Source organism: Camellia sinensis, chromosome 6, assembly GCF_055761805.1.
Source record: "Camellia sinensis isolate YWXY chromosome 6, ASM5576180v1, whole genome shotgun sequence".
NCBI classification, from domain to species: Eukaryota; Viridiplantae; Streptophyta; class Magnoliopsida; order Ericales; family Theaceae; genus Camellia; species Camellia sinensis.
Genome location: NC_138966.1, coordinates 116,703,756 through 116,775,844, shown reverse-complemented (window position 1 = coordinate 116,775,844; position 72,089 = coordinate 116,703,756). Strand labels below are relative to the sequence as shown.

At 38.5% G+C, this 72,089-nt stretch overlaps 2 protein-coding genes and 1 long non-coding RNA gene across 3 annotated transcripts; all 3 read left to right on the top strand.

The window, feature by feature from the left end:
• The first annotated feature begins 26,618 nt into the window (after positions 1–26,618).
• LOC114285566 (cytochrome P450 81Q32-like) lies at positions 26,619–29,695 on the top strand. Its single transcript, XM_028228605.2, has 3 exons — positions 26,619–27,220; positions 27,605–28,115; positions 28,874–29,695. The coding sequence occupies exons 1-3, from the start codon at positions 26,832–26,834 to the stop codon at positions 29,486–29,488; spliced, it is 1,515 nt and encodes a 504-aa protein (XP_028084406.2). The 5' UTR covers positions 26,619–26,831; the 3' UTR covers positions 29,489–29,695.
• Positions 29,696–43,779: 14,084 nt separating this feature from the next.
• Positions 43,780–45,905, top strand: LOC145792845 (uncharacterized). The gene is made up of 3 exons (XR_014332877.1): positions 43,780–43,876; positions 44,794–44,846; positions 45,613–45,905. It is a non-coding gene; the product is annotated as an uncharacterized LOC145792845 (long non-coding RNA).
• A 4,881-nt stretch (positions 45,906–50,786) lies between these two features.
• LOC114285565 (cytochrome P450 81Q32) lies at positions 50,787–53,821 on the top strand. Its single transcript, XM_028228603.2, has 3 exons — positions 50,787–51,375; positions 51,794–52,304; positions 53,010–53,821. The coding sequence occupies exons 1-3, from the start codon at positions 50,987–50,989 to the stop codon at positions 53,622–53,624; spliced, it is 1,515 nt and encodes a 504-aa protein (XP_028084404.2). The 5' UTR covers positions 50,787–50,986; the 3' UTR covers positions 53,625–53,821.
• Positions 53,822–72,089: the final 18,268 nt, after the last annotated feature.

The following is a 72,089-nucleotide window of genomic DNA, read 5'->3' as shown; positions in this document are numbered from 1 at the left end:
AGAGTAACAAGAGTTGGTTTATTCCAGCCAACCACTCCTTAGTCATGCACTTACTTCGGCTAAAGAGTACAAAGTGTTGGTTTATTCCAGCCAACCACTCTTTAGCCTCACACTTACTTCGGCTGAAGAGTAACAAGAGTTGGTTTATTCCAGCCAACCACTCTTCAGCCTTGCACTTACTTCGGCTGAAGAGTAACAAGTGTTGGTTTATTCCAGCCAACCACTCTTCAGCCTTACACTTACTTCGGCTGAAGAGTAACAAGAGTTGGTTTATTCTAGCCAACCATTCTTCAGCCTTGCACTTACTTCGGCTGAAGAGTAACAAGTGTTGGTTTATTCCAGCCAACCACTCTTCAGCCTTACACTTACTTCGGCTGAAGAGTAACAAGAGTTGGTTTATTCCAGCCAACCACTCTTCAGCCTTACACTTACTTCGGCTGAAGAGTAACAAGTGTTGGTTTATTCCAGCCAACTATTGAAGTTAGTTTTTCCAGCTAACTTCTAGTATTTGGTTATTCCGACCAAATGTCCTGCAGCCTGGATCCTTATCCTGGGCTTAGGAAGGGTGTTGGTTTAATCCAGCCAACCTCTAAGTTTGTTTTTCCCGCTAACTTAGAATGGAATGCTTGTAATATACTTAAGTCTTGAAAGCTAACTTTTACAAAGAGTAATCTGTGCTAAAAAGAATCTCATTTTATTGAAGGAAGAGAAAATTACATAATGTTTGAAAGAGAAAAGCTAAAAGTAAAATATCTTGAGATTGGCCGTATTCCATGGCCTAGGGATTGCCTTGCCATCCTTGTCTTCTAGGTGGTATGCCCCTTTGCCGGCTAACCCAACCACCTTATAAGGACCTTCCCAATTTGGGCCTAACTTGCCGTCTCCTGGGACCAAGGTGTTTCCCATTACTTTGCGCAATACCCAATCGCCAATTTTGAATTGTCTTGGATGAACCTTTTTGTTGTATTTTTTGATTAACTCTCGTTGGTATGAGGCGATGTGGACCAACGCTCTTTCTCTTCTTTCTTCTGCAAGGTTGAGTTCTAAGGCTATGGCTTCTCCATTTAAGTCTGGATCAAAATTTTCGCTTCGAATTGTGGGGAGGCCAACTTCTAGTGGGATCACTGCTTCCATGCCATAGGCTAAGGAAAATGGTGTTTCTCCAGTTGATCGCCGAGGTGTGGTGCGGTAAGCCCATAAAACATGAGGAAGTTCATCCGCCCACTTGCCTTTTGCTTTCTCTAGCCTTTTCTTTAGTCCATCCAAGACGACTTTATTTGATGCTTCAGCCTGCCCATTTGCTTGAGGATACGCTGGTGTGGAATTGTAGAACTCTATCTTGTATTCTTCACAAAAGCTTCTGAAGATTCTGCCGTCGAACTGAGTTCCATTGTCTGAGATCAGTGCTTTTGGTATGCCAAACCGAGTGATAATATTTTGCCAAACAAACTTCTTCACATCTTTTTCTTTGATTGATGCCAATGCTTCTGCTTCCACCCATTTTGTGAAGTAGTCTGTTGCTGCGAGAAAGAATTTTCTGCCTCCGGGTGCTGTTGGAAGTGGTCCTACTATGTCTAAGCCCCACATTGCGAAAGGCCATGGGCTAGTTAAAGGTAGGAGTTCTCTTGCTGGTTGATGTATTTGGTGCGCGAATTTCTGGCATTTTTCACACTTCTTCACGTATTTCTCTGAGTCTGCTTGCATATATGGCCACCAATATCCTTGTGAAATAGCCCTGTAAGCGAGCGACCTTCCCCCTTGATGACTTCCACATACCCCTTCATGTATTTCGAACAGGAATGCTTCTACTTTGCTGGGATGAACGCACTTGAGGTAAGGCCCAGAGAACGACTTCTTATATAATGCCAAAGATGGAGATAGCCAAAACCGCTGCGACTTCGCCCTTATTCTGTTGGCTTCTTTTTTCTCTTCTGGTAGGATGCCGTCTTTTAGGAACAGGATGATGGGATCCATCCAAGAGGGCCCTAATTCTGCGCAATACACTTCTTCTGCTTTGGGGTCTTCTATGCTTGGTTTTGGTAAGAAGTCGACGAGTAATGGATGAGGGATTGATGTATCTGCCATTGAGGCAAGGCCTGCTAGCTCGTCCGCTCGGCTGTTTTCCTCCCTGCCAATTTGTTCTATCCTTACCACATCAAACTTCTTGATCTCCGTTCTGACTAGCTCTTGGTACTTGGCCATTCTGTCATCCTTTGCTTCGTATTCGCCAGAAATTTGGTTTACCACCAGCAGTGAGTCACTGTACACCATTAGTTCGGTTGCTTTCATGAAGTGTGCCGACTTGAGTCCTGCGAGAAGCGCCTCATACTCTGCTTCGTTGTTGGATGCTGGGAAGCCAAGGTTGATTGCTTGCTCTATAACCAGGCCGTCTGGAGAGATGAGGACTATGCCAAGCCCTGCACCATGTCGGTTGGATGCTCCATCCACAAAGAGCTTCCACATCTCCCCAACGAATAGTTTCCAGCAGGTGGAAGGGTCAGACGATGCCGTGGGGTCAAGGATGGTGATTTCTTCAAAGTCCATATTGGTTGTCTGCCCTTCGTCCTCTGTTTGAACTGCTGGTGAGCCTTTGTTTGGCTCCTCCTTGTTGTTCTTAATGTGGTCTGCCTTTGTGCTTGATGGACTACCTTCCACTAGGGGTTGCGCTATTCCGGCGTCAACTTCCGTCCCTAGTTCGGTTGATGGACTACCTTCCACTAGGGGTTGCGCTATTCCGGCGTCAACTTCCGTCCCTAGTTCGGTTGAGTCAGTCAGGTCGACTGGGCAGATATGATGACTTCCAGGAGTAAACTCTGCGACGAAGTCTGCCAAAGATTGAGCTTTTATTGCGGTCTTGGGTTGGAACTTGATGTCGAATTGTCCCAACTCTACTGCCCATTTCAAAATTCGCCCACTGAAGTTCGCCCTTTCAAACAGAGCTTTTAGTGGAAAGGCTGTGAGGACGACTATGGTGTGGGCGTGAAAGTAGTGCGCTAATTTTCTGGATGCCATCATTAATGCTAATGCTAGTTTCTCTAATGGCAAGTACCTTGTTTCGGCTCCCAATAATGTCTTGCTGACATAAAAGATGGGCAAGTGTTGTATTCCTTCTGCACGAACCAACACCGCGCTGACTGCGTGCTGAGAGACTGCCAGGTACAAAAAGAGTTCTTCACCAGGTACTGGAGTAACAAGTAGTGGTGGGGAAGACATGTACTCCTTCAAGCTTTCCAGAGCTCGGTCGCATTCTTCATCCCACTCAAACTTGGCCTTTAAAGCTTGGAAGAATGGTCGTAGCCTGTCTGATGACCTGCTTATGAACCGGTTGAGTGCAGCCGCCATTCCAGTGAGATGCTGCACTTCTTTGACTGAGTTTGGTCTCTCCAACTCCTGGATTGCTTTGATCTGAGAGGGGTCTGCTTCTATACCTCGGTTGGTCACCAGGAAGCCCAAGAATTTGCCAGATCTAACTCCGAATGCGCATTTGGACGCGTTGAGGCGCAACTTGTGTTTCTTCAGGATCTGGAACATCTCGCCCAAATCTTTCAGATGGTCATTCTTATCCTTGCTTTTGACCACCATGTCGTCGATGTAAGCCTCCATTGTTCTGCCTAACAATGGTTCAAACATCTTGGTGACCATCCTTTGGAATGTCGCCCCTGCGTTCTTTAGGCCAAAGGGCATGACCTTGTAGCAATATAACCCCCTTGGTGTTGTGAAGGATGTGACCTCCTGGTCTGGTTCATGCATGGCGATCTGGTGGTAGCCTCTGTATGCATCCAGGAAGCTGAGACGGTTATGCCCTGCCGTTAGGTCCACCAGTTGATCTATCCTTGGTAGAGGGAAGCTATCTTTTGGGCACGCCTTGTTGACCGTTTTGTAGTCGACGCAGACACGCCATTTACCGTTCTTTTTTGGCACTACGACGGTGTTGGAGATCCATCTTGGGTAGTGCACTTCCCTTATCGCTCCTGCCTCCAGCAGGTTGCCTACCTCTTCTGCCACTATTTCGGCGTGGTGGAGTGCCGATCTGCGTGTGCGTTGAATGACTGGTCTGGCAGATGGGTGGACATTGAGTTGGTGACTGATGAAGTTTGGATCAATGCCTGGCATGTCGTAAGGTGTCCAGGCAAACACTTCGATATTAGAGGTCAAGAATTCCAAGACCTCTAATCTCTCAGCGCTGGACAATGATGAGCCAAGCAAGAAGAACTTATCCGGGTTCTTCTCATCTATTTTTACCTCCACCAAGTCTTCCACCGCTTTCTGATCAGCCTTTTTGCCGACGTCAGCGAATAGTTCATTACTTTCTGGCTCCTCCACCGAATGAACGTATCCTTTGGCAGCTCGGCTTCCATTTGCTGTGGCGAAGCACTGTTTTGACATGATCTGATCGCCATAGACTTCTTCGATTATACCGGCGTCATTGGGGAACCGCATTACCTGATGGTATGATGACGCTACCGAACGCATGGCATGCAGCCATGTTCTGCCCAGGATGATGTTGTAGGTGGAGGGGACCTTCAATACCCAGAACTCCACCTGTTTTGATACACTTCCTGCTCTGACTGGAAGGATTATTTTGCCGACAGGCCACTCTGGCATGGAGTTGAATCCAATCAGGGGAGAAACTGCAGGTGCCAAGTCTTTGTCTTGCAGCTTTAGTTGTTTGAATGTGTCGTAATACATGATCTCACATGAACTACCCTGGTCAATCAGAATCCGCTTGACGTCAAAATCCTTGACTCGGAGAGTGACAACCAGGGCATCATTATGGGGGCAGTAAATTCGTTCCAAGTCCTTATCCGAAAAGGACATGACGTTTGTTGCCTCTGTCCTCCCCTTCTTGATGGCGGGTTGGGCACTTAATACTTCCCTAAAGTGCTCAGCCTTCTTGATCGAACCTCTAAGCTCGCATACGCGCTCAGGTTCAAAAACTCCATGAATTACATTGATAATGCCTTGTGGTGGTGCATTGTTTGGCATTCTGTTGGGTTGGTCATTATGATCTTGGGGGGCCGGTTGTGCTCCTCCTTCAATGTATTCGTCCAAGTGGCCTGCTGCCACCAATTCTTCCAAATGCTGCCTCAGTGGCGTGCAATTCTCAGTTCGGTGTCCTTTTTCTTTGTGGAAGGTGCACCGAGATCTGTCGTCGTAATTCTTCTGAGCTTCCCCTAGCTTGGCTGGCCACTTGACGAATGGCTTGTCTTTTATTTCGCTCAGAATCCGATATATTGGTTTTTTGAACACCGTTGTTATGGCAGTGCGGATTCTCAACCATCTTTTGTCTGGGTCTTCTCCGTTATCTCGTCTGCCACGCCCGTTTTTGTTCTGTCTATCTACTGTATTGACCTTTGCTGAGGTCTTCTTTTCTGGTACTATGGTAGTGCTAGATTTCGCCTTTGCACGTGCGCCATCCTCTTCTACCCTGATGTGCTGATGCACTCTCTCCATCAGGGCCTCCATGGTGAGGGGTGGCGTCATGGTAATTGAATCCCTTAGTCGGTTCCCTACTGGTAGGCCTCTTTTATATTGCGCAATGGCTAGATTGGTGGGGCAGTCTCCAATCTGGTTGAATGTCTCCCAGTAGCGACTGTTGTAAGATCTGAGGGTTTCTTTCTCACCCATGTCGATGGAGAGTAACTGGTCTATCTCCACCGGTGTTTTAGTATTTGTCCGAAACCTTGTTATGAACGCTTCTGCCAATTGGGCCCAGGAGGCTATGCTGCCCTCTGGGAGCTTTTCGAACCAAGTCAAGCCTAAGTCGCCCAGACTTGATGGGAAGAGTATGCACATTAGGGCCTCGTTTCGCCTGTACACAGCCATGACTTGGCGAAAGTGGCTCAGGTGAGAATACGGATCCGTCTTCCCTCCATATGTATTGAACTTCGGCTGAAGGAAGCCTGATGGTAGGGGTGCGTTTTCGATCGCTGGGACAAACGGCGAAGTCTGTAGTCTTGCCAATGCCTTGTCCGTTGGTTCGTAGGCCGGTCGCGGTATTGGCATTCCAACCTCGACGCTTCCGTGCGTCCGAGGAGCCAACCGTTGTAAGGCCGAAACTCGGTGTGGATCCCTTGCCCTGGCATCCTCCTTGCATCGTGCTTTTTCTTCTAGCACGGTTCGTAAGTCGGATGACCTGGGTAGCTCGGTTTGTCTGGATCTGGTTTGGTGTGAATGTGAAGGCCAATACGTGCTTCCTTCAGTGTATGATCTTTCGGATCTCGTCCTCTCAGACCTAGAGTGACGAGTCCTTGAGGACAAGGAATGAGTGTCGCCTGTCCTGAGGCTTCTGCTCTCTCCTTGGGAGGGCGTAGTATTCCTACTACGATTCTCTGAGTGGCGAGGGGGCATCTTATGCTTGCGCCCCTCTCCTGTCGCCACATCTTTAGTCTTCATCTGGCGTTTTAAAGCCTCCATGTCCGCCGCCATCCTTCGAATTAGTTCATCTTGTTCCTTCACGCGATCTTCCAGGGCTTGAGGATCAATCCTCCTCCTTTGCCTGTCAGGACTCTGAGAGTGACGAGGGCTGCTATTTCGCCTTCCCCTGCCACTCCTCCTGGAGTTATGTTGTTGGGGCTCCAGATCCGCCATAGGAGGGACATAGGGTAATCCTTCGCGCCTTGCGCCCCCCTCTGGAGTTAGTCCGTCGACGGCGGACTGCGGCAAGTCTTCAATGTGTGCCATTGAATGAGAAAAGGAGAAGCTTAGTCAAGAGGTTTTTGTTCTTGTCTGTTCTTCCCACAGACGGCGCCAATTGTACGGGGAGGAAATAATTCTCCTCGTATAATCCTGTTGACCAAGTCCACGCTTCTCCGTACGACGTCGCTTTGTCACCTGAAAACACAAACGTGAGCTAGCCGGCGGGTGTGTGCCGGAAACCTCTCCGATGCCTAAATCAGAAAACTTGACAAATAGACAAAGCTCTAAGTTCTCAGAAAGATTGTGTTCAATTACCTCCTCCAAGGTGATGCTTGTGAGCTTTTATAAGTTTCATATGGCACAATCCTAGTAGGACTTGTATTTCTCCATGTAGAGTCCTCCTAGGATTCATATTCTTAAGGATAATGCTTATCCTTTCACACCCTCCCCCACTGCTTAAACCAAGTGGGATGGTTTTCTCCATAGCCGAACTACCACATGGCCGAAATAACACTGGCTATGCTGAGCCACAGAGAAGGCCGAACTATCCTTAGCTCGGTCTTCTCCTTTAACTCATTACTTCGGCTGCCCCTGTTCAACCTTGGTGTGCTTAGATCAAACTTCCAAGTAACAAGTTTTGACCGACCTAACCAGATTGTGTCATGACCGGACTAATTCTGAAACCGGTCTTCCCAGAACATACTGCGACCGGACTAACTCTAAGACCGGCCCTACTCCGAGTTGTCTCTGGACCGGAGTAGCCTTACTCTTCCTTGGGCCGAAGCAACTATCTCTTCTTGAGCCGGAATAAACTCACCTCCTTGGGCCGAAGTAACTTTATCTCCCCAAGGCCGGAGTAACCTTGCCCTCTAGGCCGGAGTATTCAGTACGGCCTTTTTACCTAGTCCTCTGCGTTTTGGGCTTCAAAACCCAACTCGAAGCTCGGCCCAATTTTCCCAAAAATTACCCTCTCAGCTTCCATTAATTGTTTTGCAGTTTCATGCTCTTCAAACAGCATAATAATGTTGTCTTTCATATTATGTAACATAGTTGCATTTGCCATCGCATTATCTTCTATCCATTTATTTTGAAACCAATTAGAATCATCATCTGGTTTATAAGTGGATAAAGTGTACAATGTTTTTTCATGTATAAGAAGATAAGAAATGTGGCGTTTTCATGCTCGAGAATTATTTTCGTTAAGCATCTCAATTCTTGAAGAATCCATGGCATTTTTAATAGCCATACTAAAAAAAAAATGGGTGATAATAAAAATAAAAAAAACAAAAGTGGATAGTACAAATTAAAATAAACAAATAAGCAAATACAACAAGAAGTCTTAATAAGGATAAGCCTTGTAATTGTTGAGTCGGCCCCTGTGATAAGCAAAAAATCGGTCGTCTTGCCTTGGGCAAGAAGAATGATGAAAATCCAATGGCCTATTAAACCCTATATTTTGCTTATGAGTCTTGTAAAAATAGTTACGAGCCCAAGGTACACAATGGTGCTTATTAAATATTTTTTCTTTGGATGTTTTCCTGAGTAACACTCTTGGATAGCCTACTTCTCTAATTATTTCTTCCGAAATTTTAGTACAATTACCCACGAAGAAATTCTTAAAAGAATTCTGGAGGTTTTGGTTTTTGAATGATTGAAAATGGCTTTGAAATGAGCGAGAACGGGCCAAAAAACCCCCTGAACCAGGCTATTGCCGGTTCAGGGCTGTGGATAAACCGGGTTAAATCGGCTGGGACTGAATCGGCAAGACACATGGGGTAGCGTGTAAGTTAGCGCGCGGGTCAGGCGGGCGCGGGTCGCGTGGAGTAGACGGACACGGGTCCGGGTGCGGAGCACTGGGTGCTGGGTCGACGTGTGGATCTTAGCGTGAAGCGCTAGGCCACGGCTTCGGGCTGCTTGGTTATGTCACTGGACTAGGCTGGCTCTGTGGCTTTAGGCCGCTGGGCCTCGCCTAGCTAATTTGGGCCGACTGTTGGGTTGGCCCAAAAAATTTCTTTTTAATTGTTAAGGTATGGACTTTCTGGTTGTTACTCTAATTTTTGGGCCTTTTCTCTTTATTTTTGAATTTGGTCCAATGGATTGATTATTCAAAATAGAATGTACAATGGTATTGCACAGGTCATCTTCTTCGGTGACAGAAGTCGGCGACCAAACACTGAAATCCGAACTTTGTGGATCAATTTTTTGCTGTTTTCACAACGAATTTCATCGTTGTGATCAAAATTCTGAGAAGAACAAGATGGTGCTAATTTGGAGACGCAATTTGAACTGAAAAATATTTTATAAAATTGCTTCCAACGGTATAATTCAGCCTCACTTTCGGTAAGGTTCGGAACAATAGCACCACCAACGGTTATTTTCTTTGGATAGTTTTCTGGGAATACAACGCGTTGGTGATGATTAAATAAATAAATGGAATTAGCCAAAGCCGAAGATTGATGGTCAATAATTTTCTAAATTTTTGGTAAAAAGATTTCAGAAAATTTTTGTTCTTCTGGACTGTATTTCGACATCTGCGATAATGTGTAATCCAAGCTCTGATACCACTGTAAGATGGTCTTAACAATGTCAATGGATCAGAGTTCTCGTGAGGGTGTTCATCACGCAAAAGAATATAATCTGGAAGAGAAAAATACGAAGAGAAAAACAAGTAAATTGAACCTATGTTCTGTCCATATATTTATAGTATATATGGTGGCTGTTGATCAATGGTTGCAACCATTGAAATCAAACTCAATAGTCACCATGTTTCCAGACATTGTGACTCTTCATTCAAACTTTAAACTTCCAGTTGCTTCTTCCTACGAGAAGATTGTATCACCATATAAAGATTTGATTCAGTGTGAGAGGGTCCACTATATTATGGTGTGATCACTTCTCATACCTTCATAAGCTTGAAGTATAACCTGATGTTGTCTAATAAAGCCTCGAATTGACCGAGTTGTCCCAATTGCACATAAATTTGAGTCTTTTTTTTCTTTTTCTTTTTTTTTTCTTTTTTTTTGGTATAGCTAAATTAATTAGTTTGTTAAAATTATGTTACTAATATCAAAACAAATAATTTATATAATGTGAAAAAAATAAGAATTGAAGAACTGATGCGCTGCTATGATAATCTTTACACTTTCTCAGTGACATGAAAAATGTAAGATTTTGTATTGTGTTATTTATTTATATGATATATATTCAATTTAATCTAACAAACTAAATTATTTTAACATCATCCAATGGTTAATGATTTATATGTGTATTTGGTTAATTACCTAAAAGTTCTATTGGTAATGTTGGTGTCCCATTAAGCCCCGTTTCATTGTTTTTAGGGAAACTTACGTGTAGGTCCTAATATGTGGACTTATTACTCAGTATGTCTTATGATAATTAATAGCGTTTTTTTTTATTAAACACTATTAAAAAACATCACTAATTGGTAATTTTTAGCGATAGTTTAAAAATTGACACAAAAATGTCACTAATTATAAGTTTTAGCGACAGTTTAAAAAAATAGACACAAAAAAGTCACTAATTTTTAACTTTTTGTACGGTTTGAAAAATTCGTCACAGAAAAACGTCACTAATTGTAAGTTTTAACGACAATTTATAAAAAGAGTGACAAAAAGAAGTCACTAATTGATACTTTTTAATGATATGTAAAAAATCGTCATAAAAAATTATTTTTAGCGACAATTTTATTAGAACTTGATGGGAATTATGTCAAACTATTAGGACCTATTAGTAGTTTATCATTATTTTTGTTTTTAACCCATAAAGTCGGGAAATTCTATTTCCACACACCAAATTATCTCTATGTACATCTTTTCTCAATCCACACATTTAGTAATTCGATTTTTACTTCTTTATCTTAAACCACACACTTTACATTCCAAATATACCCTCACATTCTCTGTGCACATCATCTCCTTCGATCCTTTCTCACTCCAAAAACTTATTGGCGACGGCGACAGCGACGACATCAACCACCGCCCCTTCCCAACCTCTTAGCTATTCTCACACAAACCCTCACGTTTCCGTCACCTCTATCGCGATCATCGCCGGTCGCTGTCATTTCCATCACGATTATCACCGGTCGTATATTTTTGCGTATATGGCACGTTCTTGCAATACCGATCATGTTATCTAGCACCCTTAAGAAGCGGCAGTTGATGGTCTAGCAAGGGCACAATCTGGGTCTTCTAATCCATGAACACATCACAAGAACTTGGAGCAAGTCCCCGATTATCTGATATTTCTTAGCAAAATCAGTGAGATTCTTACAATTGTTTTCTAGAAGAGAGCTTAACTAGCATTCCATGAATTGAATTAAAATAAACATTGTCTTTTCATCATTCATGCTAACTAGGATAGATGGGTCTGAAGTTGACATCATTTGACTCTTTCTACAAGGCAACTCGGAGGCAATATTGGAGTGAGATGTGTATGGAGAAATTATGAGATGTGTGGGTGAGATGGTGATGGGTGAGATAGTAATTTTGTTAAAGGATAAAATTGTAATTCTGAAAAAATTCATTAAGTGTGTGGAGTAAGGAGACTTGGTGTGTGGAAATACAATTTCCCTATAAAGTCCTATTTTTAAAATATTTATGTACATTTTTTGATCAATACTAGAACTTTATTGATGGAAGAAAACCTTACAAGAAGGAAGAAAGACATTAATAAAGGAGGGGAGGGGGGTTGATGCAAAGGCCATCATCGTGAAACCGCCAATCCCAATTAGGTTGGCACTAAGCAGCCCACACAATCATATGATAGCACCAACCAAGAATCTATTGATGAGGTACCAACAAATACATAGATAACACTAAATCAGAGACGAAAACAACAGAGCTAGGTGTTGCCCAATCAGCACAACAGCAATAACAGCTACTCCAACCTGCCACCCAAAACTCCAAAAGACAGCAGACCCCAGATGAAAACATACCATATCACAGCAGAAAAAACACACCAAATAACAACATACCAATCTCACCAAGGGACGACAGACCTAAACCAGCTGAAACTACAATCAAACAGCTAAGAATCTGAGAAAACAAATAACCAGCAAAAAACAGAAGACAGAACAGAGCCCAGACAGAACAGAACCCAATCAAACAAATAGAACACAAGGACATATCAGATATGAGGCATTCAGGGCATAACAGCTTCTATCTAGCAGCACCCAGAATACAACCATCTGAAGCTGCATCTGCTAATCAATATACCTCTATTCTACAGCAGCAACTAGATTGACACCAAACTATACACAAAAACAGACCTGTTTCAGATTATATACTATGTCATAAACTAAGTACTTCAACTCTTTCAAATGAGATTTTTTCCATAAAGCCACTCTAATCTTCACTAAGTCAGTCAAATCTGCAAAATCTAGCTTTGCCTCATTAAACACACACTCATTTCTGAGTTTCCATACAGACCACAACATTGCTAAACGAACTACCTTCCAAATTTTCACCATCTGAACCTTATATCTTATACCTGACCACCAATGTAGGAGTTCCTTCACTAACTGGGAATGGCTCAACACGGATTCCACCATTTCACAATATTAGACCAAACTCTCCAAATCAAATGACAATGGAGTAACACATGATTCATGGTCTCCACTTCAGATTTGCAAAACACACACAATGTACTAACATTGGGATTCAGTACTCTTATCCTAAGCAACAGACCTGAGGATTTAATCCTACCTCTCTATGCTAGCCAACACAAAAATTACACTTTGGGAGGAGCAATAGTCCTTAAATACTTCTTGTAATTGATTTTTCAGGTCCTTTGGATGATTCCATTCTTTGCCACACTTATGCCACAGTAAATGACCCAGAAGAGTGTGCTAACCAATAACAAGAATCTTCAACCTCTGCATTTAGAGTATGTGCATTAGACAACAAATCATTCAACTTGGACACCTCCTCATCTTCCCAAGCTAAAAGGGGCCTTCTAAGAGCTAACTTCCAGTCCTGACCCTCTCATTTCTTATTGAAAAAATATAGCAGTGAACAACCTTTCTCAGTTGACAATGAAAACAATCTAGGAAAGACTTCACTAAGGCTCTGATTATTAAACCATTTATCAACCCAAAACTGAATCCTTTTACCATCACCCACAATTGTTTTTACATTGTTAAAAATGAATTCACTCAAAGCAGGATTAGTCAAATTCATCGATAATACATCCTGCCACAAAGTAGACATCAAATCTGAATTCACTAAGAATGGACTCCATCTGCCACCAATCCCTCCATATTTACTGCACAACACTTGTTTCCAAAATGCATTCTCCTCTCTACCATACCTCCACCACCACTTTATTAATAAGCAATCATTTACCTCCCTCAAATTCCTAACCCTTAACCCTCCTTGAAACTTACTCAAACATACCTCATTCTAACTAACCAAATGTATTTTTCTCCTCATCTCAGATCCTCCCCAGAGAAAGTTAGACTGAATTTTATCAATTGAACTTGCAATACCCATTGGCATTTTAAACAGATATAAGAAATAAACCGGCAAACTTGACAACACTGATCTTATCAAGGTTAACCTTCTTGCAAAAGACAAGTACTTTCTCTTCCATAAAGCTAGCTTCTTCTTGAATTTATCCACCACTGGCTGCCATGTAGACTTTCTCCCAGGATTTGCTCCTAAAGGCAACCCTAGATACTTCATAGGCAGTTTCTGGCTATGACAATTGAGCCTTGCAGCAAATTCTTTCACCAAATCATCCTAAACACCTATCCTACACACCTGACTTTTGTGAAAATTAATTTTCAATCCTGACATAACCTCAAAACATCTTAATATTCTCTTGATAGCAATTATTTCCTAGCAATCTGTTTCACAAAATATGATGGTATCATTTGCAAATTGAAGGTGAGATAATTTCAGCTCATTTTGACCAATTGAAGCTCCTTTAATCAAGTCCATTGCTTTTGCTCTTTCCAATAATAAATTAAGGCCCTCTATAACAATACTAAAAAGGAAAGGTGAAAGGGGATCACCTTGCCTAAGTCCTTTCATTGGAGAAAATTCTGATGTGAGAAAACCATTCACTAACACTAAGACTCTAGTTGTTGAAATACAAGTCTTCATCTAACGCACTCATTTTTTTCCAAAACCAAAGTTGGTCACCATTGAATATAAGAACTTCCAATTTACTGAATTATATGCCTTTTCAAAATCCAACTTTAGAATGATACCTTGATTCTTTGATCTTTTTCACCAATCCACCACTTTATTGGCTATTATCACCCCATCCAGGATACATCTTCCATTCAAAAAGCATGTTTGCACTTCACTAATAAACTTTGGAAGCACCTTCCTCAACCTTCTTGATAAAACCTTGGCAACTATTTTGTACACTGAACTTACCAAACTAATAGGCCAATAATCACCCAGACCCATGGGATTGTCTTTTTTAGGAATTAAAGTGATAAAAGAACTGTTCACTCATCGAGCCAACTTACCATTAGCATGGAATTCACTCATAAGCTGCACTAACACCCCCTTCATTATATGCCAGCATTTCTGAATGCAAGATAAGTTAAACCCATCAGGCCCGGGAGCTTTATTACCATCACAATCATTGACTGCTTCCCAAATTTCCCCCTTTGAAAACTCTGCCTCTAACAAACCAGATTCTATAGGACTAATTGAGACAAAAACACCTGACAATTTTGGCCTATTCCTCCAATCATCAAAGAACAGTTGGCTGAAATATCTTACCACTGCTTGTTTAATTATATTAGGCTAATCATATATAATACCATTCTCATTTACAGGATCTAGCAGATTTTTCCTCTGCCTTCTACTAGCCATTAAATGGAAGAACCTTGTATTTTTATCCCTATTTTCTGCCCATGTCAATCTAGATTTCTGATGCCATAACCACTCCTTCTTTTTACTCAACTCCCAAACTAACCTTCGAACCTCTCATCTTCTTACAATCTTCTTACTATCCCTCCTTAAGCACCCTTTTCGTTCACTCATAAATCTAATTTCATTAAAATCCCCCATACAGACCAAGGTTTTAAAAAAGTGGATTTAAGCTTCACTAAAGACTCCTATAGCTGCCTTCTTCTCAATACATCATTTGGTGCATAAATGTTTACAATAACACAATCAAAACAATTGAGTGAAATACCTGCCAACAAAATGAAGTTTCTATTACTGCAACACTCCTTTAGGAGAAAGATTTCTGGATTCCATAGACAAAGTATATGGAGAGAGGAGGGTGGAACCTGGTGCTTAGAAGAAGAAGATCAGGAAGAGTGGGCAATCAAAGCAGCCAAAATGTGGATGTAGATGGGTTGTTTACCATCTTTGTAGATGAGATGCCAAACTCTATGGATCCAAAAAGCTTGTATACTTTATTCAGTAAGTTCGGAATAGTTAAGGATATTTTTATTCCAATGAAAAGAAGACAAGTTCTGGGCTCTTGGTTCGAATTTGTAAGGTACGACTGTAAGGTTGTAGCAGACATGGCGGTGCAAAAGGCTGATGGTTTATGGTGCGATAATAAAGCTCTGAAGGTAAAGATTGCAGATTATAAAAAAATGGAACAGAAACAACTTTCAGCGAAGAACAATGGTGGTTCGATGGTGAGGCAGCGCCAGCAGAGGATTTTTGCATTGGGAAACACAGAGTATGAAAAAGAAGTGCAGCAACAACCCATGATGAGGAACATAGAAGGTGAGATGATGAGGAAGTATCAAACAAGGAACTGTGCATGTGACTGCTTTATCCTTATTAAAAGACAGAAGGAATTGAGAACGTTAATTCATTGAGTGCTAATAAAAAATTATTAAGTATTACAAGTGCACCATTTGACAATGTTATTCACCAATCACCAAGTATTATGCCTCATACCTCATACCCCATACCCCAATACAAAATTGTGGGTTACACCCTCTCCACCAATCACAAATCTTTTAGTAACTACTTAACCATGCCTCAAAAACATTAGATAATTTCTCTTATTCAACTAGGGATTGCTAGTGCCACATTACTTTTGTTTTGTTGTTTTAAAACTTAAAAACTTCTTAACTTTATTATACACATTTTAAAAAAAAAAAATTAATGTAAATTATTTTTTTTTTAAATTTACACAATGAGATCTATTAAGACTAATATTGAATATAAAATTTTATAAAAATAAAATATTATTTTTTTAGTTATATGAAATTAACAATTTCTCAGTTTGCGAAACTATTCAGTAAAATTGAGAAATTTCTCAGCTTTTTCTAGTATTAATTGAGAATATTATAAATTTTTGAGAAATTTATTATTTTTTTCCAGTTTTAAAACTAAGAATTCTCAGTTTTAAAACTAGAAAAAACTGAGAAATTTCTCAGTCTTGCATAGAAATGTTTCCATATAATTGTTTCATTAACTAAGAAATTTTTCAATTTTCTTAGTTTCGTAATTGAGATATTTTTCAATTTGTTTATGTATGAAAGATATATTTTATTTGTTTAAAATTTTAACTTATGGTCAGAAATTAAGAAAATTGTAAATAAAAAATTAATATTGGTCTTGTTCGATAGATTTCGTTGTGTCCATTGTAGAAATATAAATTTTATTAAAAATAAATATATATATTGTAAAAATTATGATGTTTTGAAAATTTGAAAATCAAAATAAATGTTATATCACCATATATATTTGTATATATATATATATTTTATGAACAATTCCAAATGATGAATAACCATTGTTTGATAGGTAATTTTGTCTATTAAAAAGTAATGGGATTTGAAGGAATAACAAATCATATCTAGGACTTAATGGAGTATAAGTTCACAAAATAAAACTTATGTGCAAATGCTCCTTTAATATATATATAGATATATATATAATTCGGGCTTCGGTTAAATTTAATTTAGACTTCTATATTTTTGCTCAAGTTTACACTAAATTTAAAAATATTTTATCTAAATTCTAAAAAAATTCAAACAAAATTTGGGTTGAGTCCGCCCAAATTATACCCATACCAACTGCCCACGCCATGCTTGGAATGGAACATACTAACTAGTAACTAGTACACACTAGCAGCCTGAAAAATGATTGGGAGCTCTAATAAAGGAGGTCTAATGAGCTCTAATGGGAGTGGATCCCACTGTGATGTGATGTTTTGGCCTTAGTTTTATTTATTTTTTATTTTTGTATTCTCTACTACATCATTGGAGCTCAATTAAAGTTTCAAAATTAGAGGGATGTATCGTTACTCCTAGTAGCCTTTGATTCTATTGTGGGACAGAAGAAACTCGAAGTACAATTTTGGAAAGGGCTTGAGGCGTATCTTGCCAGTATAAAAGCCTTGGGTGAAAAAGTTGGATTTCCTATAAATTCCTAATTTTAATAGTATTCTATTTGGGTAATATTAAAGGTACCAAATTTCTACTAAATAAATGACTGAAGGTTTCACATGGGGTGAGATTCGCAATTTTGTTTACTCCACACTTATATGAGATATTTGATAATTTATTTGGTAAAAAATTTGGACCTATAATATTTTCCATTTTATTTTGATGTGTCTCTGCTTCAATAGATACAACCCTCAACACCTTTTCTCAACTCTTAATATGAACCGTTGATCAAGCATTTTGAGAACCAAAAAGGTAAATTAGATCGACCTGTTTTTAATAGCCGTGCAATACAGGCTACTGCACAATTTGAGATTGGTTCACACTATGGGCCAATGGGTTTCATTTAACTCAAATCAAATAATTAGAGTGTAATCCTTGGTGCCTCGAATTTATCTTGCCTCGAATGGCTCAAATTTTTGTTCACCGATTGTCCGGCTGGTCATCTGACCGGTCGTCCGGGAAAAAGGTTGACAGCTGAGGTTGTCACCTTGTTGACCACGACTGTCAACGTTTTTGCCGGACGACCGACCGGACGATCGGTGAATAGAAATTCGAGCCATTTGAGCCAAGGTTAAATTCGAGGTACGTAGCATTGCTCATAATTAGATACATAAAATAAGTTTATGTGCATATAAACCGAGAGGGAATAAAAATAACTACAGGAATTATGTGGGTTCCGACACAGCCACATGGCGTAATTATAAATTATCATGTGTATGACAATTGTCAAATTCTTATCAAACACTGCATTAGTGTTTTATATTATGCAAAATTCATCAGGATATGAAATCTTATCGATATAGAAGTCCTGAACAATCGGTGATTGTTTGGGATAGGACTTTTAGAACATTCAAACTACTTGCTAAGTAAGTCATTGAATATTATAAATAGGCAACACCCTCATGAGTTGAGGTACGCAATTTTTCTCTATGAATTAGTCTATTAAATATTTTGATAATATTGGAAGACTAACTTGGGCGTCGAAGGGCCCCTGGCTATGGCCGATGGTGTTTTGTCTTGCAGATAGCTATCACGTGGTGGTGCTGATCATCTTCTTCGTTGGATTTCTTTATCATCAAATACAATATATATATTTTTTTATGTTCGTATAATTGGCACCGTCTGTGGGAATCGATTGAATTCAACCAAGAAGATGAATTCACAATTACCAGCATCACAAAAGATCAACAAATAAGTTGTAAAAAATTATTTGGTTAGGCAACTTCATATACTTTCACGTGGTGTAAGAGGGTCTAAGATGGAAGAGGAGCTTGGGATTTCAATTTTTCAAGAAAGGCCCGGCCATTGCTAAACATCTAATTTGGCAATGTACCAGGCAATAAGAGATTGATGTCCATTGGGTGTGATGGACCTCATCGTGATTGTTGTTGACAACAGTCCTACTTAACCTTGTTTAATGACCTCGGGATACGTGGTTGATAAATCAGGGGAGTTTTTTAGAATACATTATTTTGATCATGGAGATATAGAAGATCAATTATATTGGATTTTTATTACTCTGCGGATAAAGATATTTTATTATGTATTGTGTTGAATTTTAATTATTTATGGAGCACAGAGTTTATGCATTATTATTCTGACCATGAATACATGGAAGATCAAATTATTATATCAGATTTTTATTATCTGAAAAATATGAGTTTTTATACCAAATGTGAATGAAGAATATTATTTGGGTCAAATATGCTGAGATGGAGTTTGCGCTTTATGGACCATGGGGGCAATATGAATTACGCTACCCTTTGGTTACAAATTTTATCTCTTTGCCAAGCTGGTTTGGGCAAGAGATAAGTTAGCAGGTTTGACCAACTTGAAAAATCTTTGTTGAGTGGGTTTTGCTTGGTGAAGTAGATTGGCAGGTTTGACCAATTTTGAAAATCTTTGTCGAGCAAAGTAAGTTGGTAGGTTTGACCAATTTGAAAAATCTTTATTGAGCGGGTTTTACTTTTTGAAGTAGATTGGCAAGTTTGACTAATTTTGAAAATCTTTGTCTAACAAAGTAGGTTGGCAAGTTTGACCAATATGAAAAATCTTTGTCAAGTGGGTTTTACTTGGTGAAGTAAATTGGCAGGTTTGATCAATTTTGAAAATCCTTGTCGAGCATAGTGGGTTGGCAGGTTTGATCAACTTGAAAAATTTTTGTCGAGTGGGTTTTGCTTGGCGAATTAGGTTGGCATGTTTGACCAACTTTGAAAATCTTTGTCGAGTAGGTTTTACTCAGCAAAGTAGGTTATCAGATTTAACCAACTTGAAAAATCTTTGTCGAGTGGGTTTTGCTCGGCAAAGTGGGTTGGCAAGTTTGACCAACTTTGAAAATTTTTACAGAGTAGGTTGGTGGTTTTCCAACAGTGGGATTCCTTGCCGAGCAGGTTTTGCTTGCTACTACGCAAGTTGGTGTTTTGGTAGTTTCTAACAAGATTAGGCATTCTTCGAATAAGTCCTAACAAGGTTATGCATTTTCAGAATAAGTCCTCACGAGATTAAGCATCCTTGGAATAAGTCCTAGCAAGGCTAGGCATTTTCGGAATAAGTCCTAATGAGATTAACTATTCTTGGAATAAGTTTCAACAAGGCTAGGCATTTTCGGAATAAGTCCTAATAAAGTTATGTATTTTGGAATAAGCCCTAGCATCCATGTATGGTTTTAGCTAGGCATTATTACACGGGTATTTTTATCAGAACAACAGAAAGCTTCCACTCTTTCACTAGGTTCAAAGAGAATGAAAGTTTGTGGGCAATTGAGAGGGAATAAAAATAAATACAGAAATTATGTGGGTCCCGACACTGTCACGTGGCGTAATTATAAATTATCATGTGTATGACAATTGTCAAATTCTTATCAAACACTGCATTATTGTTTTATGTTATGCAGAACACATCAGGATATGAAATCTTATAGATATAGAAATCCTGAACAACCGAAGATTGTTTGGGATAGGACTTCTGGAATATTTAAACTACTTGCTAACTAAGTCATTGAATATTATAAATAGGCAACACTCTCATGGGTTGAGGTATGCAATTTCTCTCTATTAATTAGTCCATTAAATATTTTGATAATATTGGAAGACTTACTTGGGCGTCGGAGGGCTCGCGGCTACGGTTGAGGGTGTTTTATCTTGCAGATAGCGATCGAGTGGTGGTGCTGATCATCTTCTTCGTTGGATTTCTTTATTATCAAATATGATATTTTTTTTATGTCCGTACATAAACCATTCACATTCTTAGTATTCCATTTTGCGAATAATTTTTAATATTATTGTTCCACATACAAACTGTTTACTACCAACGTGAGACAAAACATAAGGCAAAAAAGAACTTATTAACAAAGAGCTTGCCTCGACAAATTCTCTTTGAATTAAAGAGAATTTTTCACTATGTGAGACGAGACAAGTAAAAAAAACAATAAGGGAAGTTTTGAAAACAAAAAATTCAAAACAACTTTTAAATAATTTGAAAATATTTCAACAATGTTGACAAGCAAAAGAAAGAAATTCAATAATTCTAAGTAACTACAAAAGTTATTTAGAATTTTATCTAGAATAAAATAGTGAGTAATTTAAATTCAACTTTGGTTAGATTTATATTTAGAATGAATTTTTTATCACACAAGTTTTTATTGAAATGAATTACTCCAATGAGTTAGTGGAGGCTTGCCTGATCATTAATTTTAGAGTCTTGAAATTAGTCAAGGTGTGGATAAATTGACTTGAATATCTGATTATTAAAAAAAGAAAAATCATACAAAGACAACATTATAAAGAGAGACAAAATTATACTTAAATTAAATAATAAAGGGAAAAAAAGGATTGAAAGGTTTGGGGAGGTCTGATTATTAAAAAAAGAAAAACCATACAAGGACAACACTATGGAGAGAGACAAATTATACTTAAATTAAATAATAAAGGAAAAAAAGGATTGAAAGGTTTGGGAAGGTCTTAACATCGGCAGTGGCTTGCCTCCAACTGGAGGATCTTCTCCGGTTTATTAGGCTCACTTTTAGATTTTTTTTTTAATAATTTGAACTGCTTATATTTTAGAATTTGTTCAGTACATTATCTCTGTAAAAAATCAAGTTGATCGGATAACGAATACTATGTATTCAGATCATTTTTTTTTTATGAATTGTTAATTTTCTAACTATCCATTTTTTTCTAGATAAAAGCTATCCGAATATATAGTATCCGTTATCCGATCGACGTGATTTTTTACAGAAATAATATACTCAACAAACTTTAAAATGTGAACTATTTAGATTATCGAAAAAGGACCTGAAAGTGAACCCAATGAGCCGAACTGAACTGGACTGTCCCAAATCTAGACTGGAGACAGTCCAGACCTTATTCTAATTCAGCTTGTCCTAAATTCAATATCCACAGTAAATGGAATGTATTTGATGTTTAGAAGGATCCGAAGGATAGATGTTTTTTTTTTTTTTTGTTACAGAAAAATCCTCCCTACCCTCCCGCAGGTCCAAGGCGCTCACTTTACAGAGATCACCAAGATGTCCTGTTAACCGTTCCGAAGGATAGATGTTGCTGATGAGTTTCTAACATATTTATTTCTTTCACTTTTTTCTTCTTTTCTTTGGTATTGATATAATTTTAAAAGCCTTTCACCAAAAAGAAATTTCTGTAAGCATGGATTTGGTGGATTTGGATTTGAATAGAAATAGTTACTAAAAATGAAGTGTGTATTTAGGTTTTGAAGTTGTCTAGGAATGAAAAAAATAATAATAATAAAATAAAATATACTGACACCTATAAGATTTGAGTTTAATATGAATTCTTCCTTTACCTTTCAGAATTACATTGCAAACCTTGTCAATGGTTGACATTAAACTGATGAGTTAACAGAAAATATAAATTTGCTTTAATGCCCTCAAACTTAAAAGAAAATGATAGATTATAATATATTTCTTAAGATTTACCTCAAATGTAAATTATCTTTAACGGTTTGAAAAATTATAAATATCTTCTTATAAGAATTTTTTATTTAACAAAATTAATTGAAAAAATAATTTCTAATTGTTCACATATACAATAATAAAAATACTTGAATTATTAATTAAAATATATTTATGACATCATTAAAAATTATTAATTGATTTAATGAATAATTAATAATAAAAGTTGTTTAATATGAAATTAAAAAATTTACAAAATAAAATTTAATTTTCAAAATTATAAGAAATAATTTATATTTTAAACAAATTTAAACAACCGCTACACCTGTATTTGTAATTTATCCAAAAGAAAATTACCTATTTATCTCGGCTAATAACAAACCCTTCTTCCTCTTAGGACTCCACTGCTGGCTGACTCTCTTCCATTTCATCCATCATCTCCCACTGACTGTCCTTCATAACCCACCTCCCTCAAATCTTGCGATCATTGAACCCCATCATCACCAAATCAATACCCAAATCCCCGAGTTTTTTTATTTTTATTTTTATATATATTTTATTTTTTTATTTTTATAAATATTTTTAAAAATTAAACTATTTAGATAAATATCTAACTTTTCAAATTATATCAAATTAAGAGAAAATATCATTTCGCCCCCAAAACTTTCACGTATTTTTTAATTTGACCCTCAAACTTCAATTAATATCAATTTTACACAAAAACTTTCAAAATTTTGATCAATTTGGCCCATGCCATCACGTTCCTTCTACAATTGGACGGAATGTGCTGATGTGTGTGGAGTAAATTGATTTTTAAAGTATAATTTGGGAGATAAATTGATTTTTAATTTGGGGGCAAATTGATTTTAAAATATAGTTTGAGGGGTAAATTGATTTTTTTTTGGGGGTGGGGGCAAATTAATTTTTAAGGTATAGTTTGGGGGGTAAAATGAAATTTCTAATGAACTTTGGTACCACTTCAGCACATTCCATCTAACCTAGACGGAATGTGACGGTATGGGCTAAATTGATCAAAATTTCAAAAGTTTAGGTGTAAAATTGATATTAATCGAAGTCTAAAGGTCAAATTAAAAAACGAGTGAAAGTTTGGGAGGTAAAACGATGTTTCCTCTCAAATTAACTTACTTTTTAAAATCACAAATTCAAAATACAATTTTGTAGTGAAATCACATTTTAAACATACAATTTCATATTGACATAGTACACATCTATATATCAATACGTCAAGTTAATATAAAATTATATCTTCAAGATGCAATTCTACCATGAAATCATATTTTAAATATGCAATTTCGTAGTGAACTCGTATTTTAAATTTACGTTTTTAAAAAAACAAGTTAGTTTGTAAATAGTTTAAAAACGTAAGTCACTTTGATAAATAATTTAATTTTTTAGAATATTTATAAACAAAACTCCCAAATTATATTTCATTGTCCACGGCCTGGTTGTGCTGGACGGCGAGAAGACAGTGAAGGTTTTGTCAATAATTTAAGTCACCGTGAAATATTTTTCAAGTTTTATCCTATTTATATTTCATTGTCAATGTGTTTGATGTTGATATTTTGGTGCTCATTTGTTTATTGTTAGTTGTGTGTAAGGTTTTGAAAAGTGGCTGCGGTCATTGTAACGGTTATGGTGGAACGGTTGCGGTTGTGAGATGTAAAGATTGTAGTGTAACGATTGCGGTAATCGGAACTGTAAATTTTTAAATTTTTCACACTTTGGAAAAAACTTATCAATGCGTATATTTTTTTCCCCCAAAATCATATTTATTAGGGTTTAAAATAGATTTTAATCAATTTTTGTTAATTTTTTAAATTATTCCAATATATTTCAATTTTTTAAATCACTATAAAATGAGTTTGTTACATTTTATTTCAATAGTTAATGACTTTAAGAATAATTAATTTTAAATGTCTATAAAATTATTTTTGACTAATACCTGAACTAACTAAATAAAAAAATATTTACAATTATTAAATGAAATGATTATAAAAAAATTGTACCATAAACAAAAATTATTTTTAAGGTAATAATTTTTTTAAAAGACATTTTCTTAAACAACTTTATAGCTAACTAAATAAAATTATTTACAATTAAGTATTAAATAAAATGATTATAAAAATAAAAAGAATAATGCTATATGCACCAATTAGTGCACCAATTAGTGTAATAACAGATGATGTGACATAATTTTAGAGATTTTAGGTCTTTGTAGTTTGTATAATAGGTGGGGTCATAATTTTAAAATGATAATATCATAACATATGTTGGTCCACTAATTGATATACCATACCAATTAGTGCGTGTAGCACCACTGAAATAAAAATTGTGCCATAAGTAAAAATTATTCAAAAATGTTTTTTTCCCCGAAATTTCCCTCCCTCGAATAGCCCGAAATAAGAGAGAGAGAGAGGAGAGGGGAAGAGGAGGAGCTCCACCCGCCGTCGCCTCCGCCCGATCGTCGCCCCCCGTCGCCTGATCGTCGCCTCGTCGCAGCTCGTCGAAGCCCCGCCGTCGCCTCTGCCTCTGCCTCGCAGCCCCCGCCTGTGCCTCCGCCTGCGCCCCCTGCCTGTGCCTCCGCCACCCGCCCCCACCCCCCGCCTCTGCCTCCAGTCCGATTTTGTTGGCCCCCTTCAATCCTTCTTCTTCCTCCTCCTTCTTCCTTCTTCTGATTTTCCTCTTCTGAAAAAAAAAAAAAATCAAAACGACGAAACGACGTCGTTTTGATTTTCGGGGGATTCGGGGAAGGCAGATTCGAGCTACCAATCACTTCTAAAAATTATTTTTGAGCTATTGATTTTTTTTAAAAAAAATATTTTTTAGATAACACATTATACTAACAAAATAAAACTATTTATAATTAAATATTAAATAAAATAATTATAAAAATAAATGCAACCACTATTTATATATTTTATATTTTATATGCTAATATAATAAAATAAAAAATAAATTATAAAGAACAAAAAATTCATACAATGTTTTTTATTTAGTCTTGGATCACTTGAGTGTTCGTTTTTTTTTTTTTTTGTAAGATTTTTTTTTTTTAAAAGATGAAAGTTATTCAGAATATTGTAACGATGTGTAACAGGCTGTTACGGTACCGTTACGTAATACCGAAACAGCCGTTGCACATGTAAATTTCGGTCACACTGTAAAAACAGATATAATGAGTAGCGCTTACTATCGCAACCGTTAGGTAATACCGCTTTTTGCAACCTTGGTGATGGGTGCTTATGCATTGTTGACTAGGTGTTTATTTCACCATTTCATTTTAGGATATTGCACTAGTTGTTTTCCACCAGGTTGTTTCACTAAAAACCTTATGCACATTACATGTTTGATTAATTGATTCAAAGAATTAATTTTCTCAACACAAGCCTTCTTTGATTTGTGAGGTGGTGATGTGATAAGTGGTAGGAAGGATAAGGGAGCAAGGAGTGATGGCTGGCTGTTGTTTATATGAAGAGAGAAAGAAAATGCAGTAAGAGGAGGGAAATAAAGAAAATGTAAATTGGCATTTACAAAACATTAACAGCTTGACATTAACAAAAATTGCCAGTAATTGACTTAACTATCAACGAATGTAAGGCGTAATTAGTAATTTGATTTTAAACATCAAGAAAGTTGGGTAATTTTTTTTGGAAATCTATGTTACGTGTAATTTACCCTCCCTGAAAAAAGTTACTAGTGTACTTTACCCACTAATGCATTGAATTCTGCAAATAGAAAGTCAAATAGAAGTTTTGAATGGCTTTATCAGTGACAGATGGTTTGAGAGATTTTTTTTTTTTTTTTTTTTTTTGAGAACATGTGAAATTATATGGATAAACAACAACATTATACAAACAAGACTCTAAAGAGCCATCCCAACCCCTCCAAAAAAAAATCCACCAAACAAATAGCTATGAGTCAGGAAAAATTACCGATTTTATCAAAGATGTGGTTTAAAAAGTAAGATTTACTTGCAAGCCGGCCATCCCCGTCGTTGCTGCCCAACTCCGCCACCGTCTTTGCCGGATATCGAACATTGCCAGAAGCTAGAGTTGAGAAGGAAATACGCTCACAATGGTATGGGAGAAAGTTTGAGAGAGGGGAGAACTATTGTAGGTGTCGAAAATCCAAAAGCCTACGTCGAAATCGGAGGAGAAAACTTTCAAAACTCCTATTTCAGACATAAAAAGTCTAGATCTACACACGAAAACTGTACTTTAGGAGTATAGATCTACACTTTAGAAGTGTAAAATGCGTCGCCGAAATATCGTCGAAGCACTGTCGAAGGACCGCCTGAAATCACCTAGAGAGAGTTGCGCTCTCTCTCGCTCAAAAGATTCTTTATTTATTATAATTTTAATATTTTATTGAGCCAGTTTCTTTTATAGTTTGAAGACTTCTTGAAATGGAGAAATACAAAATGTTAGAGACCTCAAAAATATTATAAAAATTATATATAAGTGAGGCACCATGTGATGTGAGTATTGATAATTTTTCTTTTATAATCCCAACATTGCTCTTTTAAAGATGACTGTTTATAACTAAGTTACTTTGCTAATAAAGCCATTTAAAATTATCTTGCTTTTTATCATTATCTCCATCTATATTGAGATATTACTATAGAATATTTTACTCAATCAAACTTATTAAATTACAACACAATACAATCATTCTTGTCAATGCTATTTGTTTGTTGCTTCTCCTTGGACACCTTGGCCAAGTTGATTCTTTGCATATGTACATATCAACAACACAATGAGGAGTACTATAGTCTTCCATTACTCAAACAATAAGCCCAATTTTTTTCCTCTACTTTGACATCAAAGGCTAAACTTTTGAAAATACAGAATGGTGGAAGCCAACTGGTACACCATATCTCTCATCATTTTCTCTCTCCTCCTACTCTTCTTCAAGCTCTTCTTAGGAAAACAAAAAATATACAAGAATCTACCCCCAAGTCCTCCTGGGCTTCCCATCCTGGGCCATCTCCATCTACTAAAAGAGCCACTGTACCAAACTTTTCAAGCTTTTTCAGATAAGTATGGCCCTATCATCCTCCTCCGGTTTGGACCCAGAAATGTCCTCGTTGTCAACTCTCCTTCAGCCGTCGAAGAATGTTTCACGAAAAACGATGTCATCTTCGCCAACCGGCCACCTAGCCTCCACTCAAAACATCTCTCCTACAACAGCACCACCATCGCTGCAGCCCCTTATGGTGACCTTTGGCGCAATCTCAGGTAAGAAATTTAGAAAATTCAAGCTATCAACTTGACTTTTTATCTATTAGGCTGATTGGGTTTTATCAATATATTGGTTCGATTTTGAATTTAAAAATAATGAATTGGATTGGTTTTATTCCCTCGTTAAGCATAGACTAATTTGAATTAATCCGAGGCCTGAACCTAAAGCTTCTTTATTGTATTGATTATTGATTTTGAGAAATTTCTAATTATGTCACGTTGAATTTGAGGCAATGATTTATAAAGAAATGATTCGCCTTTATCACGGTTCCCAAGTTATATTGGGTTAGTTTGATTTGGTTAAAAATATGAAAAGCCTGTTATTTCATTCAATTATGAGTTAACCTCAACCAAACTGACCAGCGCACACCCTAATATCAGGCGTATTACAACCTTGGAGATTTTATCGACTGTTCAATTAGAGAGAACATCCTGTATACGAGGCGAGGAAGTGAAGTTTGTTGTGAATCAACTCATAAAGAAATGTGGTGGTGGGTGTAGTAAAGTGGACATGAAATCTAAGTTTTTTGTGATCTCATTTAATGTTATGACCATGATGATCATGGGAAAGAGGTTCTTTGGAGAAAGTGTAGAGGATGTTGAGGAGACCAAGCTCTTTCGGCATTTGGTGAGAGAGCACTTAGAATTTGTAAAAACATCAGATCCATCAGACCTTTTTCCGGTGTTGCAGAAGGTAAATTTGTTTGGGACTGGGAGGAAAATGGTAGCCAGTGCAGAGAAAATGGACAAGTTTTTGCAGAACCTAGTCGATGAACGTCGAAGAATGGATGCATCAACAAAAATGAAGAAGACACTGATTGATAGTTTGCTTTCTTTGCAAGAAGCAGAACCAGAGTTCTACACCAACAATATTATAAATGGGGTTATATTGGTAAGAAGATCATTATCATATGGATTTTTATTGGAATTAATAGTACATTGCTACATGTATTTTGAATCATTTTTTTAATCGGTTTGAAATGCTAAAATAATAGAAATTTAAAATCAAAATTTTTTTATTATTTTTTTTTATGCCTGCCTTAATGGCCGGCTCTGAATTTGAGTATGCAATACAAAGGACAATAAAACTAGGGGAAATATAACATTAATGATATTTTAAAAAAATTATTACAAATGAATGGTAAATTTTATAAATATTAATAATTAAAATTTTAGACTTTTTTATGAATTTGTAATTATTTTTTTGAACTATCACTGATCTGTATTTTTCCCATAAAACAACTCTCTCCCCTCCTGCCGGAGCCCCCTCTCCATGGGGGAGGCTTCCTAAACCCCTTATTGCACCCAAGGCCAATGAATAGTACTCATCAGATTCACAAGACCCAACAATTTGTGCATAGTCATAATTAGGATTACAACCTTATGATTATGAATTTCTTATGTTTATCATATTTTTGTTTAGTAATCTGAAGATCTCCTAATCTCCTCCATGCATTTTCTTTTCTAGGTTTTATTTGGGACAGGAGAATTGTATCACGTAAGTGACAGAATGCTTATAGACTGCAACTGTGCAGGCCCACCTCATAAGTGTTTTGTGGCATAGTTTCTTATGTTCATCACAATTAGTTGTTTTTTGGTTGATATTGCATCTTTTGGGTAATTAATGTGCTTGTCTATCTGGGGTGACAGATATTACTAATTGCTGGGACTGAAACTTCATCAACAGCCATGGAATGGGCAATGTCACTACTTCTCAACCATCCAAATGCAATGACAAAGGTTAGAGCAGAGATAGAGGCTCACGTTGGACAAAACCACCTCTTAGATGAACAAGACTTGCCCAAGCTAAATTATCTATGCAATGTAGTTAAGGAAACACTTCGATTATATTCACCAGCCCCAATTCTAGTCCCACATGTGGCTTCTGAAGATTGTATTGTAGGAGGTTATGATGTCCCACAAGGCACGATGTTAATGGTAAATGTATTGGCTATTCATAGGGATCCCAAGCTATGGGAAAATCCAACAACGTTCATGCCAGAAAGATTTGAAGAAGAGAATAGTGGAGATGGGTATAAGTTGATCCCATTTGGTTGTGGAAGACGTGGATGTCCTGGAGCTAACTTGGCAAATAGGATGGTTGGGCTGACACTAGGAGCCTTGATTCAGTCATTTGAATGGAACAGAGTTGATGAAGAGGAGGTGGATATGACTGAGAATTTTGGCTTCAGCATGCCGAAGTTGAAGCCTTTAGAGGTCATTTGCAGGCCGTGTCCATTCACTACCAAACAGTGTCTTATATGATTATTTTTCATTCTATTTTACCTGCCAAAAAAAAAAAAAAAAAAGAAAAATTACAAAATAAATACTATGAAGTGTGGGTTCAAACTCACTCTTGTGTCTATTATGTAAATTTCTTTGTTTTTTATTTTTTATTTTTTTATTTACGCAATAAGAAGTAATTGAACTTCAGTATTTTATGAATGTTATGTATTGTTTACTTTACTCCAAGTTGTGGATGTCATGCCATGATTTTTGTCCTATTTATTAACCTTCCTATTTCCTATTTAAAACCTCAAATTTCAGCCATTCAAATAATAAAAATCTCACTGGAATTTTACAGAAATTTTAAATGTATGGTCTGGATCCACTTTGAGACAAAGTGCCTCGTGACATCAAATTTGAGTCACTACCACACACATGTTTCATGATCAAAATCTGATAAATATTGTGGGTAGGTGGAATTACATATAACCCAATAGAGTATTATTTAGTCTTCCCTGACTTGAACAATAAGCACAAATTTCATTTCCTCAACTTGACATCAAAGGGTAAACTTTTCGAAAGAAAGAACCATGAGATTCAACTGGTACAATGGTGGGATTCAACGGGTACACCATAGCTCTCACTATTTGCCCTCTCTTCCTACTCTTCTTCAAGCTCTTCACATCAAAACAAGAGGCACGAGAATCTACCCCCAAGTCCCCCGGCGTTCCCATCATAGGTCGTCTCCCTCTACTAAAACTGCCACTGCACCAAACTCTTCAGACCTAGAAAGGTCCTCATTGTCACCTCTCCTTCTGCCGTGGAAGAATGTTTCACGAAGAATGACATTGTCTTCGCCAACCACCCACATAGCCTCACTGCAAAATACCACAGCAACCTTTGGCGCAATCTCAGGTGTATAATGGCCTTGGAGATTTTCTCAACTGCTCAGTTGGAAAGGACATATGGTATACAAGGAGAGGAAGCGACGTTATTTTTGAATCAACTCATGCAGAAGAATTGTGGTGGTGGGTATAGTAAGGTGGACTTGAAATCCAAGTTTTTTGAGGAAGTGGAGGATGTTGAGGAGGCCAAGTTCTTTCAGAATTTGATGAGAGAACACTTTGAACTTGCCAATGCATCGAATCCAGCTGACATTTTCTGGTCTTGCAATGGGTGGATTTGTTTGGGGCGAAGAGAAAATTGGTGGCCATGGCAGAGAAGATGAACAAGTTCTTGCAAAAATTAGTTGATGAATGTCGAAGAATTAGAACATCAACAAAAATGAAGCAGACATTGATCGACAATCTGCTATCTTTGCAAGAAACAGAACCAGAGTTCTACACCAACAATATTCTAAATGGGATTATAATGGTAAGATGATCACGATCATATGAATTTTTATTTCAATTAATTGTATATTGTTACACGTATTTCAAATATTTTTTAAAAAAAAAGTAATTATGCTAATCGGTTTCAAACACTGAAATAATAGAAATTCAAAATAAAAAATAAAAAAAAATCCTTGAACTAAGATTGATTCTTATGTAACATATTTGAAATTCAAGTATAGTCATAGTGGTCAGGAGTGAACTTAAGAAGGGTTCATCACTTTTTTATTTTGAATTTGATTATTATTTTTATTTATACAAGAACATGTGCGCCCAAGTGCCCCCAACCTATTTGATTTATAAATGATGCATTTTGATTTGTTAAAATTAGACATGTTGATTTGTGGTTATTTGTTTAATTAGGAATTTTAGTTTGCTGAAATCAGAAATTAAGATTTATGATGATTTGTGTTAAAATTAATATTTTATATATATATATATATATATTATTTTTAAGAAATATGAATATTGTAAAAAATTAACTGGAACCACATAAGTGATTGATTAGCGAATGAACAACAACTTTATTGTATACATAAAAAGAAACATTTTTTTATGAGAATGATAAGTACATTATTATAAATACATATTGAAAAATTTAAAAATTCTTGAAATATCGATTTTTGATTATATATCAATTAATAATAAATAATAACTCCAATCAAATAAAAAAATTACAATTTGAGCATCTCTAATTGTGATAAAAAAAATCACAGAGACAAAAAGAAATTACACAATTGTATCCAAAATTATCTATCGAATCCATGCACGAATTAAACCGATCCCGATGTGCCTCTTCCACTACTGTCTTCACCTCAGAATTGTTTTGTCCAACGTTGAATCTACAACGCCGATGTCAAATCCACGACGATGAGTTACTTCGAAATCCACCAAAACTTTAAGCCCAAATTCTTTGGAATCCATTGAAGAACAACTATCTCTTATGTGAATAAAAGAAAACAAACAAACTCTTTGAAGATATTGATATAAAGTTCATGGATCCAATGATCACTCTTAAATTATTGAGGAAACACTTATAAAGTATACTCCAATATAAAACACTTTGTTTTTTCTTCCTCTCTGAAAATCTGAATGATTCAAACGTTAAAACAACCAAACAATGCATTTTATAGTAGCCTGGATCGCAAAAACCGCTCGAGCGCACATTTCACCACTCGAGCAGTGTGACTATAGGTGATGCAAAACAAATAGGCTGACCGCTTGAGCGCAACTTTCACCGCTCGAGCGGTAAAACTTTCTTCCTAGACGTTCAAGCGCTCTCAAAAGTATTGAATGATCATTTTCTTCGCTTGAGTGTACAAATGACCACTCGAGCAGTCAAACAACTTCGACTGCATAGTCAGCGAAGTGGCAAACATGAAAACCTTAAGATCACAAAATCCTCTGCATAGGCATAATTCCGATTGGATTCGTATCTAAACACTCATTGCCGCACTGAAATAAAATAGCGAATAAAATTACAATTAAAAAGAATTTTGTCAAACATAATTGACAATTATAAAAACCTAACACATATTAAAAAGGAACATTTTTTTATGAGAATGATAATGACATTATTATTAAAAAAATAAAAAATAAAAACTTTCATAAGATAAAAATTAGCCGAGATCAGATTGCAAAATATATATATATATATTAAAATCTTATGTAATGAATATTTAAATTTTTACATTTAAAATTAACTCAAAATATTATATTCAAGATTATAATCAATGGATGATCCGTTCAGATGGTGAGAGGGTGCACGCAATTGAATATTGTCTCTAGTTTGGAAATTTTTAGATTTAGTGTTGCAGATGGTGAAATATTGTTTCTAGTGGACTCGTTTGGAAACACTTCTTTCTAATTTAAAAGTTAAAAAATTATTTTAAAAAAAAAATCAAGAAAAAATTACTTATAAATCCTATATAGAGAAAAGTTAAACCATTTAGTGGTAAAAGTTTTTTTTGTACACCATTTTGTCCTATTTGTTTGGCAAATTTTTGGGGTGTGAGTTCATCCCATTTGTTTTTACATGAATACCCTTTGCATGATTGTTTCCCTAAACATTTCATTCTGTTTTGATTTGGGATAGGTAATGTTAACGTGTGAGGGGGGGGGGGGATATTTGATTGGTTAACATTGTTTTCATTTTTTTTGGAGAGAGGAAACGGGGAGCACCATTTCATCTCATTTTTTTCGGTGAGCACCACTGTTCGTCGCAATGTACCTGTGCATTTCGAGGTGTTGTTTTGACGTGTTTGTGCCGGTGGGGTTACGCAATCGCACTGTAACAGGACAGTGTTTTGTTTTTTTTTTTTTTTTTTTGGGTCTCCCATTTATGTATTTATTGTTGGTTGGTGTTGATTTTCTGATATTGTTCTTCATGTACGGGTGTTGCTGCGATGATTGATTTGTTGTGCTAATTTGCAGTTTGTTTGTTGTGTCAGTGGGTTGGGTTCAATTAATTACACCAATTCTATGTAAAAAAAAATAAATTAAGTTTTGTATTTTCAGTGTATTGTTTCCATAGTAATGGGTTCAACAAATGCGTGCAGGTATGGACGAAGGGATATTGTTAGTGTGTTCTTACGGTTTAATCAATGTTGTTATTCGGTTGCATTACGGTTCGACATTCGTACAGATTGTTAGTCATATTTGTGGGAAGTTTAATGGATTGGTGCCAGGGGCAGTGTGGTTGTTGTTTGATGTTCCCGGGTATAAGAAGTTTAAGGTGGATAGCGATGACGATGTTTAAAACATGTTGTGCCTTGCTAAGTCGTTTGGGATAAATCACATTGACGTCCTCATTCAGAAACGGGTGGGGGGTGATTGTGGTGTGGTGGATTCCGTAGAGGATGGGGGAAATTCTCGGGATGCTAGGTGGAATGATTGTGTGGACGACCAGATGGATTTGTTGCCGACATATTGTCTGAATAAATCGAAGACATTTTTGTCGGCGTAATGGGCGTATGGGATTACCCATGTGGGACAATGTTTCGATGGTGGAGCAACTGAATTCTACGAAGTTCTATGTAAGTACGCCGTGGAACGTGGATTTCAATTCAAATACGTTAAAAATGATTCTGTTCGAATTACAGTAGTGTGTAAGTTTGCGGCGTCAACAGATTGTACATGGTCAGTTCATGCGAGGATGTTACCATCAAGCGGGGTGTTATGCATTAAGAGGTTCAATAGTGTGCACACTTGTGGGGCTGATGTACGTACTTATGGGAACCCTTGTACAGGGTCTAATTTGGTAATGTCAAACATAGTGCTATGCTTATTCATTTTTTCTTAAAAATGTGTTGTACATGTTCTCTTTCGATGGTTCTAAAACTTTACACATGGCAACCTGTTTATGTTGGATGTTTTTGGTTATAGGATTATTTCCTGTCGCCTTTGCTATTGTTGATTCTGAGAATTTAGCCAATTAGGAATGGTTTCTTCGCAATTTGAAAGAAGTCGTTGGGGGCGGGCGAACATTAACTTTCGTATCTGAACGCCATGTAGGATTATTACAGCCCATGCCAATAATTTTCCCATCGGCGCATCATGCGTATTGTTTGTTGCATCTCCAAATGAATTTGCAGGATCGAATAAAATATGTGAATGCATCACACAAAATTGGGTTAATGCGTAAATTGCTGGAATGCGCCTACGTGCCCATTGTTAATTGCTTCAATGAGAAATTGGAGTTATTGAAGAAGTCCAACCCGGCTGTGATTGAAGATTTTATGAAAGACTTGCACCCAAAACACTGGTCTAACGCATATTTCAGGTAGTTCACGATCCGCCTAATGGGCTATGGCGTTTTTTTAATCCCAGTCATTTTTCTTTTGTATGTTTTATTCTCTTCATCGCTGATGACCTTTGCACATGTTAACATTGGTTATTTCTGTAGGGGCCAACGATATGGTGAGATGTGCTCAAACGCTGCTGAATTGTTCAACAATTGGGTAAGTGAGGCCTGTAACGCCTCGAAAAAATCCGACATAGATTAAATACATCAACCCACGTTCACTAAAATAACAATAACGATACTCCAACCTTTACACCATTAATCAACAAGGTTTATACAAAAGTTCCACATGCAAATTATACATTCAATGATGTAGAAATACATGAATCTATAGCATGTAGAGCATCATATCCCAAAAAATAATAAAATGCCCTCATGGGCTTACAATTTCCAAGGCTTAAGTCCGGTTACACAAAAATGACCTCTCGGACCCATACATGAATAGCCCTTGGCTAGCAAAATAAATTACAACAAAACGGAGTTATTTACTTTTCACAAAATATGTCCACGCCCTCAACTTGGTGGGATCACCACATCTTTTCCTGTACCGAAGTCCCATAAGGGTGAGCATAAAACCCAGTAAAGGATCCTTAACAAAGTATATACAGTTATGCAAGACTTCCAATAATGAATGCAAATGCCATGCAATGCCAATTAAAGAGAAATTTATTTACATGCTCCTTTAAAATATCATTATGTTCAACAACAATTGAAATCTCAACAATTTCGAAATTTACAATTTTATTCAATAGGGGCGGTAAATATGACTCAGGTAATTCCTAGGTTGATGTCTGTAAGTCGGCTCAACTAGCACTACCAAAAATCCCACTTTACCGGTTGCTAACCGGGAGGGAAGTGGTACTTCCTCCGCGCGTGTTTTCGGTCTTTCACCCCGGACACTCAGACCAACTTATCAATTTCATCTACAACTCCTATCCGGACTTACCAACGTATTTACCCCATAACATTTCGATAAATCTCATTCAAAATATTCTTTTCTCAATGTAAACGTTACCAAACTCAATTCAAGATGCATAATAATAATAATAATAATAAATTGAATGAGAATGTAATGCAATAATTAATGTCTCATAACATTTCTCCATTTTTTTCTCCCTCCAATGTTACTTCACAAAATAACCATATGTTTAACTAAAGCTATCAACACATAACAATCATGCACAATTCTTAGCAATTTAGTCTCTTCAAGACTTTATGTAATTTTTCAAATGTCAATTTCCAAGATTTACAATTCTCACAATTCATGGTACTTAACAATTTGTCATCTCACAACCATACATGTTCATGCATTTAACAATGATTTTAAAATAAATTCTTAACCCTCACATATTAAGAAGATTGCTATTTTTGCAAACCATATTACGAAATCTACACTCATTCATTCCTTTAACACAAGAAAAGAAGGAAACCCATAGGTTTTTCCCACATGTTCCAAAACCCCCAAATTTCTAGGGTTCTTTATCAAAAACCAAACATCTCCCCATTTCCTTGGTGAAATCTCATCAAAATCATCTTTCTTAAATTAATGAAAATGAAACCCTCAAGGATTAAAAAGTTGAGATTTAAACCCACTTTTGAAATCTCTACATTTTGAACCACAAAATCAAAGGCAATAAAATAACTTCAAGAAAACCCCTAAAACACATCATCCTTGCAAAACATGTATATACAACTCAAAGGAGTCCTTACCTCAAGTTTTGCAGAAGGTGAGAGAAGAAACCCTAGAAATCAAAAGTTGTAGAAAGTCGATCTCCACCGTACAAAGTGAGGTTCTTGCTTTGCTCTCCAAGATTTGTGAAAGATGATAAATCAAAACCCCATGGATTGTAAGAAATCAAGGTTCTTGGGTGTTTGGTGGAGGTTTTTTGAGAGAAAGAGGAGCAAAATGCATTTTTAGAGTGAGAAGAAAATGTTAAAAAGTGATATTCATTCAGCCCAAAAGGGGGAAAAAAATCGAGATTTCAGACTGCCCGCACCTCGCACGTGCGGCCCGTGCCTCCGCACATGCGGCCCTTAACCCCGCACGTGCGGCCTTCCCATGTCGCACCTCCTCCAACACCTGCATATATTGCAATGTGCTGCCCCAAACATCCCTTGAATTCCTCATGTGCGGCCTTACCTCCCGCACGTGCGGCCCTGGTTCTCCAGCCCAGAAATTTCTCCGCTCAAATCTAGGCATTTCGAACCTGGCCTCGCACTCTCCGAAGCAAGTGAAAATCAACATTGAATAAACAAGAACATGAATTTATTTAAGAAAAACTTCCGGACACTACAAACCCAATGAAGACAAAAGTAAAGTGATGTACAATGAAACAAGTCATCACAGCCTCCACACCATAGCAAATTTTGTCCCCGAAATTTAAACAAACCTACCAAAAAAAAAGGGTTCTATCAATTATAACAACACTATCAAAACTCCAAATTGCAACATCGATATTTAACTAATATTTACCATTCTCATTATCATCATTTCATCAAAATAACAATTGCTCATACTAGGCATTCGAAATGGAACATCTTTAACAAAAATTCCTTCCCACACAATCTCATACTTAGATTAACAATACGTACAACAACATATGATTAACAAGTTTAACATTTTTCCCCGTCAACACTAGGGAACATTACAAATCAAAACAACTAAGCATTTTTAAATAAATCTGGATACTTGGAGTGGACTTCTGCCTCTCTTTCCCACGTTGCTTCTTCAACCCCGTGGGGTCTCCACAACACTTTTACTAATGGTATGGTTTTGCCCCGTAGCACTTGTTCTCGGGTATCTAATATCTGAACCGATCGCTCTTTGTAAGAGGCATCCTCATCTACCTCCAAATCAACCCAATCTAGTACATGAGAAGGGTTGGGTTCGTACTTCCTAAGCATTGACACATGAAACACATTGTGAACCCCTAAAAGTTATGGCGGTAAAGCTAACGGGTATGCCACTTCCCCAATTCTCTCCAATATCTTGAAAGGCCCAATAAATCTTGGAGACAACTTTCCACTCTTACCAAACCTCATTAAACCCTGCCTAGGTGAGATCTTAAGGAAAACATGGTCACCAACTTCAAAAGACAAAGGTCGTCTCCTCTTATCGGCATAACTTTTCTGTCGACTTTGAGCTGTAGCTAACCTTCTTTAAATGAGAGAAACTTTCTCGGTTGTCTCCCTAATAATTTCCGGACCCAATAACGATACATCCCTTACTTCGGCCCAACAAACTGGTGATCTACAAGGTCGGCCATACAAGGCCTCGAACGGTGCCATCTCGATGGTAGCTTGATAACTATTGTTGTAGGCAAATTCAATCAATGGTAAATGCCTCTCCCAAGACCCCTTGAAATCAAGGACACAAGCTCTAAGCATGTCCTCCAAAATCTGAATGGTGCATTCCGATTGCCCATCGGTTTGAGGGTGGTAAGCGGTACTAAAGGTCAACTTAGTCCCCAATGCCTTCTGAAAGCTTTGCCACAACCGGGCTGTAAAGCGAGGATCCCTATCAGACACAATGGTTACCGGAACCCTATGAAGTCGAACTATCTCTCTAACGTACAACTTTGCCAAGTGCTCAATTGAGTCGCCAGTACGCATCGGAATGAGGTGCGTAGACTTAGTCAACTTATTAACAATCACCCAAATGGCGTCATTGCCCCGCTGCGTTCTAGGAAGCCCAACTACGAAATCCATGGTAACGTGCTCCCATTTTCACTCGGCTATTGGTAAGCGTTGTAACAAACCCGCTTGTCTTTGGTGCTCGGCTTTTACTTATTGACAAGTAAGGCACTTCAACATGAAGGATACGACATCCCACTTCATACCCCTCCACCAAAACTGACGGCTAAGATCACGATACATTTTTGTGCCTCCCAGATGTACCGCAAGGCGTGAGTAATGGAACTCCCAAAGCACTTCCTCTCTACAAGATTCAGGTACAAACAAACGGTTTAGGTAACGTACACTCTGATCCGAGTGGATGTTCAAATCCCTCTCTTCCTTCTCGTTAGAGATTATATCACGAATTAACTCTACTTCACGATCTCCTTGTTGTGCCTCTACAACTTTGCTAATCAAGGTAGGTTAAGCACTCAAGGTAAACAAAGTTGCACCCTCTTTAAACTCACCTAAATGCAATTCAAACTTGCCAATGTCTCCCAACGTAACCCATTCCTGAATGCCACACTCGCCAAACTACTCACGGATTTCCGACTTAAGGCGTCGACCACTACATTGGCCTTTCCCGGATGATAGTGCAACTCGAAGTCATAATCCTCCAAAAATTCCATCCACCTCTGTTGGCGTAAATTCAAATCTTTTGGAAAAACAAATACTTTAGACTCTTATGATCGAAGAAAACCTCAAACTTCTCACCATACAAGTAATGCCTCCAAATTTTCAAGGCAAACACTACTGCAGCTAACTCCAAGTTGTGGGTAGGGTAATTCTTCTCATGAGTTTTCAACTGCCGTGAACCGTAAGCTACAACCTTTTCCCCTTGCAACAAAACACAACCAAGCTTATCTTGAGACGCATCACAATAAACGGTATAGCCCAAACCTCTTTCTGGAATTATCAACACCGGTGCGGTAGTCAGCCTAGTTTTAAGCTCTTGGAATGACTTTTCACAAGCCTCACTCCACACAAACTTAACCCCCTTTCTAGTCAATCTAGTCAAATGCGCAACTAGTCTAGAAAAGTCCCTCACAAAACGCCGATAATACCCCGCCAATCCCAAGAAACTCCAGATCTCAAAAATATTTTTAGGTTGCTCCCAATCTTGTACAGAGTCTATCTTTGAAGAATCTACAATTATTCCCTCTCTTGACACTACATGGCCCAAAAACTTCACCTCAGTGAGCCAAAACTCGCATTTCTGAAATTTGGCATACAATTGATGCTTCCTAAGCAAATCAAGCACTATCCTCAAGTGAGTCTCGTGTTCTTCCTCGGAATTCGAATAAATTAGGATATCGTCTACAAAGACGACCACAAAATGATCCAAGTATTCTCTAAAAATTTGATTAATCAAGTCCATAAAGGAAGCCGGTGCATTAGTCAACCCAAATGTCATTACAAGGAACTTATAGTGGCCATAATAGGTACAAAAGGCCGTTTTCTGGATGTCCTCCTCCCGGACTCTCAACTAATGGTACCTCGACCTCAAGTCTATTTTCGAAAAGTAACAAGACCCTCTAAGTTGGTCAAACAAATCATGTATTCGGGGTAAGGGGTACTTGTTATTGACGGTAACCCGATTCAACTTGCGGTAATCGATACACAACCGCAACGACCCATCTTTCTTCTTCGCAAAAAGAGCCGGCATTCCCCAAGGCAATGTGCTAGGGTGAATGAAACCTTTGTCTAAGAGTTCTTGGAGTTGAATCTTCAACTCAAGCAATGCCGCGGGTGTAAATCTATATGGCGCTATGGAAATTGGCGTCGTTCCAGGCACTAAGTCAATGAGAAACTCAATCTCCCGGTGGGGTGGAAAACTAGTAAAGTCCTCGGGAAATATGTTCGGGTATTCACAAACTACCCTTGGCAACACAACATGAGTCCCGTCACTCTCACTATCCAAGAGAGTAGCAAGAAGGCCACTAAGCTCGTTTCTACTACAAGAGTCAAATACTGGCGATAAGACTCGGTCAACTCTGTCTCCCAGAAAGTAAAAACAATCACCACCCAAGGTGCACATTGTGACCCTCTGACGAAAACAATCAATCACTGCTCGATACGAAGACAACCAATCTATGCCTAGAATAACATCAAAACTCGACATGTCTAGCAACACAAAAGAAAATGGGAGTCGACGCCCAGCAACCTCTATCTCACAACCACGACACCCCCGATCCAAGTCAATTGTACCCCCAACTGGTGACTCAACTCTAAGTGGAGACGCTAACCGTGCCACCTATAACCCCAATGTAGATGCGAATACAACAGATATGAATGAATGAGATGCACCCGTGTCTATCAATACGTTAGCTAAAGAGTTACACACAACAAAAATACCTCTTACAACTGAGGATCCTGGCAACTGCTCTGGCGTGGTAACAGCATACACACGCCCCTGTGGCTTCTGATCAACCTGCTCATCTCTCGAAGCATAGGCCTGTTGCACTAACTGAGCCGAAGCGCCTCCCTAATTAACTCGCGAAGTCTGAACTGAGTGAGCCTGCTGATGGCTCTGAGTTTGCCTCGACCCTGATGCGCCAGATGCGCCTCCCAACTGCGGGCAAGCTCTCCTCATGTGCCCCAACTGACCACACTGATAGCAAGTAAGCCCCTGTCCCCTACTCTGAGACTGACTCTAAGATCGGTTAGGTGGTGGTGGTGGCAACATTTGATGTCCTCCCCCCTTCTGTGGACATGCAAAGGCCTTGTGATCCGGTTGGCCACATTTAAAATAAGAGAAGCCACTTGGTGAACTCTTCCCCGGGCCTGCACTAACCAATGGAAAGATGGATCTAGACTGTTACGTTTGGGACTAGGATTAAAAGGTGTTTCTACTCTTCTTGTTGGGCCTGTAGTCCCCTTGTGACCCTTGGCCCCTAGACCTCGAACTACAAAGTCTCTCATCCTTGGCCTCTACGGTAATCTCCACATGCGTGTCTGCCTCCACAAGACAGTCATAACTTCGAATCATGGTCCCGGCAACCTTGAACAAGATCTTAGTTCTCAACTTCTTTTCGAACTCAATGCAACGGAGTTCTTCCGTTGCCACCAACTCCGGTGCAAATCGGGACAAACTGGAGATGGCTGCTTCAAACTCGGCCACAGACATATTGAGTTGCTTAAGGTCTTAGAATTCCTACCTCAACGTAGATACTTGTCTTGGAAAGCCATTACATACGCTTCTCATGTCAGTTCTATTCAGCCCTTGGCATACTTCTACCATTGGCCCGCGTCCCTCTTGAGGTAGTAACTCGCAAGAGTCACCCTTAATTCACTATCCTCAATGTGAAGCACCTCAAAAGTTTTCACGATTTGTTCAAGCCATTCATCCGCTTTCTTAGGCTCGGGGCCACCATGGAACTCATCCGGTTTGGCCCGCAAAAACTCCCTCATGAGGAAACTCGCCCTTGTCTCTACGGCGTTCTCCCTAGCCTGGTTTTCCGCCCTTAGTATATTCATAGACTCCCTCAAGGCCCCGCAATTTCTTGAGCTAGGGCCCTCATTACGGCTTGACCTGCTTGCCCTGGTATCTCGGCTTGCCCCACTTGCTCAATTATATTAGCTTGGCCCAACCCCTCCTCTTGCACCGGAATCCCTTGGACCAGTACTTCATGCACACCCCAGCGACCCCTACCACGCCTTCCACCTCTACCACCACGAGTTTGACCCTTTCTAGACATCCTAATTAAGGAACAAAATGAACAATTTAGCACATCATTTCAAATGTGCTCGCGAATCCTCTCACGTTAGACTACTACAATTATGTATATTCTACCACACAAACAATTCAATTCACTCCACATAAGCACTTAGTCACGTAAGCACATACAGATTATCCTTTTGTAATGAGATTCATCCTACGAAAAACCAAGAATTTCTAATAGAACGAGTATTGATCAAGTACCCTTCTAGTAAAACCTCGAGGAATTTAGTAGGCACAAACAACATCCCAAAAGTCCAACCCCATACCCATATAGTCATATATACATATCATCACATAATCACAAAAAATAGAACATTTCCTAATCATGCGAAATGAACCCACTATGGCAAAACAACCACTTCCCGCAAGCCCAAAGTATTCAAACTCGATAACTCTGATACCAAGTTGTAACGCCCCGAAATAATCCGACATAGATTAAATACATCAACCCACGTTCACTAAAATAACAATAACGATACTCCAACCTTTACACCATTGATCAACAAGGTTTATACAAAAGTTTCACATGCAAATTATACATTCAATGATGTAGAAATACATGAATCTATAGCATGTAGAGTATCATATCCCAAAAATAATAAAATGCCCTCATGGGCTTACAATTTCCAAAGCTTAAGCCCGGTTACACAAAAATGGCCTCTCGAACCCATACATGAATAGCCCTTGGCTAGCAAAATAAATCACAACAAAGCGGAGTTATTTACTCTTCACAAAATATGTCCACGCCCTCAACTCGACGGAATCACCATATCTTTTCTTGCACCAAAATCCTATAGATATAAGCATAAAGCCCAGTAGAAAATCCTTGACAAAGTATATACAGTTATGCAAGACTTCCAATAATGAATGCAAATGCCATGCAATGCCAATTAAAGAGAAATTTATTTACATGCTCCTTTAAAATATCATCATGTTCAACAACAATTAAAATCTCAACAATTCTGAAATTTACAATTTTATTCAATGGGGGCGGTAAATATGACTCAAGTAATTCCTAGGTTGGTGTTTGCAAGTAGGCTCAACTAGCACTACCAAAAATCTCACTTTACCAATTGCTAACCAAAAGGGAAGTGGTACCTCATCCGCACTTGTTTTCGGTCTTTCACCTCGGGCACTCAGGCCAACTTATCAATTTCATCTACACCTCCTATCCGGACTTACCAATGTATTTACCCCATAACATTTCGATAAATCTCATTCAAAATATTCTTTTCTCAATGTAAACGTTTCCAAACTCCATTCAAGATGCATAATAATAATAATAATAATAATAATAATAATAATAATAAATTGAATGAGAATGTAATGCAATAATTAATGTGAGAACCCGAATATAAAAATTAAGTAAATAATTAAATAATAATTTTACAAATCTCAAATATTTTATTATGAATCTTTAAGTGCAAATTAAATATTATTAGAGGATCTTTTAATTAATTTTAAACCTAAAATAAATTTATGGTGAAAGTCATTGATTGAGAAGCAAGATTTATTATTAAAAAAAAAAAATAGAGAAAAGGGTGTGACTTGAACTCTAGACCACAAAATTAATAAGTTAGACTCTTACCATTTAAATTGCATGTAACTTATATATGTATTTTGTATATTTATCTATTTATTTGACCTAAGTGTGCCCACAACTAGTATAAAATAAAATAAACACAAACCCTAACTCTTGTTATAATTGTTTTCCATAACACTAGCAGCCCTAGCAGGTGTGGGTTTATGAAGAAAAGAGAGGGGTTTTTCAATCATCAAGATTATTGTTGTAGCCAAGAAGGAGAGCTTTGGGTGTGTTGTGCTGTGTGGCTTCCTAGGTTTTCTTCTCTTCTTTCTTTGTTCTTTATCCTAATAATGTTGTTATTTAATTCATTGATGGAGAGATTGTAGGTGTATGTATTTTGTGTATATATATATGCTGTTAAGAAATCTGAGGAGTAAAATTGATGTATAAAGAATGAGTGTAATTCTTAGTTCAAAAAAATTCTGCACAGAATCGCAAACTTTAAAAATCAAGAAACCATATCAAACGGATGAATTTTAATATGAAATTTTTACAGTAGATCAATTACATATTGAATTGCATATATGAATTTTTTCATAATTTTTGGGAGTCAAAATCCATATAAATTGAGGTATTCAAATCTGTCCAGGAAACCAGTCCGAAACAGTAAATTCGGGATTGTTGTTCTCTTTGGGTATAAATCCAAAAATTATCAAATTAGTGTCATTAGAACCGGTTACGAGTCTAGTTTCATACGTTTTTGGCCTTGCATTGATTGCTCGTGTATATTAAGAGAACCGTCAATTTCCTTAAAGTGCTGCAGAAAACAACCTGTTTGGATATAATAAATTGTAGAAAATTATTTTGATAAGCAAATCAAGTGAAACCAATTGGGTTTGAAACTTAGGATATATTAGATTATATCTGGAGTTTATTGGAATTTTTCGAATAGCGTGGAGTGGATTTTGTAATTTTCAAAGTTAGCGAATAGATTGGGAAAACTTGTTTGAAACACTGTTTCATCTTAAAGTTATTTTTAGTTAAGTTTCGATCGGAATCTATGTCTTGGGTGATTTTAGGCCTTGAAGAATATGAACTTAGGTAATATTTAAGAGTAATGGTGTGTTGGGTTGAGCCGTGTTAGTGCGTTTTAGTTTGAGGTTACTTAGTTCCTATTTTTTTTAGTATTTTTAAATTAGTTGTGACGCGTAGTTTTTATACTTGGTTCAGGCCACTAGTTGGACTTTTACACTCTATTCGAGGATTATATTATTGCGTTTCAGGTGAGTAGTTTCATGCTACATATTTTTATAAATGTTCCCCTATCCTAAACTGTTGGAAAAATTAAATTGTTGTTTCATGATTAAACTGTTTTGATAAATTATTATATTATTGATTGAATCAAATTATTTCTGAAACATGTGTGAACTTGGCACACTGTAAACTATTTGTTTTGGTCTCATGTTTATAATGATGAACTACCATGTTTTGCGAAACTAATGTGTATTGATTATTGGGACCATGTGTGTATTTAGTCCAGGGAAATTATTCCACTGTGTGTGGTGACTCTGGCCACTAGGGAACAAATCCGGGTTGGGCCGTGATGACTCTAGTGCTCAACGATTGTAAGGAAAAGACCTTTAAAAACAACTAGGTGACCTTCAATCGGATCGTCTTTGAGAAAAGGCCCAGGTGCCACCCTGAGGATGACTTTTAGTTCGGTATTGGATCCAACGGGGCTTGTAGCCTGAGAAATGTGTGGCAGATTATTTATTTTTATTGGTACCCAGAAAATTATTGGTGTTCATGTTATAATCTGTTTTAAGTGGAAAATGTCGTTTATCATGTTCTTGCGAGACATGAGTATTTTAAGTGTTGAATTGTGGAACCTTCTTTTTGAAACAGATTGTATTTACCAAACTGTATGCCAATCTAGTTTCTGTGATATATATCTTATTTTGGAATTGAACCCTGTTTTCAAAACTGTATTTACTATCCATGTTGCTACTCACTGAGCTATCAGCTGACTTAATTATTTACCATTTCCAGGTGTTAGAAGGACTTAGAGTGGACTCATGGCGTAGCGGGGACTCAATTGCATGGACCTCTAGGGCATTCCTTTAGTTTAGAGTGTTATGTCAAGTTTGTGCATATTTATATTTATTCTTATCGAAGTTCATTTAGGATTATTTTTGATATGTGGGTTGTTTATATCCCATAAGATTGGATGGCTTTTGATTACGGTTGATTTTGCCGTTTATAATTGTGGCATGTCTGGATTGAGTTTTGGTTATTTATTATTGGACTATTGTTCAGTTGTTCAATGTGATTGGATTCGTGTTTAGGCTTACGTGTGCCTTGGGCTAAGTCCCTGTGGGCCACGGCCGGTCATGCCCGGATTTGGGGTGTGACAATTAATGCCTCATAACATTTCTCCATTTTTTATTCCCTCCAATGTTACTTCACAAAATAACCATATGTTCAACCAAAGCTATCAACACATAACAATCATGCACAATTCTTAGCAATTTAGTCTCTTCAAGACTTTATGTAATTTTTCGAATGTCAATTTCCAAGATTTACAATTCTCACAATCTATGGTACTCAACAATTTGTCATCCCACAACCATACATGTTCATGCATTTAACAATGATATTAAAATAAACTCTCAACCCTCACATATCAAGAAGATTGCCATTTTTGCAAACCATATTATGAAATCTACACTCATTCATTCCTTTAACACAAGAAAATGAGGAAACCTATAGGTTTTTCCCACATGTTCCAAAACCCCCAAATTTCTAGGTTTCTTTATCAAAAACCAAACATCTCCCCATTTCCTTGGTGAAATCTCATCAAAATCATCTTTTTTAAATTAATGAAAACGAAACCCTCAAGGATTAAAAAGTTGAGATTTAAACCCACTTTTGAAATCTCTACATTTTGAACCACAAAATCAAAGGCAATATAATAACTTCAAGAAAACCCCTAAAACACATCATCCTTGCAAAACATGTATATATAACTCAAAGGAGTCCTTACCTCAAGTTTTGCAGAAGGTGAGAGAAGAAACCCTAGAAATCAAAAGTTGTAGAAAGTCGATCTCCACCGTACAAAGTGAGGTTCTTGCTTTGCTCTCCAAGATTTGTGAAAGATGATAGATCGAAACCCCATAGCCATATTATTAGAAGTACAACCAATAGGGCAAGCAAAAGTTTCCAAAAATTTGGCCTGATGGTGTTGGCACTAAAATTTATGATCTCTGTCGAATAGCTACAATAAATACAGAGAGTTGATCCAAGGAATACTAGAGGTGAAATCTTAAGTTTCCAGTGGGAGGTGTACCATAGAATGTAGAGCTAAGTAACGCAATCAAAGGAACAGATATGGCAGACGTAGTTTTCTTCTATCGATTCCTCTGATAATACAATAAGATGGGGCCAAACGTGGCCCAGGTGTCAAGTTATGAGATAAGGCACGCAGATGATATAGGATACGTGGTTTATTGGCAGAGAAAATGAGTGCTACAGCAGAGGAGCAGTTACCAGCAGTTGTGAAGATCATGGGTAGTTATGCAAGAAGTGAAGGGAATTTGCTCCATGATGGGACACGTGGCAGCAGAGAAGCAACAAAGCCAGCAACATAAAGGTTGGAATTTCGAAGAAAAGAAGGACGATCAAACACACAACTCATATGGAATTAGGAGTAATTTAACTTAGTTAGCAATAGCTTCTATATTTAGGAGTAGTGTGTGTAGAATTCAGCCTATGTGGCCAAGTTTCCCTCTGTCGATTGTCATGTACATTGAGCTTGTAATTTAATTCTTGTTATTAAGTGGAAAGTTTACTTGTTCTTCAATCAATTTTCATTTTATTCACATTTGTTTCTTAACATTACAACCTCCAAAGAAGTCCTTGAATTTGTCAAGATTCAAACTACAATTGCTTGATTTGTTGTTGTTTGCAAAATTCTAGGATTTCTATCGAATCTCATCTGTCGATTTGGCCCAAACCAGATTTTTGCTAACAGATGGTCACCAAATACTCTTCCTATCTCTGCAAAACCTAGATTACCTCGGGATGAGCCATCAATATTCAATTTTATAAAATTAACTGATGGCAGTTTTCATTTAATAAAGTGGGTTGATGTGGATAGCAGATAGTCTAGATTGAGGTGTACTGCACTGCTTTGGCTTTAAAGGCTCAAGGTTGAGAAAAGGGCCTTTTTCATCCCTTTGTGCGGCCTTCGGCAAAGAGATCCCCTATCACCCTACTTGTTTCTGTTAGTGGCAGAAATTTTATCTAAATTGATAGACAAAGGCATTGGTAATGGGGACATTTCAGGCATCAAGATGAGACGAACATGCGCTACTCTGGCGTATTTGCTCTTTGCAGATGATGTTCTGTTTTTGTTCAAAGCTTGCAATACCGAGTATTTAACGATGATGCAAACTCTTCAAGTCTATAGCAGTACCTTAGGTCAAGTAATCAATTTGGGGAAATCGATAAAAATGGTACCCGTGATGGCCCCCACGGGCCGAACATAACCTTCAAGTGGAGTGCCCGAAAAGTAGCCAATAATTTCTTACCGTCAATTCGGTTGTGCAGATTGTACGGCTGTACAACACACATCTCTAATATTCTCCTACACACTTCTTCATATAATTTTTTAATACACATTTTTCCATAAAAAAGTCAAAAAGTTAACCCAAACATCCGTTATTTTTTTCTCAACTTTTTAGTCCAAAAAGACAAAAAATGTACTTATTTAAGACATCCCAAACAAATAAAATTATTTACAATTAACTATTAAATAAAATTATTATAAAAATAAAAATAATAATACTATATGCACCAATTAGTATACCAATTAGTTTACTAACATATGATATGACATACTTTTAGAAGTTTTAGGTCTTTGTAGTTTGTATAATGGATATGGTCATAATTTTAAAATGATAATGTCATAACATATGTTGGTATACTAATTGGTATACCAATTACTGCGTGTAGCACCACTAAAATAAAAATTATGCCATAAGTAAAAATTATTTTTGAGCTATTGATTTTTTTTAAAAAAAAATATTTTTTAGACAACACATTATAGTAACAAAATAAAACTATTTACAATTAAATATTAAATAAAATAATTATAAAAATAAATAAAATTACTGTTTATATATTTTATATTTTATATGCTAATATAATAAAATAAAAAATAAAAATAAATTATAAAGAAAAAAAATTCATACAATATTTTTTATTTAGGCTTGGATCACTTAAGTATTTTTTTTTTTTTTTTTTGTAAGAATTTTTTTTTTTAAAAGAAGGAAGTCATTCAGAATATAGTAACGGTGTGTAACGGGCCGTTACGTAATACTGAAACAACCGTTACACATGTGAATTTCTATCACACTGCAAAAGTAGGTATAATGAGTAGCGCTTACCATTGTAATCGTTACGTAACACCGCTTTTTGAAACCTTGGTTGTGGGTGCCTACGCATTGTTGGCTGGGTGTTTATTTCACCATTTCATTTTGGGATTTTGCACTAGTTGTTTTGCACCGGTTGTTTTACTAAAAACCTTATGCACATTGCATGTTTGGTTAATTGATTCAAAGAATTAATTTTCTCAACACAAGCCTTCTTTGATTTGTGAGGTGGTGATGTGAAGGATAGGGGAGCAAGGAGGGAGTGATGACTGGCTGTTGTTTATATGAAGAGAGAAGAAAATGCAGTAAGAGGAGGGAAATAAAGAAAAGGTAAATTGGCATTTATAAAACATTAACAGCTTGACATTAACAAAAATTGCTAGTTGACTTAACTATCAACGAACGTAAGGGGTAATTTGTAATTTGATTTTAAACATCAAAAAAGTTGGGTAATTTTTTTGGAAATCTATATTACGTGTAATTTACCCTCCCTCAAAAAAAGTTACTAGTGTGATGTAAATTAGAATGTACTGCTCCATGCTTACATTCCGAATGAATCTAGCCAATACACACACATCATTTTCTAGCAACTTCTAAAGGCTTTTTTGGATTTGGTTGCACGTTGCAATCTATATGATTGTAATATCTAACACTTGAGTTGAGAGATTATTGGGCAAAATAGGAAAAAGCCTTTCATTGGTGGAGTTTTGTGGTCATCCACTAATGCATTGAATTCAGAAAATAGAAAGTCAAATAGAAGTTTTGAATGGCTTTATCAATCAGAGATGGTTTGAGAGATTTTTTTTTTTTTTAATTTTTTTAATTTTTTAAGAACATGTGAAATTATATTAACAAACAACAACGTTATATAAATAAGACTCCAAAGGGCCATCACAACCAAAAAAAAATCAAAAATAAAATAAAAAATAAAAAATCCGCCAAACAAATTGCTATGAGTCAGGAAAAATCACCGATTTTCTCAAAGATGTAATCTAAAAAGTAAGATCTGTTTGAAAGCCCACCATCTCCGTCGTTGCTGCCCAACTCTACCACTGCCTTCGTCGGATATCGAACACTGCCAGAAACTAGAGTTGAGAAGGAAGTACACTCACAATGGTATGTGAGAAGGTTTGAAAGATGGGAGAACTATTGTGAGTGTCGAAAATCCAAAAATCTATGTCGAAATCGGAGGAAAAAACTCTCAAAACTCTTATTTCAGACATAAAAAGTCTAGATCTATGCACGAAAACTGTAAGTCAATACTTTAAGAGTATAGATCTACACTTTAGAAGTATAAAGTGGGTTGCCGAAATATCGTCGAAACATTGCCGGAGGACCGCCTGAAATCACCTAGAGAGAGTTGCTCTCTCTTGCTCAAAAGATTCTTTATTTGTTATAATTTTAATGTTTTATTGTGCCGGTTTCTTTTATAGTTTGAATGCTTCCTAAAATGGTGAAATATAAAATGTTAAAGACCTCAAAAATATTATAAAAAATTATATATAACTGAGGCACCATGTGATGTGAGTCTCACATTTTTGTAAGTATTGTATAAAATATATATTTGATCATTTTTCTTTGGGTCATGATTGAGACCCCCTCCAATCACCACCCCCATCACTCCACACATGTGGCGGGTGGTGATTGAAAAAAAAAAAAATGACCAATTATGTTGAGAGGGGGTCAAGGGAGTGTGGAAAAAAGGGAGTCCGGGTCAATATTGTTAAAATTATCTTGCTTTTTATCATTTTCTTCATCTATATTGAGATATTACTATAGAATATTTTACTCAGTCAAACTCATCTATATTAAGATATTATTCTTGTCAATGCTATTTGTTTGTTGCTTCGACACCTTGGCCAAGTTGATTCTTTGCATATGTACATATCAACAACACAAGAGGATTACTATAGTCTTCCATTACTCAAACAATAAGCCCAATTTTTTTTTCTCTACTTTGACATCAAAGGCTATACTTTTGAAAATACAGTATGGTGGAAGCCAACTGGTACACCATTTCTCTCCTCATTTTCTCTCTCCTCCTACTCTTGTTCAAGCTCTTCTTAGGAAAACAAAAGATTTACAAGAATCTACCCCCAAGTCCTCCTGGGCTCCCCATCCTGGGCCATCTCCATCTACTAAAAGAGCCACTGTACCAAACTTTTCAAGCTTTTTCAGATAAGTATGGCCCAATCATCCTCCTCCGGTTCGGACCCAGAAATGTCCTCGTTGTCAACACTCCTTCAGCCGTCGAAGAATGTTTCACAAAAAACGATGTCATCTTCGCCAACCGGCCACTTAGCCTCCACTCAAAACACCTCTCCTACAACAGCACCACCATCGCTGCAGCCCCTTATGGTGATCTTTGGCGCAATCTCAGGTAAGGAATTCAGAAAATTCATTCTATCAACTTGACTTTTTATCTATTAGGCTGATTGGGTTTTATCAATATATTGGTTCGATTTTGAATTTAAAAATAATGAATTGGGTAGGTTTTATTCCCGGGTTAAGCATAGACTAATTTGAATTAATCCGAGACCTGAACCTAAAGCTTCTTTATTGTATTGATTTATTATTGATTTTGAGAAATTTCTAATTATGTCATATTGAATTTGAGGCAATGATTTATAAAGAAATGATTCACTTTTATTTTTCCGGTGAGGGAACCACAGTTCTAACCGAAACCGACCCAAGTTATATTGGGTTAGTTTGATTTGGTAAAAATATGAAACCCCTGTTATTTCCTTCAATTATGAGTTGACCTTAACCAACCTGATCCGTGCACACCCTAATATCAGGCGTATTACAACCTTGGAGATTTTCTCAACTGTTCAATTAGAGAGAACATCCTGTATACGAGGCAAGGAAGTGAAGTTTTTCGTGAATCAACTCATGAAGAATTGTGGTGGTGGGTGTAGTAAAGTGGACATGAAATCCAAGTTTTTTGAGATCTCATTTAATGTTATGACCATGATGATCATGGGAAAGAGGTTCTTTGGAGAAAGTGTAGAGGATGTTGAGGAGGCCAAGCTCTTTCGGCAATTGGTGAGAGAGCAATTAGAATTTGCAAAAACATCGGATCCATCAGACCTTTTTCCGGTGTTGCAGAAGGTAGATTTGTTTGGGACTGGGAGGAAAATGGTAGCCATGGCAGAGAAAATGGACAAGTTTTTGCAGAACCTAGTCGATGAACGTCGAAGAATGGATGCATCAACAAAAATGAAGAAGACACTGATTGATAGTTTGCTTTCTTTGCAAGAAGCAGAACCAGAGTTCTACACCAACAATATTATAAATGGGATTATATTGGTAAGATGATCATTATCATATGGATTTTTATTGGAATTAATAGTATATTGCTTCATGTATTTTTTTATTTTTTTATGCCTGCCTGCCTTAATGGCCTGTTCTGAATTTGAGTATGCTTTTTTTTTGAATTTGAATATAACATTAATGATTTTTTTTATAAAAAAAAAAAAACAAATGAATGGTAAATTTTATAAATATTAATAATTAAAATTTTGACATTTTCGTGAATTTGTAATTATTTTTTCAAACTATCACTGATTTGTATTTTTCCCATAAAACAACTCTCTTCCCTCCTGCCGGACCCCCCTCCCCTTGGGGGAGGCCTCCTAAACCCCTTATTGCACCCAAGGCCAATGAATAGTACTTATCAGTTTCACAAGACCCAACAATTTGTGCATATACAAAACATAACAGGTCATAATCATTATTACAACCTTATGATTATGAATTTCTTATGTTTATCATATTTTTGTTTAGTAATCTGAAGATCTCCTAATATCTTCTATGCATTTTCTTTTCTAGGTTTTATTTGGGACATGAGAATTATATCACATAAGTGACACAGAACGCTTATAGACTGCAACTGTGCAGGCCCACCTCATAAGTGTTTTGTGGCATACTTCTTATGTTTATCACAATTATTTGTTTTTTGGTTGATATTGCATCTTTTGGGTAATTAATGTGCTTGTCTACCTGGGGTGACAGATATTACTAATTGCTGGGACTGAAACTTCATCAACAGCCATGGAATGGGCAATGTCCCTACTTCTCAACCATCCAAATGCAATGACAAAGGTTAGAGCAGAGATAGAGGCTCACGTTGGACAAAACTACCTCTTAGATGAACAAGACTTGCCCAAGCTAAATTATCTATCCAATGTAGTTAAGGAAACACTTCGATTATATTCACCAGCCCCAATTCTAGCCCCACATGAGGCTTCTGAAGATTGTACTGTAGGAGGTTATGATGTCCCACAAGGCACGATGTTAATGGTAAATGTATTGGCTATTCATAGGGATCCCAAGCTATGGGAAAATCCAACGAAGTTCATGCCAGAAAGATTTGAAGAAGAGAATAGTGGAGACGGGTATAAGTTGATCCCATTTGGTTGTGGAAGACGTGGATGTCCTGGAGCTAACTTGGCAAATAGGATGGTTGGGCTGACACTAGGAGCCTTGATTCAGTCATTTGAATGGAACAGAGTTGATGAAGAGGAGGTGGATATGACTGAGAATTTTGGCTTCAGCATGCCAAAGTTGAAGCCTTTAGAGGTCATTTGCAGGCCGTGTCCGTTCACCCGCAAACAGTGTCTTATATGATTGTTTTTCATTCTATTTTACCTGTCAAAAAATTAAAAAAAAAAAAAGAAGAAAAATTACAAAATAAATACTATGAAGTTCGGGTTCAAACTCACCCTTGTGTCTATTATGTCGTGTCATTTTTTTTTTTCATTTGTGCAATAAGTGATTGAACTTCAGTTTTTTATGAATGTTATGTATTGTGTACTTCCCTCCGAGTTGTGGATGTTATGCTATGATTTTTATTAGGTCCCTTAGTCTTGCCAATCCCACGAACAAACTTGAGTTGTTGAGTTGTATTTTTCCATTCTGTTTTTTGTTCCTCGCTCGAGCCAAGGAGTGCTCGCTCGAGCGAAGAGTGCGTCTGGTAAAAAACTTGAGAGTGATGAATGTACACTCGAGCGCAGGTTGCGTGGCTCGAGCAAAGCCACTTGTGGAAATCACGCGAGATAAGCTCCTCGCTCGAGTGAGAGAGTCTTCGCTCGAGCGAGCTTCACAATCCCAGATTTCTATAAGTATCTATTTTAATCCTAAACTAGGATTAGGTTTTTGGAGATCTACTTTAAGGTTTTTCTTTGAGAGCAGTTTTCTAGTTTCCCTTGATATTATTGAGTGGGTTTTAAACCAATGATCTGAGATACATACATCAAGGAGTTTGTTTCTTCATATTAAAGAGAGTTCTTCTTCGGTGGATTCCAGAGATTCAAACGTGGAGCATCAAAGGAGTTTGATACTATGCGTGGTCATTGATTTGACATTAGAAGTTGTGGATTCAACTTCGTACTGATCGATTCCGAGACGAAGGCTGTGGTGAAAGAGTTACAGAAGATTTGAAGACAAATTTGATGTGTTGGTAATTTGTTGGTTATCTTTGTAATTTTTCTTTCTTCAGTAGTGGATTGATTAGTGGCGTTTCGCCCGTGGTTTTTTTTATCACAATTGGAGGTGCTTCAATTGTGGTTTTTCCACGTAAAAATCGTTTGCGTTGATTTATTGTTTTTCGAAACAACAATCTAAACCACTTTCGTAAGTGCTTGTTGATTTAGATTGTGTGTTTTGAATAATTGGGAATTGGTGGAATTAAATCTTTATCTAATCACGAATCACTTAAAATTTTCAATTGGTATCAGAGCATGTCACTATTTGTTTTTATCAAAACTATAGGAGTGTAATTTTGTGTGATTGGTGATATGGATTCAATTCGTGAAGGTAACTCAACCCATAGACCTCCGTTACTCGATGGTACAAACTATTCTTATTGGAAAGCTCGTATGAGAGCATTTTTAAAATCCATCGATGAGAAAGTTTGGCACTGTGTGATCTATGGGTGGAGTGAACCTACTGTCACCATTGATGGTATTGAGATTCCCAAACCCCTTAATAAATGGGACACAACCGATTATCAAAACTCGAGTTGGAATAGTAAGGCTCTCAATTCCCTTTTTTGCTCCGTCACACCTGAAGAGTTTCGTCGTATCTGCACGTGTGAGGTAGCAAAAGAGGCTTGGGACATTCTTGAAACGATTCACGAAGCTACTACTTCTGTCAAAAGGTCAAAACTTCAACGTCTCACATCTGCCTTTGAAACCCTTTTTATGCGTGATGATGAGACGTTTGATGATTTCTATGCTAAACTTAGTGACATCGTGAATTCCTGGTTCACACTCAGTGAAAAAATCCATGAAGCTAAAGTTGTTGGAAAATTTTGAGGTCATTACCCGAGAGGTTCCAATCAAAAGTGACAGCCATTGAGGAGGCTCAGAATGTTGATACCCTCAAGCTTGATCAGTTGGTTGGAAACCTGCAGACTTATGAAGCCCACCAGATTTCTAAGAAAAAACAAAAAGATAGTGTGGCTTTCACAAGTGCTTATGAGACTGCAAAAACTCCTGAGACCGAGTTTGATCTAGAGTCTGAGATGACAGCTATGTTTACTAAACAGTTCAAAAAAAAATTAAAGAAAAAGAAGCCTAATTTCAGAGACCCTATTTCAAAAGACAAGAGTAATGATAAACCCAAAACTTTTCCACCAAAACTTGCTCCAAAAACTGAAAAGAAGATTGTAAAGGGGCAAGGGGTCAAGTGTTATGAATGTCAAGGGTTTGGTCATATTGCCCTTGAATGTCCTTCGAAAAACAATCAGAAGAAAGTCTACACAGTAACTTGGGATGATGAAAGCGGGTCAGAGCAAGAACCCGAAGAAACTGAATCTGGTGAAGATGGGGATAGTGCTTTCATGGCATTTTGGTCCACTTTCACACAACCTCTTCCGAAGCCATTGGAATGTGCTCGTGGTCAAAATCTGCATCATGCTCCCACCTTTGATGGGAGTAATTACTTGTATTGGAAGATCAGAATGAGGGCATTTCTGAGAGCTTTTGACCCAGAAGGCTGGCAAGCCATTGAAGAGGATGTTGAAAGTGCTAACAATCCGAGCAATCAGAGAGTCCTGATTACTATTCGTGGAGCAATTTCTGATGAAGAACAGCAACGGGTTGCTCACTGCACAAAGGCTAAAGTTACATAGGACATTCTGAGCCAATTTCATGAAAGTGCAGATTCATCTTCACCACCATCTACTATATTTCCTGCCTTAGTTGCTCGACTGGACAAGGTCAAGGAGCAAAAAGAAGATGATGAAACATCAAAAGACAATGATGAGATTAATGGTGATGAACTACAACAAGCTTACGAAAAGTTTTACGAGGAATCTTTGTATTTGTCCAAAATCAATGACAAACTCACTCTCAAGCTCAAAGCATGTGAAAGTGAGAATGTCAAGCTAAAAGGAGAACTTGTAATAGCAAAGCAGAATGTCGTCAAGATCTCTAGTGATTTTTGGGTGGATAAGATCTCTAGTGATAGGCAAGACCTATGTGAGAAACTTATATCCTGTGAAACTGAAAGGAATGAACTCCTGAAAGTGTATTCCACATATAAAGAGAAGCTTGAAAGCCTTGAGATGTCACAAGCTACATTGGAAGAGATGGTTTGTTATAAAGATAAAGAACTCCGAATTGCTAGAGCCACAATTGCCGTGTGGAACAAAGGTTCAAAATCATTAGAAGACATCCTCGGGTCTCAACAAATGGGTTGTGACAAAAGTGGGCTAGGCTATGATAATGCAACAGCTCACAAGGGACAGGCCTCTACATCACATGACCTGAAAACTCAAGCAAAGGGAAAGCTGAAGGTACACCAGGGTGATTCCTCTCTTCATCTACCTAATGGGGGTAAGATCAACAAAAAAGAGGTAAAACCTGTCTTTATTTGTCATCATTGTGGTAGGTATGGCCACATTCGTCCTTATTGCTTTGAATTATTTTGTAAGGTGTCTCAAAATGGTAGAAATTCGAATACTTTTTTTGTTAGGAGACAACCTTACATGTCTAGGCGTAATATCAAGATTCATGAGAGTATTCACAATACCAAGACATTTACCAAGACCACCAGACCTGATTTTGTTAAGACCAAAAAAATTTGGGTGGAAAAAGATTATTTGACTTGTTTAGTTGTTCACACTGCTCTAAAAGCACGTGACTCACACATGTGGTATTTGGATAGTGGGTGCTCTCATCACATGTCAAGTGACAAATCCTACTTCACCTCTCTTGAAAAATATGAAGGTGGAATTGTTACCTTTGGAGATTGTGGCACTTCTAGAGTCATTGGTAAGGGATTTATAAGTGTTGCTGGTCTTCCCAAGCTTGAAAATGCTTTACTTGTTAATGGACTTAAAGCAAATCTTTTGAGCATCAGTCAAATGTGTGATTCCCACATGAAGTATTGTTTTCAAAAAATAAATGTGAAATTTTGGATAAAAAAAGAAATACTGTCTTGCATGGGGTTCGCATATCTGATAACTGCTATGGGATTGTTACTAATGATCTCACTTGTCACTTAGCCATCATAAGTAACATTGATTTGTGGCATCAAAGATTAGGTCATATGAATTTCAAAGACCTAACTAAGATAGGCAACAAAGAGCTTATGAGAGGAGTACCTCAACTGGGTAAGAATCTAAATCATGTGTGTGGACCATGTCAATTTGGGAAACAAACCCGTGCCCCTCATAAAAAGGTGAACAGCTTTACAACCAAATGTCCTCTTGAATTGGTTCACATAGACTTAATGTGACCTACTCGCACTGAAAGCATTTGAGATAAAAGATACATTTTTTTTAACTGTTGATGATTTTACTCGTTTTTCGTGGGTAAATTTTTTAAGGGAAACATCTGATACGTTTGATGCTTTCCAGGCCTTAGTCCTTAAAATTCAAAATGAATAGGGTGTTTCCATTGGGCGTATCATAAGAATCCGAACAAATCATGGTCGTGAGTTTAAAAATAGTTCGTTTTTAGATTTTTGTGATATGCATGGAATTAAGCATGAATTTTCTGCACCTATTACTCCGCAACAAAATGGAATGATAGAGGGGAAGAACAGGGTTGTTCAAGAGATAGCGAGGGTCATGCTCCTTAGTAAGAAACTTCCTCCAAAGTTTTGGACTGAAACCCTAAATACTGCTGTTTATGTCATAAATTGCGTGTATTTAAGGCCCGGCACTTTACAAACTCCATATGAATTATGGAAGGAATTGAAACCTAATGTAAAATACTTCAAAACTTTTGGGAGTAAATGTTACATTTTCAAAGATAGAAAGCATTTGAGCAAATTTGACTCCTGAAGTGATGAAGGTATTTTTCTAGGGTATTCAACCACAAGTAGGGCTTTTCGTGTCTATAACCTGCGTACTTCGTCTTTAATGGAATCAATCAATGTGGTTATAGATTACATAGGTTCTCCTACTCCAGCAACAAATGAGGATGAATATGGTGAGTCTCCAATCCTGGATACTGTACCATAAAGTCAAAAAAGAAACTGAGGTCCAAACACAAGAAGTTGAGACAACACCATCTTCACAGGTAAGTCAGAGTCCAAAGAGTGCACAGAGAGACACCACTTCTGACGCTTCTGTCACCACAAGTCCTGAGTTCAAACCATCAGCAAGGGTGAAACTGAATCATCCAGCTCAACAGGTGATTGAAAGTGTATCAGATCGAATGAAAACCCGAAGACAAATTCGGGATGAGGTATAAACCTAAGTATATTAAAGAGGCCTTACTCGATGATAGTTGGGTGAATGCTATGCATGAAGAATTAGGTCAATTTGAACGTAACAATGTTTGGACTCTAGTTCCCAGACCTAGAGACATGAATGTGATAGGTACCAAGTGGATCTTTAAAAATAAACCTAATGAGAATGGTACTGTGGTTAGAAATAAAGTTTGGTTGGTTGCTCAAGGCTACACACAAGTAGAGAGTGTTGACTATGATGAGACGTTTGCCCCAGTTGCACGTCTCGAATCTATTCGTATTTTACTTGGTGTTGCATATGTTCTTGGTTTCAAATTGTTTCAAATGGATGTGAAAAGTGCCTTTCTAAATGGATACTTGAAAGAAGAGGCTTATGTTGAGCAACCAAAAGGGTTTGAGAACCCTAAATGTCCAAAACATGTCTACAAGTTATTAGACAAGGCTTTATATGGGTTGAAACAAACGCCTCGGGCTTAGTATGATAGACTTACTACCTTTCTTCTTGATATTGACTTTCAAAGGGGTAGTGTAGATAAGACTTTATTTGTGAAACATATTAAGTCTCATATTCTTGTTGCTCAGATTTATGTTGATGATATTGTGTTTGGATCCACTGCTGATCATCTTGTGAAATATTTTTCGGATTGCATGACACATGAGTTTGAGATGAGCATGATGGGAGAGTTGTCTTATTTTTTAGGTCTACAAATTAAACAGTCTCCTTCGGGTATGTTTGTTTCTTAGACTAAGTATGCCAAAAATCTTGTGTCAAAGTTTGGTCTTGAGTCTACCAAACATGCACGCACTCTTATGAGCACCAGTCTTCACCTTTCCAAAGATTTCTCTGGTATTGATGTTAATCCTACCCTTTATAGGAGTATGATAGGGAGTCTTCTTTACCTCACAGCCAGTCGTTTTGATATTGCCTTCAGTGTAGGTGTTTGTGCCCGTTTCCAAGCCAGTCCTAAAGAGTCTCATCTTCTTGCTGTCAAACACACCATTAAATATGTTAATGGGGCCTTGGGGTATGGGGTTTGTTTTTCCATTGATACTACAGGTGAAATTACTGGTTTTTCTGATGCTGACTGGGTAGGGTGTGCTGATGATAGGAAGAGTACATCCGGGGGGTGTTTTTACCTTGGGAATAATTTGGTTTCCTGGCATAGTAAAAAGTAAAATGCCATTTCTCTTTCGACTGCTGAGGCTAAGTACATTGTTGCAGGAAGTTGTTGTGCACAAATGCTGTGGATGAAGCAAATGCTTCATGATTATGGGATAGAACAGAACACTCTCACTCTTTTCTGTGATAATACAAGTGTCATAAACATTTCAAAAAATCCTGTCCAACACTTTCGCACCAAACACATTGACATTCATCATCATTTTATTCGAGAGTTAGTGGAAAAAGGCCTTGTTGTTCTTGAACATGTACCCACTAAGCATCAAAAAGCAGATATTTTTACAAAACCCCTTGATCTTCTTCGGTTTAAGTTCCTTAGAAAGACCTTGGGTGTCATGCTTAGTCACTAGGGTGTTACCTGTTACTTGAGGGGGAGTGAGTGATTGTCTTTATGTGTACTTGGATGCTATAATCTCTTTGTCATTGATTCCTGTCATCCTTGCATCTAGAAATATATGAACACTGCTCATGTTGCTTACAAGATCACATTCGTCTTTGTTCATAGCTCATTCTAAATGTACATGCTCATTTACTTCATAATCTTATTCTGTACACATCCTTGAGATAAACCGTTGCAGGGGTTTCTGCACAAGTGATCAAAGTTCTCTATGGACCACTAATAGTGTTTCTTGTACCTTTTCAGAGGAATTGACCTATACTAGTATATCATAGGTGATGTTGAGTCTCTTAACCATCAACCATCATTTTTCACTTCCACAGTTTCTCCCTCAGTTCATTGAAGTCCGGGCATTAGGAAAAGCTTACCTCAGAGGCACCAACCAGGCCATCCTTTTTGATTTCATTCTTCTCTGGTTTGGTCTCCATACTCTTGAGCGTACATGCCACCAGTGAGTGTCCACAAGAAAGAAAAGTTTAAAAAAAAAAAAAGAAAAAGGAATCATTGATTGAGGGAGAGCCTTCGCTTTTACTCAACAAATACTCCGTGATTCCTAGTGGTTTGACTTTTCTCTGTGATGTTCAGTTACTCTTGCCGAAGGTCCAGCCATTCGATCACTACGAGGATTAACTCTAGTTCTGTGGCCTCTCATGGATTGCACACACACACACTATTTTTGTGAGCTCTCATGTTGGGTTCTGAGTTATCCATTCTCATGTAGCTTATGATCATTAATTATATTTTGTCTAATTTGCTCATGATTATTTGTTTCATATTGTCAAAAATGCAAGTTTGTGGACTTCATGATTTGTAGGTTATTGCATCTTAGTATCACCTTCATGCAATTGTGCTCATACACTTGTGTTTCAGGTTCCACTTCTTAGTGTGAGTATTGGATTTTTGCTCAAAATTTTTTTTGTTTTCTTTTGTTTTTTATTTTTTCTTTGCTCGAGCGAATGAGTGCTCGCTCGAGCGTGCTTCTGCTACTGAGTTAGACCTGAGAGCGTGCTTTTTAGGCTCGAGTGACCCTTTGCGCATAACTGTCTTCGCTCGAGCGATCTGTCGAGGTTCAAATTCTTATGACTGTGTCTTTTCAATTCATTTTGTTTCTTCCCTCATTCATATTCTCTCTCTTGCTCACCTAGGGTTTTCTTGGTCTCTGTTGCTGGCATCTTCCTCCGTTTAAACTCGTTTTTTTTGGGGCTTCATACTTTGATACATCTAGCATTGTCATTATTTGGTAAGTTTTTTTTCTTCTTTTCCTTTATTTTTTTTCTTCATTCTCTGTTTTTTTTTTTTTTTTTTTTTTTGTGTGTGTCTTTGAGTCTGCTCTGTTTTATCCATGTTGTCTAGGGTTCGTCATTGTTGATTTTGGTTATTTCATAATGTCTTAGTGTCTCTCTCTTGCCTCAAGGGTTAGTGGTTTGGAACATTTTGCTAGGTTTTTCTGCTAAGGGTTTAATTTGGGGCTTTATTTCATTTGCATATATACAATGTCCAGTGCTTCATATGTTAATGTGGTCTATTTGCTTTGAAATAATGTTGATTCTCCTCATCGGCTGTTAATGTTGACTGCTTCATCCGTACTTATTTATTTCTAACCTAGCTCTGTTTTTTTTTTTTTTTTTTTTAGCATTGATATTATGTTAAGGTTATGAGTTTTATTTGTTTCTAACCATGGTGGACTAATGGTGTTTTTTTTGGCTACTTCTGTTTTTTTTTTTTTTTTTTTTGGATTTCTAATCTCTCCACTAGGTACCTTGTGTAGTGGGTTGCTATTTTTTCTTTGTGATTGTCTTGTTCTTGTGGGTTTTTCAATCATGGGTGAACCCTCAAAACATCGAAAGACTATTGTTTCCCGGCCCAATTTCAATACTAACAAGTTTAAATCCAAAAAGAAAGCCAAACTGTTTAGGGAATTTTTTGCCACTCGGAAAGTCTATCTTGAAAGAAATGTCCTCCCTAGTGCATTTGAGTTGCTCCCTATTCGTCCTTTTTTGATTCATTAGGAGGAGATCAGGTGTTGATCTTTTCAGGGCCTCAAAATCTGAGTCTTGTTCATGAGTTTTATTGCAACATGCATTCTATTCGCAAAGAATTTCCTTCTTCATTTAGCACTTGGGTTAGGAAGAAATCATTAGTCATTGCTGCTGATGTTTTTCGAGTGTTTCTTGGTCTTCCAAAAGTCCCAAATTTTCATTTTCCTCTCCTTACCTGTTCTGGTATTGATTTTGATCGAGTTGCGTCTGAGCTTTGTGGTTTTACCCGAACTTGGATTGCCGGGGCGCTCATTCAACAAAATGAGCTTATTCCTCACTTTCATCTTCTCAATCTCATTGTTTGTGCTAATATCCATGTTACCACTCATTCCTCACACATTACCCAAGATCAAGGGTATGTGTTATACTGCATTGATCACCGTCTGCCTATTGACTTGCCTGCCATGATTATCTCCAAAATGATCTCTGTTTTTGATGGTCGTAAGTCCTTAGGCCTTTCGTATGGGTGTTTTCTCACTCGCTTTCTCTCTTCTCGTGGTGTTCCCACTCTTGATGATGATGAGTTTGCCCATCCTATTAAATCTATCACCAAGTTAACAGTTTCTCAGAGTTAAGCACATGTTAGGTGGGGTGTGTCGGGAGTTGGGATGTCTGGTACAGGTGATGATCCACTTGCTGAAGAGGAGGAGGAGTTTGATGCAGCCCCTGCAGGTGCACCTGATCTGCCTGAGATACGTCCTAGATCATTTCGTGGTCAGCTGCAATAGTTTGAGCAGTCCGTCAATCATCGCTTTGTTCAGTTGGATGCCCGGCTTGATTCCCTTGACGGCCGACTTGATCAGCAGAGCACCATGCTTCTCAGATTCTTGCTATGCTTCAGATGCAGCAGCCACCACCTCCATCCGATTCTTAGCTCTTGACTATTCGGACTATACTGTTTGGACAGTTTTTTTCTTTACTTGGACAGCTTTTTTTATTAGTCTGTATATAACTGTTTTTGTTCACTCCCGGCCAAAAAAGGGGAGTATAATGTTTGAAGGGTTTTTGGGGGGTATATATGTTTGGGATCTATGTTTGGGATTTATGTTGGTTTTGTGCAGATTCAGTTTTTCTCATCAAGATTGGTTTGTTTAGTTAGTACGTTTGTTTCGGATATTGTGTTAGAAAGTTTTGTCTGGGAATTGACAAAGAGAGAGATTGTTAGGTCCCTTAGTCTTGCCAATCCCGCGAACAAACTTCAGTTGTTGAGTTGTATTTTTTCATTCTGTTTTTTGTTCCTCGCTCTAGCCAAGGAGTCCTCGCTCGAGCGAAGAGTGCGTCTGGTAAAAAACCTGAGAGTGATGAATGTACGCTCAAGCGCAAGTTGCGTAGCTCGAGCGAAGCCACTTGTGGAAATCACGCGAGATAAGCTCCTCGCTTGAGCGAGAGCGTCTTCGCTCAAGCGAGCTTCACAATCCCAGATTTCTATAAGTATCTGTTTTAATCCTAAACTAGGATTAGGTTTTTGGAGATCCACTTTAAGGTTTTTCTTGGAGAGTAGTTTTCTAGTTTTCCTTGATATTATTGAGTGGGTTTTAAACCGATGGTCTGAGATACATACATCAAGGAGTTTGTTTCTTCATATTAAAGAGAGTTCTTCGGTCGATTCTGGAGATTCAAACGTGGAGCATTAAAGGAGTTTGATATGGTGCGTGGTCATTGATTCGACATTAGAAGTTGTGGATTCAACTTCGTACTAATCGATTCCGAGACGAAGGCTGTGGTGAAAGAGTTACAGAAGATTTGAAGACAAATTTGATGTGTTGGTAATTTATTGGTTATCTTTGTAATCTTTCTTTCTTCAGTAGTGGATTGATTAATGGCGTTTCGCCCGTGGTTTTTTTATTATAATTGGAGGTGCTTCAATTGTGGTTTTTCAACGTAAAAATCGTTTGTGTCGATTTATTGTTTTTCGAAAACAACAATCTAAACTACTTTCGTAAGTGCTTGTTGATTTAGATTGTGTGTTTTGAATAATTGGGAATTGGTGGAATTAAATCTTTATCTAATCACGAATCATTCAGAATTTTCAATTTTTGTCTTATTTATTACCTTTCCTATTTCCTATTTAAAAGCTCAAATTTCAGCCACTCAAATAATAGAAATCTCACCGGAAAATGTTTTGGAGTTTTACATCAATAACACGAGTTTTGCTACAAACTAAGGAAAAAAATTAAAATTTTACAGAAATTTAAAATGCATGGTCTAGATTCGCTTCAAGTGAGACCTTCGTGACATCAAATTTGAGTCACTACCACACGCCTGCTTCATGATCAAAATCTGATAAAATATTGTGGGTAGGTAGAATTACATATAACCCAATAGAGTATTATATAGTCTTCCCTGGCTTGAACAATAAGCACAAATTGTCATTTCCTCAACTTGACATCAAAGAGTAAACTTCTAAAAATAAGGAATTGTGGGATTCAACTGGTACACCATAGCTCTCACCATTTTCCCTCTCCTACTCTTCTTCAAGCTCTTCACATCAAAACAAGAGACACACAAACTGCCACTGCACCAAACTCTTGAAGCTCTCTCAGACAAGTATGACTCAATCATCCTCCTCCACTTCGGACCTAGCATGGTCCTCATTGTCACCTCTCCTTCTGCCGTGGAAGAATGTTTCACGAAGAACGACATTGTCTTTGCCAACCACCCATGTAACCTCACTGCAAAATACCTCAGCAACAACTACACCACAATGGCTGCAGCCCCATACGGTGACCTTTGGTGCAATCTCAGGTGTATAATGACCTTGGAGATTTTCTCAACTGCTCAGTTGGAGAGGACATCTGGTGTCCGAGGAGAGGAAGTGAAGTTCTTTGTGAATCAACTTGTGAAGAAGAATTGTGGTGGTGGGTATAGTAAGGTGGACTTGAAATCCAAGTTTTTTGAGCTCTCATCTAATGTTATAACCATGATGATCATGGGGAAGAGGATATGGAGAAGAAGTGGAGGATGTTGAGGAGGCCAAGTTCTTTCAGAATTTGATGAGAGAACACTTTGAATTTGCCAATGCATCGAATCCAGCTGACATTTTCCGGTCTTGCAATGGGTGGATTTGTTCGGGACGAAGAGAAAATTGGTAGCCATGGCAGAGAAGATGAACAGGTTTTTGCAAAAATTAGTTGATGAATGTCGACGAATCAGAACATCAACAAAAATGAAGCAGACATTGATTGACAATCTGCTATCTTTGCAAGAAACAGAACCAGAGCTCTACACCAACAATTTTATAAATGGGATTATAATGGTAAGATGATCATGATCATATGAATTTTTATTTCAATTAATTGTATATTGTTGCACGTATTTCAAATATTTTTAAAAAAAAATTAATTATGCTAATCGGTTTCAAACACTGAAATAATAGAAATTCAAAATAATAATAATAATAATAATAATAATAATAATAATAATAATCCTTGAACTAAGATTGATTCTTATGTAACAATATTTGAAATTCGAGTATAGCCATAGTGGTCAGGAGTGAACTTAATTAAGAAGGGTTCATCACTTTTTTATTTTGAATTTGATCATTATTTTTATTTATACAAGAAGATGTGCCTAAGTGGCCCCAACCTGTTTGATTTATAAATGATGTATTTTGATTTGTTAAAATTAGACATGTTGATTTGTGGCTATTTGTGTTAAAATTAGTAATTTTAATGTGCTGAAATTAGAAATTTAGATTTATGATGATTTGTATTTAAATTAATAATTTTTATTTTATTTTTATTTTTAAGAAATATGAATATTGTAAAAAATTAACTGGAACCACATAAGTGATTGATTGGTGAATGAACAATAACTTTATTGTATACATAAAATGAAAGATTTTTTATGAGAATGATAATGACATTATTATAAATACGTATTGAAAAATTTAAAACTCTCGGCATACCGATTTGTAATTATATATATCAATTTTAAACAATAAATAGCAATCTCAATCAAACAAACTGTACGGGGAGCAAATATTCCGGCAAGCCCGTACTCCTTTCTTCCAAGCTCCGTTTATGTCCGATCACCTGCGTGCAAAGAATGGTGAGCTACCCGGCGGTGTGTGGACGGAAAAACCCTCCGATGATCAAGTTAGCACACACCTTAGGACAGAGAGAGAGAGAGAGAGAGAGGGAGGTGTTTTAGTGTAAGAAAATCCTTACAAAGTGTTCATCTGTCGCGTATGGGGGGCGCAGACATGCTTATATACCCTCTGTGCCCCGTATCTACTCCCAGTCGTCTCCTTACACGTGGCTCCGCTATCCCATCTGTCAGCATAAACCTTGCTGAACATCACCTAATCTCAACTGCTTGACTTCACAGCTGGAGCTCAGCAGCCGAGCTGCTCTACCACGGCCATGCTATGCTTCATACCCAAGCACCTCACTGGATAAACACAAGGAGGACCGGGTTAGGCGGCATCTCGGCAGAGCCTAGCCCGGGCACCTCCTTTGGTCGGCCTTCCTGCCGATCAAACGGTCTCCTCGGTTGACCACGCCTTTCCGGGCGCCGGTCACTCAGCCTATCTGGCTTCAGCCATCCCCTGATCAGGCAGCTCGGTCCAACCGAGCACTACCTTGCCGAGTTTCTTTTCGGTCCGGGGCGGCTCACACTTGGCCCAAGTTCTGGCAGCCCATCTCTGGGCGGATAGTCGATCATCTCGGCCCCATGCACCGTTGGGCTCTCAACCTGTTCGGCCGTTGCCTCGGCCCAACTCCAGGTCACAAATCACCCTCTCAATTGCCCCTTAATTCCGTCCGCGAAAGCGTGACTGGGATTACTCACTTCGACCGAGGTAGCATTTCTCCGGTCTTCAAGATGCCAAACCTCGACCGGGCTAGTTAACATAACTGTTTGCAAACTTGCCCGGTTATACTCCTCGGCTGACATCCTTTTCTTCGAAAATAGCTCGGTTGGCTCTTCGACTCTTCAACCCGTCGCTTCAGTCTTGATGTCGCCATAAATGGGGACATGTAGCGGGCTCCCATTGGTCATCGAGAAGCCAACCCGCCGTTTTTGCCAGAATTTGAATTTGGGCGGCCTCTCGCTGGTCTATACATACAGGACCTCCAAACTTCATCTCCTCATACTGCTATTCCGTCTCACAACTCCAGAGCTCTAGCATCCTTGCCTTGGACTCGTCTGCCATTCTTCGTGTTCGAGGGACTCGACCCTGCCCTTCACTGGTGAGTCCTTCTACCTCTATTTTGTTGCTATTTTCTTTCATATTACACACATTAGGGCACAAATACGTAGCTCCTAGGGCATAGGCCACAGAAATCGTCCCAAACCTCCCACTGTTCTTGGTGTTCTTCGTCTTCCTGAAGAACACTGAAGAACTGGGGCGAACCGGGCTCCTGGTCTTCTTTTGATCTAAAAAACCAATCAAACCGAGCAAATAACAAGTTTGTCTCAACCCCAGCAAAAACCGAGATCATAAAAGGACTTGGTCGCGCAACCGGGCTAACATCTAGTCTGCTTGGGCGACCGGGCTCCTTAATTAGAATAAACAACCGAGGTGGTTTGGCACTCTAAATGACCGAGCTAAAGTCCAGCTCCTTTTGCGCGACCGCGCTCACACTTACACTTGCCATCCTTTTCTTGCAGAGTCCAAGGGGACCACTGTCATTCCTGAGGCTCTCAGGACCGAGCAGCAACCAATTACCACAGTGCCAAACCCCTCAACCAGGCTATACCAAGCCGGCCAGAAATGGGGAAATTCCGCTTCCTAGTGGATACTCCGGCCGCGCTGGCTGCGTTCAGGGAGGAGTACGGCGTCCCGGCCGATGTCCACCTGGAGCTCGCAGAAGAGGAGACCACACCTTGGGGTAGGGAGGAATGCCCCTTCACCGTGCTGTCCATCGTCGAAGGGGGCCTTCGTTTCCCACTCAATCCACTGATAACCGAGTTCTTGCGCCGAACCGGGCTATCACCCACCCAAGTGTCTACCAACACTTACCGGATAATAAACGGCGTGCACGAGCTAAACAACCGGTTAGGCATTAGCCTAGGTTTAGCCGAGGTCCTGCGCCAATACACCCTGGGCCACACTGGCGACGGCCATGCCTATTATCTCAAAATTAGACCGGGCCGAGAGAAAATCGTGACCGGCACACCAGACAAGGATCTTCACGACGATGATTTCTTCTGGGTGTCTGGCAATTATGAGACAGCCGAGGTACCGGGCTGGATGATTAGCAAAAACTTTGGCAGCACATGTAAGCCGCGCAAATTTCCTCAGTTAATACATTTTCTTGATGTTTCTGTACCTTAATCATTCTCTTGTTTCTTTTGCAGCCATCCAAGCCTTGCAAGCCAACTATAACTTCCCCAACGTAGAGGCAATTAGGACCGCGCTTCGCTACCGTGACCGAGATTGCAACCAATTGCTCGGCTACAGTCCCACATACAGATACTCCGCTCCCCACCGGAGTAAAGTAACTGACTTCCTCCGAGCTCCAACACCTCCACCGGATCCTACTCTGCCAGACGCTCCCCTCATTTGCCTAACCGAGGAACAAGAAATGGCCAAGCGCAGCAGAATCAAGAACTTGCTCACCGCCACATCCGCCGAGCTGCCGAGCGTTGTAACTCGGTCGCCAGCCGCCGGTCAATCCAGTGGTGCAGTGGTCGCCCTTGCCTCTCAATTCGCCGGGCAATCCAGCCGAGAACCCTCTGCACGACGTGCCGGTAAAAGAGCTAGGGCAGACCCATCCGCCGAGCTAGTCGCCGAGCTGACTACCAAGCATCCACCTGACGCCCCCACCCCAGTGCCGGCCTGGCGCCCACAGTTGAAGCACCGGGGTCAAGACATCCCGGCAACGGCTTCGATCAAGGCTGACAAAGAGCATCTGCTCGCCTTCGATCTGTCCAAAGCTCTGCTACTACCGAGCGACGTGGTCGGCAGCGACCACATCCCTGACACTCGGTTGGTCAAATCGTCAGTGAAGTCTATGGCCAGGGTAAGTCGATGTTTCTCTGAAAATTTCACAAGTGTTTGCCCGGTTCCGTTTCTAATCAACTTGCTTTTTGCAGGCCATTCAAAAACAACATCTCGTCTTGGAGTGCATCCACAGGCTTCGGCAAAAGGCCAACGACACAGCCAGCCAGGTCGAGAGCCTTCAAGCCGAGCTCGGCCGGGCTAAGGCTTCCCTCGAGATGGCCAACGCTGATAATAACAGACTGCCCGGCCAGCTGAATGCGGCCGAGAAAAAACAAAATGAGCTCCAGACCGAGGTGGACACCCTGAAGAAGTCGAAGAAGAAAGCTTGCCGGGCTGCCAACAACGCCGGTTTTAACGAGGCCGAGCAGAGCTACAAAAAGCAAGTCTTTGCAACACAAGACATCTACTTCAAGGCCGGCTGGAAGTCCGCCTGCGAACACCTCGGCCAGGGCTCTAACACCGACGTATTTGCCAACCCCCCTCCAGCTTCGCTACCGGTCTACCTCGTGCCTTATGCAAACGACGTTTTCAGCGCTTTGCAAGCTGAGGCCGAGGAAAGACTTGAAGATGGAGACGGTGAGACAGATTCTGAGGCAGAAGAGGCCGAGGTGCAAGAGCAGCCCGGCAATGCTGAGCCCGGTGCCCAAGACGCAAGTCCAACCATCAACCTTGATGCTGGCGAGGACGAGTTCACCAATCTCTCCCCCCTAGTTTAGTTTTCTTTTTTCTTTTTTGTATTTTTGCTTTCAACACTTCTGATGTAATCGGGCTCTGTCCCCACCTTTTGTAATGATTTTCTTGTCAATGAAAAATTCAAATTTTGCCAAGTGTTTGCACGGTAGTCATCAATTCCATCTTCAGCAAAATATCTCGGTATAAATCATTGTTTGAACAGAACGCCTCGTCAACCGGAATTCATAACTCAGTTGAACAAATCATCAACACTTCCAACCAGAGTACATCATCTCGGTTGGGAATCCGAAGTTGGCCGAGACACCAACTCTTCCAATCGGAGTACATCATCTCGGTTGGGAATCCGAAGTTGGACAAGACACCAACTTTTCCAACCGGAGTACATCATCTCGGTTGGAAATCCGAAGTTGGACAAGACACCAACTCTTCCAACCGGAGTACATCATCTCGGTTGGGAATCCGAAGTTGGACAAGACACCAACTCTTCCAACCGGAATACATCATCTCGGTTGGGAATCCGAAGTTGGACAAAACACCAACTCTTCCAACCGGAATATATCATCTCGGTCCTTAACATTAAAACAACATTCCAAGTGGTAAAGCAAAATTACTTCTATAAATTGACAAAAAGAATTACATGCTGTGGTGCAAGCCAAAAAATTTCTTTGCACAAGAAAAGAAAACAAAAGCTTAAAAATAATACAGTTTTAAGTTGGCCGCATTCCATGGTCGGGGTATTGCTCTTCCCTCTAAATCCTCTAAGTGGTAAGCCCCCTTGCCCGCCAGACCGGTGATCTTGTAGGGTCCTTCCCAATTTGCCCCTAGTTTGCCTTCTCCTGGCACCAGGGTGTTGCCCATAATCTTCCTCAAAACCCAATCACCAACTTTGAACGGCCTGGGGTGCACCGTCTTGTTATACTTCTTTGAGAGCTCTTGTTGGTAGGCGGCCACATGGATGAGGGCCTTCTCCCGACGTTCTTCCACTAGGTCCAGCTCCAAGGCAATAGCCTCGGCGTTCAGCTCGGGCTCAAAACTGTCGCTTCTAAGGGTGGGCATTCCAACTTCCAAAGGTATGACCGCCTCCATGCCGTAAGCCAAAGCAAATAGAGTTTCCCTGGTAGATCGCCGCGGGGTTGTTCGGTATGCCCAAAGGACGCTGGGCAATTCCTCAGCCCATTTTCCCTTTGCTTTCTCCAGCCGTTTCTTCAACCCATCCAGTATAGTCTTGTTCGATGCCTCGGCTTGACCATTGGACTGCGGGTAAGCCGGGGTGGAGTTGTAGAATTCTATCTTCAAATCTTCACAAAATCTTCTGAATAGGCGACCGTCAAACTGGGTGCCGTTGTCAGAGATCAAAATCTTGGGGACGCCAAACCGTGTGACCACGTTCTGCCAGACAAACCGCTTCACGTCTTTCTCTTTGATGGTTGCCAAGGGCTCAGCTTCAACCCATTTCGTGAAGTAATCTGTGGCCGCAATAAAGAATTTCCGGTTGCCCGGTGCTGTTGGCAGTGGCCCCACTATATCTAGCCCCCACATGGCGAAGGGCCAAGGACTGGTAAGGGGAAGAAGTTCCCTAGCAGGCTGATGGATCTGATGGGCGAATTTCTGGCATTTTTCGCACTTGCGGACGTACTTTTGTGCGTCGGCCTGCATGCACGGCCACCAGTATCCCTGCGAAATAGTTCGGTATGCCAAAGACCTGCCCCCTATGTGGCTGCCACAAATGCCTTCGTGAATTTCGAACAAGAAGGCCTCCACACTATTCAGGTGCACGCACTTTAGATAAGGACCAGTGAAGGACTTCTTATACAACGCGCCAGATGGAGAGAGCCAAAACCGCTCTGACTTCACCCGGATTTTGTGTGCTTCTTTCTTGTCAGTTGGTAGAGTCCGGTCTCTGAGGAATAAGATCAAGGGGTCCATCCAGGAAGGACCCAGCGCGGCGCAGAGTACATCCGTCTGCCCGGCGTGTTCAATGTTTGGCCGTGGAAGAAAGTCAATTAACAGGGGGTTTGGAGACGTACTATCTACCATGGAAGCGAGGCCGGCCAGCTCATTAGCTCGGTTGTTTTCTTCGCGGCCAATCTGTTGGACTCTGATTGCCTCAAACTGCTTGATGTGTTCCCTG

Bases quoted from the DNA above. Each gene is read 5' to 3' on its own strand.
- LOC114285566 (XM_028228605.2), top strand. From the start codon at position 26,832: ATGGTGGAAGCCAACTGGTACACCATATCTCTCATCATTTTCTCTCTC. The intron at 27,221-27,604 runs GTAAGAAATTTA...CCCTAATATCAG, and splicing joins GACCTTTGGCGCAATCTCAG to GCGTATTACAACCTTGGAGA. The intron at 28,116-28,873 runs GTAAGAAGATCA...CTGGGGTGACAG, and splicing joins TTATAAATGGGGTTATATTG to ATATTACTAATTGCTGGGAC.
- LOC114285565 (XM_028228603.2), top strand. From the start codon at position 50,987: ATGGTGGAAGCCAACTGGTACACCATTTCTCTCCTCATTTTCTCTCTC. The intron at 51,376-51,793 runs GTAAGGAATTCA...CCCTAATATCAG, and splicing joins GATCTTTGGCGCAATCTCAG to GCGTATTACAACCTTGGAGA. The intron at 52,305-53,009 runs GTAAGATGATCA...CTGGGGTGACAG, and splicing joins TTATAAATGGGATTATATTG to ATATTACTAATTGCTGGGAC.